The sequence below is a fragment of the Typopeltis vanoorti genome, chromosome 14, assembly GCF_054136105.1.
Source record: "Typopeltis vanoorti isolate ZY-2024b chromosome 14, IOZ_Tvanoo_1.0, whole genome shotgun sequence".
Taxonomy (NCBI): domain Eukaryota; kingdom Metazoa; phylum Arthropoda; class Arachnida; order Uropygi; family Thelyphonidae; genus Typopeltis; species Typopeltis vanoorti.
In genome coordinates, this window is record NC_143562.1 from 69,056,487 (window position 1) to 69,128,575 (window position 72,089).

The window sequence follows — 72,089 nt, forward strand, 5'->3', positions numbered from 1 at the left end:
CATTCATTTCCATGACACGAAGAACATTTATCAAGTTATTTAAGTATAAAGAGCTAATAAGCTTCATTTCGGCAATGAAAACAATACTTAAATTAAGGGGATATTAAATCCCACATAGTTTTAAAACCGAATAAGAAACTCAAAGATTGGAATCAGAGAATTTCTTGCCGAATATAGTAAACTATAAAGTATCGGCGCCACTAGCGTTAGCCAATGCAAGTGATCCTAGTACGTAGTATAATACCGGGCAACTCACTGATGAAGCCTCAAAAAAGGCTGAAACCGGTCTGGGTAGTGACCTCCCTCCATAATGTAATAACAGCATACATTTCCTAGGAAATGTGTTTTTACATTATGGAAAATACCTAAGAATAGCGATCTGAACTTCCCCCACCTTTGCAACGAGTTGCCCGGTATTGTACTACGTACTAGGATCACTTGCATTGGCTAACGCTAGTGTCGCCGATACTTTATAGTTTACTATATTCGGCAAGAAATTCTCTGTTTCCAATCTTTGAGTTTCTTATTCGGTTTTAAAACTATGTGGGATTTAATATCCCCTTAATTTAAATAATTTATCAAGTGTTTCGGTAAAGGTGAGTTATCCGGTTTCATACGAAGGTGGAGGTATTTCTTCGGGAAACTCTTTTTTAGAAAGATGTTATAGGGAAATTTTTTAAAAATGTATAGATCATTGATTCGATTGGAAAATCCTCTCAAGCATAGTTTCAACCACTCAATGAATATATCACTTAAACTGCACAGAACCGAGGTGATGAAAAAATGACATTATATTTCAAACGTAGGTGACAAAAAAAAACGTTTCTTCAAGCCGTCATGCTCGGTGCCAACACTCAATTCTACTATTATCTCCTTTTGTTGCTTTCTTTTGTTTCTGTTTCTAATTGACCTAAGAAAAGCGTTTTGAATATACTTGCATTTGTCATTATAATTCGCTGTCGGATCATTTTTCTTGAGATATTTCCTCCTTCCCTGTATTCTGTCTCATTAACAATGTAATACGTGTCAATATATATATATATATATATATATATATAATATTCGGTAGACGTACACAGTGGAACATGGGAATTCGATTTAACGAAAAAAAAGTACCAAATGTCGCCAACAGGGGACATTTTGGCGCTACCAAATTAATTTTAGTAGGTGTGACTAATGAATGACTAAATGGCAAATGATAGACCAACATCAATTTCATGACGTTTATTGTTAATTACAAATGAGGTTCAATATGACCACCATGCTGATGTTCCAGGAACTGCATACGGTGCACGATATTTTCCACAGTGGCTTGCAACATATCGAAATTGATTTGTCTCACGTGTAACGTTATTCTATCTTTCAAAGTTGGAATATCGGGTACATGCCCTTGATGCACAATACTTTTAAGAAATCTCCACAGCCAAAAGTCACAAGGATTGAGATCAGTCGATCTCGGTGGCCATGGCATAGGAAATGCACGACTAATGATTCTTCTGTCAGAGAAATGTTGTCGCAAAACATGCTGTATCTGAAATCCAATGTGGGACGGTGCACCATCCTGTATGAAGATGGTCGAATCGAGACATCCTCTTTGCAGCAGTTGTGGAACCACAAAGTTTTGTAGCATATTGGCATACCTGTTAGCATTGACGGAACAGGTCACTGGTCAATTTTGGCGATTTTTCCTCGTATAAAAGTATTGACCGACGATAAAAGATGCTGTAAATCCGCACCACACTGGGACTTTGGGCCAGTGGATAGGCATCTGCAAACACACGTGCGGATTAGTTGCAGCCCAAATGCGACAGTTGCGTGTGTTAATATCGCCGTTCAAATAAAAGTGCGCTTCGTCACTCTATAAAATCTGCCACGGCCATGCATCATCCACTCCCATGCGCGCTAAGAATATCAAAGATAAGTCGATTCGTGTGGTCGCATCACCAGAGCGTAATTCTTGAATATGACTGATTTTATAGGGATAAAACTTCAACATCTGATGTAGGATTTTCCTCACCGTTGTGTATACGATATCCGTTTGCCGGGATATTGTTGCAACTTGTTCAACCTGTTGGTGATTGATTGATTGGTTTGCGTCCCCTGCCTAACTGTAATGCTAGAGTTCCAGTAGTTTCAAATTGCCGAATAAGTTTTCGTAAGTTTGTTACGCTAATCGGTCCTTTTCGTAAAATTTTCATACCCCGAAAACCACGAAGACAAGCACTGGCATTATTGTTCCGCTGATAATTGAGTTTGACTAACAAAGCACGCTCACGTAAGGTAAGAGGCATCGAAAAGCAGTTCGTCTACGAATGATAAGAAATCTCACAGGCTTTCCTTTTATTGCATGATCACTCACAAGAAACGCGATAATGCAATTTAATGCATTTTACTCGGTAAACAGCGCCAAAATTTCCCCTATTGGCGACTTGTGATGCTTTTGTTTTTCGTTAAATCGAATCCCCATGTTTCACTGTGTACGTCTACCGAATATTGATGTTTCGTCCAATACATTACTCGCTAGAGGGCGTTGAACACTTGACGTTATTTTATAATCACCCGGTATATATAATTTAATGACTACAACTAAGGTTTAAATAAAAGAAAAAAAAACTTTAATTACACTACTAGTTTCGTCTAAACTTAGACTTCATTAGGTGTGAGATAAACGTTAAATACCAGTAACTAATCTGAAGGAATTGTTTTTTTTTAAACACAGACTAAAGTATTTAACACTGAAAAGAATAAAGGCTAGAGTTTAAATAGAACAATGAACACATGGGTGAATATAAGGTCTCGAGAGCTCCAATACTGATATTTAATAAGGAATATTTTTCAGCGAACTCAAACTCAAATGATGAAGATTTTCCAGATCAGATACTCTTGAATGAAATTCTCAACGTACACCGATGTCATGACGATTTAGAGAGAAGAAGTTTAGAGTCTAAGGAGATAGTTATCAATTCCATCCATATTAATAACAACCTAAGCTACAGACTGCCAGCCTTTCGCAGCTTTACCATTCAATATTGGCGCTCTCGAGACCTTATACGCACGTATCTGCATAATGATATAGTCAGAGTTCATTGTACTATTTAAACTATGGTCTTTATTCTTTTCAATGTTAGATACATTACTCTGTTTTTAGGAAATCAATTCCTTTAGATCGGTTACTGGCATTTATATGTTTATTTATATATACATACTTATTTATCGTATGGCTTGTACACATAGTTAAAAGACAATATGATATAATACACATGAGTATAGATAAGATACACATATATGATTAAAAAAAAAGTCTACATTCAGGCAAAAACAAATATGAAATTTGAAATTTATTACAAGCATCACACAGAAGATTAGTCATCTTTTAACATTTAGGTTTTTGATCCATTTGATCGCCTATGGGGATAGGTCAAAGATGTCCTTAAAGTCACCTGGATATGCCGTCTGGATATATATATATATATATATATATATATATATATATATATATATATATATATATATATATATATATATATATATATATATATGATATATATATATGTGTGTGTGTGTGTGTGTGTGTGTGTGTGTGTGTGTGTGTCGAGTAGTTTTTACTCGGTTGTTATACATTTCAAAAAATAGATTTAATGACTCCAAGACCGAGATAACATATAAAGATTTTAATGATAAATACTACTAGTTTCGGCATATAGCAGCCTTCGTCAGGTATTTATAAAGGAAAGGAATACTAATAAACATTGAAATATTTAAACAAACTGCAAATTACAGGTACAAATTGCCTCACATAATCGATACATAAAAACGTTGTATTTTTCAAGTTGTTCCAACTGGCGTGCCATTGTTTGTTGCAATTATGCGTGCAAGTTCACGTGAACGCCAATATTGAATAACTGCAGCATGGCTATCTGGGATGTTATAACTTAAATTATTATTTAAGTGGACCGGGTTCAGTAGGATTTCCCTTGATTGTACGATTTTTCTTTCAAACTCATCTTCACAGCGAAAAATATTTTCTGATCTATTCCAGCATACAGAGTGGCTTTGTTGGTCATCATTAGGATTATTTGAAAAAAGAACATGACTGGATAACGCAGTTGCATGAGATCTTTTGTATGAGATGTCTCTCTTATGCTCTTCTATGCGTTGTTCAATAGATTTGTTAGTTTGACCAAAGTATGGGATATTGCAATCACACCACAATTTATATACACCTGGATATTTTAGGTTGTGATGGGTAGGTTTTGGATGGCTGATTAGAGAGCGGATTTTTGGAAGTGTGGTGAAGAAGGTCCTGATATTATATTTTTTAAGGACTTTAGCTATTTTCTTAGAGACTGTGCTAATGTATGGAATAGAGATGCTACCTTTAAAATTAATAGTCTCTGTTGTGCACTGCTTAGGAGGGTTCAGAAGAAGTTTCTTAATTGTTTTTTCAGAGTATCCATTTTGTTTAAAAATAAGAGTGAGGTGATTCATTTCTTTTTGTAGTTCATCTTGTTCATTTAAGAGAGAACGTGCTCTGTGTCCTAAGGTAGATATATCTATCTATCTATCTATCTCTCTCTCTCTCTCTCTCTATATATATATATATATATATATGTTTAATTCAGTGGAAAAACTTTCTAATCCTTTTAAGTTATGCAGTTTAAAATTAAACAGCTACTCAATAATAATAATAATAATAATAATAATAATAATAATAATAATAATAATAATAATAATAATAATAATAATTTTACGTATGTACAGTTAAAACGTTATTATTATATTTACTGTTCAAAAAATATTGAGATTGCATTTTTTATAAATATCCATAATTGTGTTCGACACATCTTTACTGAATGTGTTTTTTTAATTTTTTATCCTGTTGTTCTGGTGGGGTTTCTGTTGTCCTCCTCGAAGCTTGCACTGAGTTTATTTGAGAAAGATATTACATGCCAGTGGTTTTGTTTCAATAGTCACAAGCCAGGTATTTAATTAACTGTTTATATATTTATGTGTACACATACACATAATATAGCGATATACATAAATGTATTTTCCTTGGTGTCATGTAGAAGCGAGTATATGCAACCCCAGATAATCACTGAATGTGCACGCTTTAACGTTCTTCGATGGGGGGGGGGACAGGATGTGCTTTTGTCCTGTGTTGGTGTTTGAGAAAATTTCACTATTTTAATTTCATTTCCTTCATTATTCTTTTTAGTTATTTCCCTCTAATTTTCCATCTCCTTATACCGCCTGTGTCAGCTCTCTCTCTCTCTCTCTGTCCCCCTACTTAGGGCAGACTTGTTGTATTTCGTTTTCAATACACAGAAAATAAATAATGACTGTTATTCTGAAAGGTTAAACATTTGTGCGAATTTAGAGGAACTTGGAAAAAATCTGAATTTCATTCATTAAATATTAGGTTGCGGAAAACACCAAGACATGCTGTTAATTCTAAACAGAAATCATCTTCCTACCAAGCGATATGTAAAACATCTGAGACAGAATGAATCTCCACTTAGAATCTCTTTTTTAGAATGCAAAAAAGAGTTGGAAAGGATGCAAAGTACAGAAAGTGAAGTAGAGGAAGAAAATACATGAGAAATAACAAAAAGATAAATACCACCTTATGTCTTTATAAATAATAATTTACATTTGTCAACCTAAAAAGGAAAAATTAAACTAAAGGAAAACAAAACAAATCTTAGCTTTCTTTCTTTCTTTCTTTTCTTTTTTGCATGGTTTAATTTTTATTTCTTAATTTAAATGTCCATGATTTAATTTCTAATTTAGATTAAATTTCATCATCATCCTCAAATTCCTGATTGGTACACTCAGCGGTATAGAGGATAATTATAAAAATACTACATTAAAAAATTATATCATTACTAAATTCTGATCAACAATGTAACTTCAAATTAATATGTTTTCTCTCAAGATTCCAATATTATTAGATCTTATATTACTGTCTTTTAGGACGCTTTTTACTACATCAATCCATCTACATCTTGGTCTTCCCCTGGGTCTTTTCCCTGCCATCCTGTCAAAGAACACTTGATTTGCTAATCTTTCTTCTCTCATTCTGTTTATGTGACCATACCACCTGAGATTAGCTCTATTAACATATCCCTGAACGCTAGCAATAGTACATTTTTCCCAGAATATCCTCATCTTTAATGTGATAGTGCCATTGATGGCATCTGTTCGCCCCACTTATAGTTCTCAGAACTTTCATATCAGTGGTCTCCAGTCTCTGATCAACTCTTTTCTTTCTAACCCAACTCTCAGATCCATAAGTTAAAATTTGTTTGAACGGTCTGGTATGCAGCTAATTTAGTGTTTTGACCAATTTCTTTCTTATTCCATATAAGTTTATTCAGCTGACTTCCTACCATATCACCTTTATTAATTCTGTTGTCTATTTCCATATTTAATTTGTAATATTCAATAAAGGTTGCTCCTAAATAGATAAAATGTTTTACTTGTTGTATAGGTTCACCATTTAGGATACAGTTGATGATTTCAATCGTTTTGTCTATTTTCATTGTCTTTGTATTTTATTGCTGATTTTCATACCTAATTTATTACAACCATTATTCAGTTTAATCAGGGAATCTTGCAGATTTGTTCTAGATTTATTTAAGTGCATAATGTAACCTGTATAAAGTAAAGACCCATGTCGCACAGCTGAGTTAACATCAACCCATCCTTCTATATCGCCTTCAATTTTAACTGCTGACTTATAACTTAAACAGAGACTGTGTATTTCTTGATATAATGTCTCATTTACACCAGATAATTGTAGCTTATTGAATAGCTTTCGTCTTGGCACACCTTGTGATGATATGCCTTTACCAGATCAACAAAAGTTAAATACAAATCGTTGTTATATTCCCAAGATTCCTCAACAGTTTTTCTTCAACCAAAAATCTGATCCTATTAACCTCTATTAGGCCTGAATCTACTTTTTCTTCATCAAGCTTCAATTCCATATTTTTTCTCAGCCGTTTCTTTGCTAATTACAGAGGAATTTGCCCGTATAATTCTTTTCAATAGTCTCCAGAATATTTTACCACATTACTGATATTCAGTTTTCATATCTTACTAAAGTCTTACTGTGACACTTGTTTACCTAGTTTTACACAGTGCTTCACTTTCTTATATTTTTCTCTGTTTTCTCTAAGCTGACGTACTTGCTAGGAATTTAGATATGCTTTCTTCTTTTTCTTCATTGCTTCTTTAACTTTGAATCCACCATGGAGTTTCGATTTTATTATCCTTACAGACCGCGTTTTCACATGTCTCTCTGGCTGAAACGATCAATGTTTTCTTCAGGATTTGTCATTGAATCTTCAAGGATTGGTTCTTGTTTTCAAACTTTTTCATTTTTTCTTCAATGATGTTTATGTATTTCGGTCTGCAGTTCCCCTCTGAAAGATGCTCAAACTTGATTCGTTTTAAATTTTCTTCATACTCTTCTCTTCAATATGAAATTCAGTTTTTATCTTCCTCAAAAGTAAATAGTGATCTCTTCCTATCCCAAAATCTCTGCATACTCTATTGTCCTGAACTAGTGGGAAAACATCGCTATCAATTATAAAATACTCATCGAGACTTTTATTATTTCTTGCCGTTTCTCTCCATGTGAATTTGTGCACATTTTTATGTTAGAAAATCGTGTTAGTTATAACTACTCAATATTCTAAACAGAAATCCAGACGGAATTTACCATTATTATTAGCTTTGCGCTTTTCTCCAAATTTTCCCAAAATATTTCTGTACTTCTGGTAATCATTTCCTACTTGCTATTTAGATCCCAACAAGGACCAGCTTTACCTTTTTGATTGTGTCAGTTGCTTTCTCTAAAGCCTAAAACATTTCTCCACTTCTACCTTAGTAGAACCTTCTAAGGGACCATAGGCAGGGCCGGTTTTATCATTAGGCGAACTTAGGCAATCGCCTAGGAGCGCTGACTTCGTGGTGCCATATTTTGCTACATAGTTCGGGGAAAAATTACGGCCTTCGAAAAAATTAGTAAAACTTTGATTAATAATAAAAAGCTATAATAAATCAAGCCATCCTGGTGATGATCCTACATTATTTTAGCCTTTCTCTATTTCTTCCACTCCCCTTCTCCTTGTATACTTAACCCCATTTTTACTTAACCAGAGATTTTTCCTCCTTCTGCAATCTGTTCCAAGATGAGTGGGGAAGTTCCAGGGTATCCCTCAAACTAACAATCAGTGGTCGCGATTAACCAACCGTTCTCACTTCTTATCTCAAATTCCGTGTACTTAGTTCTGTTGATTTTTAGATTAAGCTATGTTTTTGCAAGCTCTCTGAGATTTGAGACGTTGGCGATTACGTCATTCATTTTCTCACAGAATCGTCTTGTTAATTCAGTTCAGTTTATTCTAAATCAGTATAAAGAATGCCGTGGGAATTTTCATAGAATTGCAGTGGCAGGGATTCTGATTGGTAGTATTGGTGAAATAAGACTCCTGATTGGTCTTTCTCTTCGCTCCCTTTACTTGTCATCATCCCCACTCCTACATTGTTCAGCTGATTTCAGATTAGTTCGGTCAAGCTTTTTCGTAGGTGACACTTGAGTCCGATGGCTAATAGTTTTGGTACTTGTGTATCTAACATTCTTATAGCGGCTGAAGAACATTTGTGGTCAAAATTGTCAGTGTTATCAATAGAGCAGTATTCCTGTAATACCTGTGTAGATGTACGTCTGCTTGTGTGATTATGTCAAATTATATAAAGAGAGACAATGTATAGGGGCGCCTAAATTTTCTTTGCCTAGGGGCATCATATACTCTGGGATCGGCCCTGACCATAAGCACAAATAAGTCTCATTGTCCAGTTCCCATTCTGATATTTGCCTACATCACTCTTCTTGATATTATCTACCATTCAAGAAGTTTATGATCATATTTCGTGTTGAATAATATGGTTACTCCCTGTTTTCCATGATTGTTATTGCCAGAATATAATATTTTCTAGTTTTCCCTTAAAAAGATTTTACTTGTGTTTGCCTTCTTTCTTTCCGTGACGCTTATTATATCGATCTGGTCCTTATCCAATTCTTCTGCTAGTTCTATTTATTTCCTATGGATGCGTCTTACATTGATAGTACCAATGTTGAACCCTGTTGAACTCTGTTGGGACATTTACCCCAAACACAAAAATGTACAAAACTAACAAACCTTAATAGCAGACACGGTAAGAGCTAGCCAAAGAACGAACTATGGAAACCAAAAATAAAACCCTTTCAGCCTGCTTCAAGAGAGAAATAAATAGAATGCAAGTCTCACGCTAGACGAGGAAATCGTATTTACAAACAATCTTACTATAGTTGGATAAAAATCCGCAGGGTATTGGCTGGAAAGTGGAGACGCTCTCCATTCTGCCAACCAGTCTTGGACAGTCCAAGTTAGCTGGATGAATCTGAACGCAAAACAGGAAGCCTTCTGAACGAAAATATTTGAAAATATCTTCACATATTTTATTTGAAAAGATTTGAAAATATGCAAGCATCTCGCTCACATATTTTTAAAATTCCGAAAGTGTAGTAATTTGAAACAAAAAATTACCTATTCACCAAAATGATCTGCATACCGCACAAAACTTTATCTGTAGGAGTAAAATGCATCTATTAATCTCCAGATTAGCAATATCAGCAAATCTAAAGTTTTACTTTCACACGATATTAATATGAAATAAGATTCCAGCATTTTGTGGGTAGAATTGCTTATCATAAAAACAACTGCACCAAAATCTGGGTACGGACTACTTGCAATTATTGTTAAAACAAATATAACTATAGTAGTTAAATCTGAGCTTCCGTAGCTCAGTCGGTATAGACGAAGCCCTTCGGTCACAAAGAACTGGCTTTAATTCCCGTTCATTACGGGAGGAACCTTTACTGGTCCCTTTCAACTAAAGGGACTTTCAACTAATTTGGAAATATAAGTTAAAAGAAAGGTAATATAAAAAGAATACATTTTGACGTATGATGAACGACATCAGATATATTGATAAAAATTATATATAACTGAAATGGAACTGAAAATGAACTATGAATACCGAACTATAAACGATTTAGGAAATTTAGTTCGAATGTATTTGAATAAATGCACTTGCTGTGTTTTCTTTATATATATATATATATATATAGTTTGTTTTATACAGCTTATATTAAGTCTTTGTAAAAGAAGTTTCACGCCAAACGAAATTCATAAAAGTTTATGGGCACTCTTCGACTTGGTTAACGACAATTAAGAAATGGGCTGCCGAGTTTAAACGTGGCCATATCAGCCTTGAAGATAACCCACGTGACAGACATCCAAAAAGCGTGACAACACCAGAAATCATTGATCAAGTGCACTATATGATATTGAATGACCGGTGAGTCAAAGTGAATGAAATTGCCGAGACTATAGGCATTTCGAAAGAACGTGTAGGATATATTTTGCATGCTGCATTGCGTATGAAAAAGCTTTGCGCAAGATGGGTGCCGCGCTTTCTTATAGCAGATCAAAAACGTACTCCCACGAAAATCTCTGAACAGTTACTGTGGATGACACATGGATTCTCCATTACACAATCAAAACAGCAGTCAAAACAGTGGAGATAAGCCTGTTGTTCAATGCCAAAGAAGACAAAGTCGATTCCATCAGTAGGAAAGAACATGACATCGGCGTTTTGGGATGCTAAAGGCATATTGTTTATTAATTATCTTGAAAAGGATAAAATAATAACCGGGGAATATTATTCCGATCTTTTAACCAGACTAGACGAAAACATTCGTGAGAAAAGATCTGGTTTGCAGAAGAAAAAAATCATCTTTCATCAGGAGACAATGCACCTGCCCACAAAGGTGTTTTAGCTATGGGATAATTAAGGAATCTGCACTATGAATTGTTGGAACATCCACCCTATTCCCCTGATTTGGCTCCTTCTGACTTCTGTCACTTCCCCAAAACTAAAACTCCTCCTCGCTGGTCAGCGTTTTTCTTCAAATCAAAAGGTGATTGCAGCTGTAGAGAGGTATTTTGCATATCTTACTGAGAACCACTACAGGGAATGGGATAAGGGCGCTGGAGCATCGCTAGAATAAATGTGGTAGTCTTAAGGGAGATTATGTTAAAAAAAAAAAAGAACTTTGAAATTATAAATTCGTGTTTTCATTGTTAGGCCGAGAACATTTCAGACCACCCTCATATATAGTTTCGTTGCGAGGAAAATACCTGTTCCAATACGTATGGTTATTGTCCTTTCATAAAAGAAATGCTTCATATTTTTAAACTCTATCCTAATCTCTTCTTGAACGTATTATAGGAGTGTATATGTCTCATATTCTAAATTACATTGGGACATGAATTTTGAGAGCGAGGGTGCGATTCTCTTCATAACTAGGGATTGTCCATATGAAGTTTTTCTAATGAAAATAATTTAATCTCATGCGGAGGTGCCATTTTATTCCACCATGAAAATAGGGATTTTATTCTTCATTGCAGATAAATTGCAGAAAACACATGCCGAAAGACGGTATACTGCGAAGTATAGAACAGACTCTCGCTAGGAATACTCGATCTGATCTCACAGCTAGTGAGACCAGACCTAGGACACACTTTGAGTAACTTTATTCAACAGACCACATACGCTTATAAATTAGATGTACTAAACACTATTGGATTATAAGCCCTTAAAACAGTTTATTTTTCCTTTATTTGCCTTCTTTCAAAGTGCATTCGGAGTGGAAAGACTGTTCGTAGTACGACTTCTGGTACCAAAGGAATCTTGTCTCGTTGGTCGAGAGAATGCATTCTAAACTGCCGAATTATGCTTACGATCAAAGTTTTCATTGTCATCATAGCGAATTTCTGGCCTAAAAGAATAAAGCTCATAAAACAAATGGTACTGCATCATGGAACTGCAAAGCATTATGGAAAATATATGAAAACATTAAATTTAGCCTTATTGGTAAGCAAAATGGTATTAATAAAATATATTTAAAATGTATAAAAATTAATTCTTAGTTGTTCATGAAATATAATCCATGCATTTGTTTTTAGTCAGGATTGATACATTCCTACAGAGTATTATGACAAGTTGTTTCACTAAATATTTTCGAAAATTCTCCATAAGATGAAATTTTGTTTTAGATTTGAGATGTTTTCTTCTTCTTTTGCTATTTCTCCAATATTATATATCATCGTAATTCACAGATCATCTTCCAGATTCTTCTTCTTGACAATATCTCATCCGTGTCACTCGATGACCTGGATATTTAATGCTTGCCCGCTCTTTACAGAAGCGAGATTTCCACGCTATATAATGTGGAACGATCCACAGTGCCATCTGCATAAACATTACTTAAAACATTGTGGGTTGAGGTAATTGTGAATCTCGGTTGATGAATTTTAGACTACAGCAAGCAATGATTAGTTTATAATGGAAGAAGTCAGTTCTTGATTAGATATTCACCAAGAGTGGTCTAAATGTACGTAAAAACTGTTCATTGATCGTGAACAGTGCCACACCAAGCCGAGCTGATTATCTGTTTATACTCTCTATAAACAAACAGACTGAGACTTTGAATCCCGCACTAACAATGTATATTTGTGATTGTCTATACATCGAAGCGGAAATCTGACCCGGAGTAAGACCATAGTTACACTTTTTGAATGACCACAGTTGCTTCTAACGTTTCCATGAGTAATCTAGAGGAGAGTTTCCGGACTGTGTAAAAGTTAAACAAAAATAGCAAAAATATATTTTACAAAACTGATATAAAATATTAATAGAAAACTTACCTTATCCCATCCATGATACTAATGTCCTAGAGGACTACAACCTTTGAGAGGTGGCAGTCACATAAAAGAGAACATCGCTGATGATAAGTACAGTGATATTTAGTTATTTAAAAATTACCAACTGGGGAGTCAGCAATGCATACATTGCTGACTGCCCCGTGTGATGAGAGGATTTATTTTGTGACAGGTTACATAAAAGTGTTTTTATAGCATGTTGCATTATTCAGCATATCCGGGACATCTCAGGCTCCATGAGTTGTGTGCTTCTTGTTCCACTTAAAGGATGACAAAAAATAGTAACTCTTCTGACCTCTTTCATCCATTTTCAACATCATGAAGTAAAGGGACATGAAACTGTATCCATAAATTTTTATTCCAAATGCCTGAAACCATCAAACTCTTTCACCGACTTGGAAGGACACGTCATCACTTTCAAGCATTCATTTTTAAATAATGCATTCTTTTTCGAGGCTACTTATTTGAAGAAAGAAAATGATGAAGAATATGATATGATTTTTATCAATATCGTTGATAATAGAGGTGAAAGATCGATTTCAATTAGAGATTAAGAAAATTCAACCATGTTTTTGTTTGAGCTCGTTCATTTTCTAAATATTGCAACTTTCAAATGCAAAGGAATTTGTAACGAAGCCTTTGTTTGAAATATATACGAATTTTGCAACGCATTTGTTTGAAATATATAATATATACGACTCACTTACCGATGCAATTTCTGGGGCCAGCAGAGAAAGGAATATACGAATAAGGATGGCGACCAACGCAGTTTTCTGGAAGGAAGCGATTTGGGTCGAACACTTCAGGATTAGGAAATACATCCTTATCTCGATGAACAGCATATATATCTATAACACATTCAACTCCACTGGGAATAATGTATCCATCTAGAAGAATGTTGTGTGAAATATTAAAACGCATTACATTCAAAGGGAAAAAAATTCAGTAATGAATTACTAGTGGTCAATATGTATGTGTATGATGCCTGAGAATATTATGCAATGTGTATCTTTTGTTTTAAACACTATGAAGATATAAGATACACATATTGATCACTAAATTAGAAATCTTTATTTAATACCATGTTGATATAACGGCGTTCACGAGACAGTCCTTTAACTGGTACAGAATTTGTTGGAAGATGACTTTACTCCATGATTTTTTCTTTCTAACATATTCTTAATGGGATTCAGAACTGGACTTTTCTGTTGCCAGAGAATTTGGCGGAAATAGCTGTCATGCTCGCTGACCCACTACTGAATATTTCTTGAGCGATGAACAGTAGCACTGCCTTCCATGAAACAACTGTCACCCGCTGGATTAAAATAAATATTGCAGGATAGATGTGATCTACAATAACATTATGATATTCTTGGAGAACACCCAATCTTTAGGCAATATCAGGAAACCCGTTTCGTACCAATAGAACATGCCTCACACCATGACACCACTTCCAGATCTTTGAATTAAGTTCATTGCTTCCCACCAAACTCTCTGCCTACCATTCATAGAGAACAGGGTGTTCCGTGGGACATCCATTGTCCAGTCCCGGTGGTGTCTGATACCACTGCAGACGAATTTTCTGGTTCTTCGTAGAAATCAGTGGTTTCCGTATAGGCATGCAACTGACAATATCGAACCTCTTCAATTCCCTGCGCACAGCTCGGTTAAGTATGGGTCCGGCACAGCCTTCGTTATATGCTTCCGTCAATTGTTGCGCACAAGAAGTTCTGTTTGTCCGTACAAGCCTTCTCAGACGACGATATCTCCTTCCTGACAGACTATTTTAGGACATCAGTTACGCCTCTTAGACAATCCATCGGGTTATTTTTCCACTGATTAAACACCCAGAATATCTCATCTTTAAAGAAACCAGTCAGCTCCGCTGTTTTAAAAATCGTGGGTCCAGCCAGACGGGTTCACACAATAAGTCCTTTCTGGAACTGCGAAAGATCCTTTATTTTTCCCATTGTGAGCAACTCTACTGACGATTACTGTCCAGCAGTTGTTTAAATAGTTGTCTATAACACGTGATGATGCAAGAGGGCAAGTATTTTGCATATATGCTGTGCAAATGACATTTATGTATATTTTCGTAAAGATTTCTGCGCGATTATGAAATTCGTTTGAGAATAATTGTACCCCTGTGTTCGCCATATGGATCAAAATAATAAATAAATCTTCTAATGCTATTCATTTCCCAAAGAAAGTTTGCGAATTCCTTTAGCCTTAAGTAATAGTTAAAGACTAGTGGGGGAGCCGAACTCTACAAAGCAAGCATGCACTCATAGCATTATAAATGCTTTCACTGTTGATAAACTATCAATTGATCAAATCTTTTCAGGAGAGAGAGAGAGAGAGAGAGAGAGAGAGAGAGAGAGAGAGAGAGAGAGAGAGAGAGAGAGAGAGTGTAGGGCAGGAAGTCAAGTGCTGCCATCTCGTGGCCCTGACTGCAAACATATTAGCATTATTATCTGTAATAAGAATAAAATACAGGAAAGGAAAAATCATGCAGAAAATCCAGATATTTATTTGAAAAATTTTCGGAAATGTTCACGGGCATGTTTAGTATAAAACTGTCCATCGATTAAACAATAAGAGAAAATTCTAAACCACATCACTTTAATAGCTAATTTAAGATAACAAAACAATGAATATTTTCCTAACTAAAAAAGTAATTCTATATAAATAATTGTTAGGAACGTTTAGCAAATTAATAACGCATAAATCTCCCATAAAGGACATAAACTTAGACCACCCGATCTGTTTAAGTTAGGATTTAAATATGTAGCAACGTTTTCAGAAATTTCTTTATAGAGTCTTTCTATAAAAAATCAGCTTTTAATAAGGAGCTTTGTGTTATTCCAGTCAATGAATAAAAGCAAACCTTTCAGTTTGTAGAAAACAAGGTAACCCACAATAAAAAGGAATCGTAACCATTCGGTAAACCCAGAAGAGAAAACTTGTCCTTGGAGATGCGAGAAAAAGTGAAGATTTTTCTGACAGGATGACAGGAAACAAAATGTTCAGAGATTTTGAAATTTTTTCTAAGTACAGGTATTCCTTGTACATAAGGGAAAAGAACACAAGTTGATTTGTTTTTGAGCAGAGTAAACAGGGATTCTATAAGTGCTGCAATTTTTTTTTTTCATGAATACTTCACAAAAACTAGTTGATAGTAAATGGAATTAATAAGCTTTAATTCTTTCTGTAGACTCTCACCTGAAGAACACATTTCCTAACCTGTAACATAATATAGCAACTTGAAATATATATCACCACTTGCTGATTTATATTGCAAGGATATATTAAGGAAAACTTATGATAACAGACATTAAAAAGGAAATAGAACTGTATGGCTGTGTAACCAAGAGTTGTATCCATACTGTTACAACAAAAGTAAATTTAGGCGACACAATCACTACAAAATCAAATGACGATATCTATGAGGACTCAAGTAACATGATATATACTTTGTCATAATCTATTGGAATGATTATTACACATAATATATGTTACATTGATCTCTTATAATACAAGTAGTATATTATAAGAAATTATTGAAATAGTCCGTTAGTATTTTTCTGAAAGCATATTCTGAGGTTATTGACTTTACTTAATTTGGCAGTTTATTGCAACTGCTTGTTATAAAGTGTTCAAAGGATTTATAAAAATGTTCCTTATTTGTCTTGGAAAATAAGTTCCGGCCAAAGTGTCAACCATAATTTACGTTATATAAATGAAACGAAATTACGAAGTTATTTCATACATATAATATACAACAATAAAAGTAGAGTTTTTGTAATGGCAGAATATTAATAATGACAAACAAACATATCATTATTGAATATGCGAAGAAATCGGTAATGACTATAGCTCTGGTTATTATATTTTCTAATGAAGGAAGGAAGCAGATTATTCTAATAATCTCCACCCCAACCAGTACCACAATCTTGGGGTTAAGAATTTACTAAAAATTAGTATAATAAGCTTAAAAATTCTGCATTTACAATTTTTTAACGGGGTGGTGAAGCGCAATACGTAGCCTCTCGCACTCAAATGTCAACCTCACCTTCCCGTGGTCCATCCTGTTCTAAAAGTACAAACGAGGCACTGGCGACCGAGTATGGGCGGTATAACCTTAACACCCTAACAGAGTAGATGCTGTTAGATCTGCCTGTCCACAGGCGTTAGGTAGCAGCCCTACCACTGGACTCACCCAGCGACAGGTTAGTAACCTGCCCTGGGGAAATTCAAAATACTTTCAAGTTTCATGCAAAGAAAAGCCGGACGGACTGTCAGGGAAAAGACCACAACCCAGGAAACGGTAAACGAAATTGGAAAAAGGAACAAATAATGAAGATTGCAACATGGAATGTGAGAAGCATTGCACACAAAGAAGAAGAACTTGATAAACAACTAAATCAAGCTAACATAAACATATGTATAGTAACAGAAACAAAGAAAAAACAAAAAAGTACAAAAGAAACAAACAACTATATACAAATCTACAGTGGGGTAAAAAAAGAAGAAAGAGCAAAAGCAGGTATCATAATTATGGTACATAAATCCCTAAAGAACAATATTGTATATTACAACTATTTGAATGAAAGACTAATAGAAATTAGACTCAAGACATTAAGAGGCCACATAACAATAATTGGTGCATATGCACCAGAAGAGGGATAAGAAGAAGCCAGTAATATATTTTATAAAGAATTACAGAATGCCATAGATAAAACAAACAAAACTGACTATTTACTGCTAGCAGGAGATTTAAATGCCAGAATAGGAGACAAAAAATACAAAACAAACATAGGTAAATTTGGCGAAGATATATGTAAATAAATTGGTCGCAGATTGCGCGATTTTGTCGTTTATAATAATATGAGAATAATGAATTCAATGTTTAAACACAAGAAAATACATAAATATACTTGGTCAGTCAGAGGATACAAATCAGTAATCGACTACATTATCACAAATTTTAAATTAGCAGAGTTAATTTTAGACGTAAGAGCATATCGAGGCTTTGAATTAAACTCTGATCATTATATGGTATCAGCAATTCGTTTTAAACCAAAGTGGCTAAAAACACATAGAATTGAAAATTCTTTATAGCCAAACTACAAAATTTCTTCATTACAGGATCCTCAGGTTAGACTACAATATCAAAAATGCACAAACTTAAAAACAGAAACCACACATGAATCAAGTGACAGAGAAGATGAATGGGATAATTTGAAACAAATTCTCACAAAAGAAGCAAGAGAAACCTTAGGAATAAAGCACAAATGGATTAGAAAAAGAGGACTACGAGACTGGAACAAAGAAATAGAAAATATAATAAAAACCAAAAAGGACAGTTACCAGAAATGGCTAAATTCCAAAACAATAGAAGCAGAAATAGAGTATAAAAGAAATAGTGCAATTGCAAAAGGAGAAGTAAGGAAAAAACATAGAGAAAGATGGAACAATTTCGTAACAGAACTAGAAAAGGATTTATTTAAACCACAACCCAAAACCTCTAAAGTAATAAAATACATGAATAAAGAAATAAAAGAAAATATAAAAATATAAACAATAGATTTAGAAAAATGGGTGACTTATTTCCAAAATCTCTGGACAGATGAGAACAATGAATTAAAATTTTATAAGACAAAGAATGACCTAATAGAAAATATCACAATATTAGCACTGAAAAATATAATAAAGAAGATGAAAAATAGGAAAACGCCAGGAGAAGATAATATAAATATAGAACTATACAAAAATGCAAGTGAAAAATTTAATGAAAGATTTATGAAATTTTTTAATATGGTTTGTGATGTCCGGAAAAACCCCTAACTCTTGCAAAAAAGCACTGGTTATACCAATCTATTAAAAAAGGAAATAAAGACAATTGCAATAATTATAGGGGAATTAGCTTGCTGAATACAGGTTATAAAATATATGCAGAATATTAAAAGAGAAACTAAGCAGCATTGTAGAAAACAAATTACTAGAAGAACAAAATGGTTTCCGAAAAGGCCGATCCTGAATAGATCCAATTTTTACTTTAAAATTATTAATAGAAGAGAGAAGAGAATTTCAAAAAGAAACACCCGTGGCCTTTATTGATTATGAAAAAGCCTTTGACAAAATTAGTAGTTTAAATCGGTTAATATTTTAAACAAAAATTGTTTAAAATATTAACCGATTTAAACATACCAAACCAACTTTTACAATCTATTCAAGAAATATATACAGGAAATAAAATAGCAGTTAAATTAGAACACATCTCAGAATGGAAAGATATATCAAGAGGAATAGGACAAGGATGTACCCTCTCACCTCTGCTTTTCAATATATATATAACTGAAATATTAACAATCTGGAAACAGCATAACCCATTTGGTATACAAATGACCCCGCAAATGAATATAGATACACTACTATTTGCAGATGATCAAATAGTATTAGCTACATCAGAAGATGACTTTCAAAGATCATTAAAATCATTAAATGATATCTCAAAGCAATATAATAGGACAATATCCAAAGAAAAAACAAAAATAATGGCATTCAAAGGAGAAAACCCAATAAGAAGTAAAATAGTGATAGATAATAAAATACTAGAACAAGTAAACACTTTCAAGATACTTGGGATGTGATCTATCATACGAAGAAGAAAAAGACATAGACACTAAAATATCAAACTTTGTCAAAGTAAATGGCATAATAATTAATATATTTAAGCCATCCCTGGTACAAAAACACACTAGAATCAGACTATATAATGTCTTGTCAAAACCGACTCTACTATACGGAAGCGAAACATGGATCATGAAAAGGAAAGATGAAAAACGAATTCAAACAGCAGAAATGAAGTTCCTTAGAAAAACAGCTGGATATACCAAGTGGGACCACAAAACAAATGAAGAAATCTTACAATCCCTGAAAATAAAACCAATTAATTACTACCCAAGACAGTATAAACAAAAATGGCTAGAATATTTAACTGGAATGGACAACAGCAGAGTATACCGAAAATATTATACAGATACAAAATAAGTGGAAAAATAAGAATCGGATGACCAAGAAAGAGATGGAATGAGACCGGAACAGGCCACTTGGCTTAAATTCCATGTTAGGAAGAAGAAGAGAAGAACAATTTTTTAACATAATATATTCTATCATTTACGAACCTTCACTGGTCTGTTAAAAATGAGATAAGGGAATTCCATTTCTGTGTGCCATAGATATGGAGGCCCGAATACAGGGTGATCTAAATTAGAGTATCCCTGTTTGAAACCAGGTGGAGCATCATTCAGTGATCCGCATGTCGAAACACTTTGTGCGTCATGCCAAAGCGAAATCTGAGAAAAAATGGTTCCGAAATTTACAATCAGGTGATAATGCAAACACTAAATGCATGAAATTTGCATATTATGCAACTCGCAGGTGCAAAAAAAGCTTAAAAAGATGGAGACATGGGGTTTTTCCCTTCATTTAGGTTGTTAATACTATCCACAGTGATGGTACTAACCTTGTCCCAACGTGCCTCGCTCGTGAAGATGTACTACCTAAAGAACTGCAATCTTGTTGCTGTACTTCGCGAATTTCGTCGCTGGAACAAATGTCGACGAGCACCTATCTACATTTACACTGCGACGAAATATTACTCGTTTTGAAGAAACGCGATTCGTTTTAATTTAGACCTGGCAGAGGGCGCAGACCAATGAGTTCACCACAAGTAAATGAAGTTGATTCTGCCGTTGTGGAGTAGGTCATAAATAACAGCGTTGGTTTCTGCAGTGCACGTGCTTTATCAAGACACATGGATGTGGCTGGAAAATTCTATGGAAGATTCTGATTTTGCCCATTCAAGATAACCTTGACACAGGAGTTGCGCCTGGATGATTTTGTGGGTAGATGAGGCTCACTTTCACCTGAACATAGGTGTGAATACCAGCAACCGCCAGGTGTGAGCTACGCAAAACTCCCATGCAATCCAATAATTTCCTTTGCGTTCACCCAAAGTTATAGTCTGGTGCGGGTTTACAACTTCGTTTCTCGTTGGACCATTCTTCTTCTTTGAGGACATTCGCCAGTCGTGTCCCGACTTGCTCAGTTGTTACCGAGAGGCATCGCTCTATGATAAACAATTCTGGTGTACCATAGCAACAGCAGCGCCTGAGCACGGATTCAGTCATTTTTCATAAAGGATCCCCCCCCCCCCCCCGCCCAACACACATCGGCCGATCCGTACAGGAGGTTCTTCGAGAGTATTTCACGAAAACCAGAGTGATTAGCCGTGCGTGTCCGACTGCAGGGTTGGCTCGTTCATCTGATCAGACCCCCAGTGACTTCTGGCTGTGAGGATTTTTCAAATACAAGGTTTTTCGGAATCATCCTGATAACTTGCCAACGTTGAAAGACAGCATGATGCAACATCACTCCCGGCCAACTGCGTTCTGTCATTGAACACACTGTGCAAAGGATGCAGTTTGTGGCATACCGGGAAGGGCAGTACATTGAATAGCAGAGCCCGTGAATGCATGTGTTATTTATACTTATGACGCTTTTCTCCTTACACACAGGGTCCATCATACAGCGTCTCTAGTGGTGAATTTTCGAACTACTTTTTTTTCACAGATATCGCTTCTGCATGACGCACAATGTATCTATCCCTGCAAAGGTTCTCAGCATTTCGGTCACTACGTGGCGCTCCACGACCTTAAACAGGGATACTTTAATCCTGATTACCTTGTACTTGATATTTTTATTTTCTAACCTACAGTTACAGTCTTCGATATCACTACTATATTTCTTTTTCATGCCAGTTTACAGTTATATCGTGATCGAGCTTATCTGTTAACTTAGTTAACCACAGAAGAGAGAGAGAGAGAGAGAGAGAGAGAGAGAGAGAGAGAGAGAGAGAGAGAGAGAGGTCGCTGGCAGATTTGCCAAGAAGAGCCAGTTAATGTTGAAGGGAAAAAAAGAATAAGGCGATGTACGAATTCTTCACCAACACGTGAAAATCACGTGCTTTACACATTTTCCAACTGTTGTACAAGCAAAAAATAGTTACTACTTTAAAAACTAGAATTTTCATAAATGAAAAAAGCTAAATTTCCGCCGTATAATAATAAACACTCATCCCACGCATTCATTATCCTATTATGAATTAGCCTTCTGCCTTGACGAGAAGTGTCGAGGGGTCTTTCATCTGTGGTCGCACAGTATATATATTTACTTTTATCTGTTTTAAAGCCATTATTTCTAACCACCTATTCAGTTTTAATATATAATCCTTGATCCGATTTTTTAGACAAGAGTCGCTTTAGTGTATATTAATGTCGTATCATCAGTGATGGATATATTTGGCCACAAAAATGTGCATTCACACAGACCTTTAAGATATATTAGAAATAGTATTTTATTATTTTTGTTGTGATATTGGAGGCGCCATATCTGGTATATTGTTTTCTCTTATTCATATAGGATTGAACCACTCAATAATGACTCCTCTAATGTCGTATCTAGAAATTATTTACGACTTTAACAATAGCTAGGTTACCCTGAGGCCGCACATAAAGCGCTCTTGATTTGTTGAGAAAACCTTTGTTCCTTTGGTTTCCAGGGATTCTACAATGTTTGCAGGGATTCTACAAATACTCAATGAAGCAGAATTTTTTTTTGTCGTTGTTTTTATGACTGAGAATAAGGCATCCAGTTTCTAATTTAACTGTTCTCTCGTGTTATTAAATTCAATTATTTCAGAAATACTTACTGATATTTATATTTTCAGACAGTTGGCGAAAAATTATTGGTCCACCAGGATATAATCTCATGGATTCCTGACAAGAGAAAAAATTATTGTTTTACTTATTCAAAAATCAAGAGTTATGTAATGTTGTTCTTTCACTTTATTCACCTCCAAATAGTTGCAAATATACAAGGAGTAAAAGATTTAAATATTTAAAATAATAATTAAAATGCACCTTAAATATTCTACATAAACAACAGTAAATGGTCATTATTTAATATACTAAAGAATAAAAGGTAGCTTAAAGAACTGTACTGCGTGAGGCCCTATTTGTATGTGCATGACACGACCTAATAAAATCAGCACACGTGGTGTTCTCACAAAATATATATATATTCATGTGCATTGGTTAGTGTCCGTTTTGCTAGTTGGAAAATTATGATATCATCTCTTCTCCTCTCTCTCTCTCTCTCTCTCTCTCTCTCTCTCCCTCTCCCTCCCTCGCGCGCTCGCTCTCTGGGCGTTAAAGAAAGCAGCATTGGCAACTCAGTAAAATTTGCCAAATAGTCAAGTTTGCTTAATTCCTCAATTAATTCTCCAAACCGGTATACTCTTTTCTTGGGAACTTTTCGCGCTATAATTCATTCAGAAATAATTAACTTAATCTTACAGGCTGATGGACACTGCCGTATGGATAATGATCTAAACATGTAAGAGTATCCCCCCAATATGCACAGCTGAATGGTGAGAGGTTTCCATAAATCTTTCGGAATGATTCTATTGGATTTTTTATTAAATTTCAGAAAAATGTAGTAATCCTAATGTCTACCCTCAAATTAGCTCTGTTGAAAGAATTTACAATGTGAATTATGTTTCTTTTCGCCAGATGGCATATCTGGAGTGAAATGCCGATTTAGTTTTTTACATATTTTGGAAATTTTAAGATAGGTTAGATAAAATCATATTTGAATTTTTTATGGAAAAGTTTCCATCAAACAGAATTACATAATTAATGATAAAATTTTATTTCTCGATTTCTTTCAAACATTTTGAATGCTACTCACCTAGAAAAAGTCAAATATTACCTTTAGCACGCAGTCCAAATACGTCAACTTTCTGAAATCGCCTTCAGTAATTTTTCTCTGTAAGTCATCCCCAAATATGCTGTACACTTCTTCTTCCAGTTTGTCTTGTATATGAGGATACAGTCCTATGCAGTAAAGGCACCAACTAATTGTTGATCCTGTAGTGGCTTGACCCTATATATATATATATATACAGGGTGTTCGGGATAAATTTGACAGTTTCGTAAGGAAAAAGAAAATCTTCTTTGTATCTATTAAATTTAATGAATTGACAAAAAACATTACAGGCAGAGTTAATTACAATACTATCAACAAGATTTACTCAAAATAACCACCATTAGCATCGATCACAGCTTCAATTCTGCTTCGGAACCTCGAACAAGATGATGCTACAGTCTCCCTGGGAAGGGCCGCAAAAACTGTTTTAATTTTATCCATTAACTGGGCTTTTGTATTACTGGAAGTGCGATTGGTGTCTTTTTCAACTGCGCCCCATACAAAATAATCCATGGGGTTAAGGTCTGGGGAGTTTGGAGGCCAAACATTTGGACTGGTGAAGTCGTAGAAATTTTCAGACAACCATTTTTGACTTTTCCCAGAGGTGTGGCAAGGGGCCGAATCCTGCTGCCATACATACGGCCTACCATTGGCTACCCTTGTTATCCAGGGCTTGACTACAGTTAGCAACTCCACGAACAAAGCCCGAATTCCAATGCCAGGGTTCTTCAACACCTGTTCCTGCAGATTTGCGAGGAATTCTGCTGTACGAACGCAATCAGATCGTCTGCTAGAGATCTTTCTTCTTGCTACATCCTCGTAGTCACCATTGCAAGTCTCTAGTTCATGCCTGATTGTTTTTACTGTATTCAGGGAGCATTGGGCAGCAGTCGTAATATCCTTATTTTGATGGCGGGCACGAATCATCATGATACAAGTTATTCTCTTCCATGATTCAGGTGGGTTCCAGCTATCCATCCTTTCTGACATCTTGTATATGAATGAAGAAGGGTCCAAACTTTTAAATGAAGAGAAGTGTGTGTTAATACATGTAACTTACGGAAAAATATAATTAATTATAAATATGTCAAATTTATCCCGAACACCCTGTATATATATATATATATATATAAACAAGGCATATTTCAGATATGAAATAATTAAAAATAATAATAAACGAGGTAAACAATAACTTTTAGTCGACAATATCACAATATAGCAAAACGAATCCTTTTTTTTTTTTTAGAATCAAGCTAATGCGCCAATTTCTCGTAGCGGCCTCTAGTGACAAATTAAGAACAGTGCGCTAATCATTAAAAATTGATAAGGATTTAACGCCAATCATAGAACAATGGATAATGATCTTTTAAATATAAGTACAATACACGCCATTTGAGAATATATAATTTGTAACAGAAGCGGATACATACAAAATATGCGAAAAGCATATTTGTCAATGATATATTGACATAATTATGGTTTGTCCCTTCAAAAATCAGAAACCAGAGACCATTGTAATCAAATACTGGTTTCAGGAGATGCCAATATTTCATTACATTAGCCGTTGTTTACATAAATTATTAATTAATGTAATTAGTGAGTCATTGATTGTAAGCGTTATAAATGGTGGAGTCAAATAATGAATCATGAAAAAGTTATTTAACAATCCATTCCAAAATGAATTCTAAGAAAGGAAAAGTGCTAAATAAACAAACAAAACGGGGAAAAATGTTTATTTTGAGTTGAAAATCTGTCACAATAATGGATATCTATAAGTCTTATTCATATATAAAATGTCGTCAACTTGTTAAAGACCTAAACTGAGACATTAAGGAAGTATTCGTGGCGTGTAATTAGATCAATTCAAAGATGATGTCAGAGATTTCATTATAAAATTTAGTAAGCAGCATAATGTGAAAATGGCTGACTAGGATGTGACCAAAGAGTTCTCTAAGACATTAGAACTCACACAGAAAGCTTCTAATAAATGCAACTGGAAACTTTAAAATTTAGAAAGGTTTGGGATTCCTCTAGAAGGAAGAATCTTTAACCGCGCTTTTCTTGCTAGAAGAAAATAAGCAATTTATTTACAATCATAACAATGCACGTAGGATGAACCACCCTGTTGTAAACAGTATTAGGCTTATAAACAGCAAGCTACCTACTTGGCCTTCATCACAGGCCACTAGGCCTAACATATAAACATGTAAACCATAATTATGTCAATAGCTTACCATAGTGGAATTCTAAAGACCGAGAAAAGTACGTCGACGCATTCAACAACTCGAATCATTCAGTTATCAATTACTTTCGTTACTGCATGTAATGGAACCAGCAATAATCTGTGCAGACCCAGAATGTAAGCTGATATACCACTGTACAACTGGGGTTTTGTTATTACCGCAGGAATGCAACTGAGTATGCGAAACCCATATTATATGCAATTGCAATAAACTGCCATAACAATAGAATTAATGGTCTTAATGAGATTCAGGTATTCAATTACTTACCGCAGCCATGAAAGTGTGGACCTCTTCATAGACATCTGTCAAAGTCAAGGATCTGTCTTTAAGATGTAGATCGAGCAAATGATCCAGAAAGGCTGGTTTCCTGTTTCTTGATATATTCGCGTCGTCATCATCTTCACCATCATCCAAAAATACTTTCGAGTTGTTGTACTCCATTCTTTTCAAATGCTGCTCTTTCTTTTCCTTGACAATCTACAAAAACATGTTTTCGACAGAACTAGCATTCCAAGCATCAATTATTAAAAATAAATTAAGAAAAAAACTTCTGTGTTCTACATATATCAAAATACTTCTCAGAGTCTTTTTGTAGATACAGATGATTTAGAAATTTAAGCATTATTATATTCTTTTAGTCTATTCATCTCTTCCGAACAGAATAAATTATGACCATTAGTCACTGGATTGGTAACCTACAGTGGCTTGCGTGTGCATGCATGATGGGTGTGTGCAGTTTGGGTAATAATGACCTTAAATTTGAGAATTTCTCACAAGTAAATTTCGGTAAATAACGTTACCTGCCTTACAAAGTGACGCACGTTTCGAAGGTGTTTGAAGTATTGCCTTCCTTTCGATGTCAGGATATAGATCCATTTATTCCATAACCATGGGCGAATGGCTCTGTACATTGCATCGTCAGATAACCTATGAAGGAATAATTCTATTTTTATACTTCTGGTAATTCTATCAGATGATGAAGAAAAGCTTATAGGAAATAAACGATATTTAAAAAAAAAAAGTATCAGCCGTGTTTACGAAACAACTCACAAATAAAATGATGATATTTAGTTTATCTTACAAACAAATATCATGTGATTTATGTTATAAACAACCGTTAAAATAAATATTTCAGTTATTAGCTTTCTTATAGCTTTATTATTTATTCTTACCCTTCAATTCCAACAATATATGGAGATGTAGAATCCGTCTGTGCACCAATATGAACTCCCATAGCCGACTCTAAAATAGAACAACAACAAAAAAAACGCTGATAATAATTCGTAAGAAATAACGATGGTGATCAGGCATCAGTAATTATGTTAAAATAATATTAATATACAGGTTTGTTATATAGCTATCGAAACCCGATTTGCAGAGTGTTTCAAATTAATGCAACCTTATTCAGAGCAATCTGTTAAGATCATCAGTAGACGAAATACCCTTAGCACTAACGGGTACCCAAATCAGATGATGGGGAAGAGATTTTGACAATAAAAATTTGTTAAAAAATACCGATAGGGGAAATATGGTACTGTGAGTTGAGGAAATTTACATTAATATGAACTGGATGGTAAGTGAATACAACAGTATTGTTGCAAGATGGAGCACTTCCCGAGATAAGACGTGGTCAACATTTCAACAGACGACACTGTAATTACTTCCTCATTTTCTATGAAAAGGCCACTGCTTTCACCAGACCTTAACACCTGAAAGCTTTGGCTTTGAGATTACCTCCAAATCATGGTGTATCGGGTTAAAGTTCTTCCCCTGGCAGATTCGAAAGATAAAATCGCAGATCACGTGTAAACCAATGTGATATGTGTTTTGCATCATATTGGTTTATGAAATTAGAGAAATAAACATAATCGAATAACTTTGTGTATCATTCACTCTGAATCACTTAACAATCACATACGATCCGGTACACATTAATGTAATATTCTCCTTCTTACAGCGCCATATTTCATTATGAATAAGTTTTGAATATGTTTTTATTTGTTAAAATCTCTTCTCCATGATCTGATTAAAATCTCCACCAAGCCAGAGAGTATTTCGTCTACTTATTCTCTCTACAGATTGTTTTCAATACGGATACTTTAATTTGAAACATCCGTATAAAAGAAACCAGAGGGAAAAAAAGAAGTGAAATGGCAGTGTTTTCAATAATCCTTTGAAACGTATTTTTCTTATTTGCTTTAACAACTAATACCAGCTGATAACCAATTAGTTTTAACTGCTCTTAAGAATGTCGCTGAAAATTCTGCACCACAGGAAAGTGTCTAAAGTTCAAGTTCAAGTTGTTACTGCTGAGCAGAACGTATGTTCCAGTGAGTAAAAAGGGTGCTGAAGTGATGATGACAATAATTTATCCGAGGATAATATGTCATTGGAAATATCTGGTTTAAAAGAAATTATTAGAAAATCAATCGACCAGATAATTAGAAAAAAAAGTAGAAAAAAAGTTGAACGAAAGTGAGACAGGTTAAGAAAAATGTTCGAAACAAAAAGAGGCAGGAAAGCACTGAATTTAATCATAATATCAACAAGGTAAGCCAGTTAAAATCTGAATAAAAAGAGGCGATATGGTATGGTGATTCAATCATAAAATTTGCGCTTGCCAAGAGTGTCACCACTTCTAGTGGTGACACTCTTGGCAATTTAAGTAGCGACAAATATAATGTGAGAGAATATATGAAAGGTCTATTAGAAGAAGCCAGAAAGAAATGTAAGAGAATAAAAATTGTAGGATTACTATCCAGATATGCGAATACTGAGTTAAGAAGGAGGGCGATGATAGCAAATGATTTTAAGCTTCGTAGAGGAAATGAATGCGAGCTTTTAGATGTGTGGGGTGTGTTTGATGGCAGAAAAAAACTTGTATAAATTTCTGTCATGTAAAAACTGGCATAAAGAAATAGGTAGAAAAACAATCTATGCTCTGTAAGGAGCAGCATGTGTTCACTAAAGGAAGGTCATGTTTTAGCAATGTTACATTGTAACAATGTAATTCTTACAATGTTTTTCATTCATAACGTTAATGAATTTTCCATATTTCCATGTTTTTTCTTTAGGTCAAAGAATTTTTCTACTGATCTCTAGTAATCCGAGCAGTGGTTTCGCACACTGTTTCTTTAAAAACATTTACATTCATCCCTTTCCAAACTCTGATTGAAACCGAGAGACAAATAGCGTAGCCTGCTCCCTCTACAACCTGTTGGTTGTAGAGCGGCATATTATCCTTCTGCCATACTGGCGCCAATTTAAATTCTTATATTTTATATAATTTAGAAATTTTAAAAAATTTTAATTTTAAAATGTTCAAATTTTTAAAATTTAAAAAATTTTAAATTTTAGAAATAATAATTTCTAAAATTTTATATAATTCGTATAAAAAATTAAAAACAAACAGTAGAAGAACTTCTCTAAGAAGAGAGAGAGAGAGAGAGAGAGAGAGAGAGAGAGAGAAAGAAAAGAGCGAATTTTAGTGAGATCGTAATAACTACACCTGAATTTTTGTCAACTGAAAGATCGAAATTATTAAATCGATATCACAACAAGAGTTCATATCGATATTAATATGTTCTAAAATGCCTATTACATCAAAAATATCTCTTTTAATCATTACTGAATTATAATTTCATTATGCAGATATTCATGCACATACCGCAGAATATATCAAGGGTGCATAATCCAATCTTCTCGAAGATATCTACCCATGGAAGAGATGATCCATCCTCTAATTTCTTTACTAAAACTCTTGAATTCGCATTCATAATCGGCAAGAAGTCTTTCAAAATATGAAAATGAAACGTTGGGGTGAGCATTTTTCGTCTTGTTTTCCACTTGCTTCCTTTACTGAAAGGTAAAGAGAAATTAGTATTATTTAAAGCAAAAATTATATCATTGAGCAGAATGAAGAATTGTACATATACGTGGTCTTTTGATATGAAATTAAATATGAAATTTCTCAAATTATCTTTTATTTTTATTTCAATCTCAACGACAGAAGGGTCTGAAGGTTTACAGAATGTGGAAATCCAGCTCTGAAACCTCATATAGAATTTTATTAATCCATTTCAAGCAGTTAATTAGTAGGATAATGAATATCCCGTACATGACGTACACAGACGGACTGAGTACTTCATGAACTACCTAGAAACTTTCAAAAACCTCCATTACTACTAAGGGTTTCGGCAATGTCAGTTGCAAACAAGTATTAATAATAGTATCAACACCTGTGATTCAAACTGGTGAACTTTCATCCATATACACTGCTTGGAAAGAAGTCAAGGGACACTCCATTGGCAAAGTACAGCGTGTCATTTAACAAGCCATGATTTTGTAGCCGCTGGAGGAATATGATGCTCCCAAGTCAGTGCAACTGTCTTCGGGTTAAATGGCTGCCAGAAGTGAAGTGAGAGAGTTTGAAAGAAGTTGTGATAGGATGCCATTCTTTGTATATCAACATCATCACAATATCACATTCCCTCAATTTTCTGCAAGCCAGAATGTTATGTATTCCAGAGTTAAATATTTTATCGCTAAAGCAGGGTTTCCAGATTATGTAATGTAGAGTCCTGTTTAAACACACGTTCCTGTCACTATGTCACTATTTGAACCCTAAAAAAAAGCAAGAAGATATCTTTTTTTTTGCATCCATCTTCATCGCAACGAATTTCAGTATTGCAAATAACCTTCCTATATAAATATCCTGACATGATATTACAAGGAAGTGATTTGCAGAAAAATCTTAAAAATCAGCGTATGACGTGCTTGAATGCCTGCCAAATTTTATCATAAAAAATAAAACTCGGCATTATGTTTGTAAAGTTAGTTCATTACTGTGATAACAATCTAAGAAAAGAAAGACAATGAACACTCTAACAGTGTTTATTTTTGCTGCTTTATAATTTTTCCTACCATGTAGCACTGCGAAGCAAACAGGATTATCAACATCATACTTAATATTTTAAACTAATTTGAATTATATAACATTAGGATGGTTAATATGATTTTCTTCGCATGATAACTCATTTTCAATGTCTTCAATTAACATTCAGTATGCACATCGATAAAATAATACTTGGCAAGCATCACTTGAAAAGCAGGTAATGTTTGTAATCTGCATAATATTAGGAGTGGATAATTCTGAGAATGTACACGTCTACAGTCGTTTTAACCCTAGGGTAGATTTCAGTTTCAGAATTTTTTTTTTATTTTTAGGATAACAATATCCATCTGGGATTTCTGTCACCTTGTTAGTTAAAAACTTGATTTAGAATGCCGTCGATCACATTTGTTTTTCAAGTTAATCAGTTCATTATTTTTCAGAGACTTAATTGCATAGTTTCCTACGGTGATTAAAATGATCAGCACTACCTAGTCACTAACTAATTTCATTTTTAATAATGAGCATTTTCCCCTACAACTTAAAAATTACATGTTGGCGTTTGCGACCTCCAATTCAACTGGAAAATTTTTGTAATACGCAGTTTCTAAGTAGTTTCGCATAATTTGTCCTAGCACGAAACCACCACCCTAATCACAGAAAGCCTGAATTGACTTACAAATACAACTGTTTAATAACAAATTCATGAAAAAAGTAAAGACAAAGAACATACCTTGTAAGCAATCCTTCGGCAAGCCAGGCATCAACAATTTTGGTAATGCTGCCTTTTCCTATAATTTTATTTTGATTTAGAAGTTTCTGCAATCAAATAAGATAGGGTATTAAACCGCAATTTCAATTAATGCTGCACAAGTGCAATTGTTATTATTTATTTATTTATTTATTTATTTAGTAAATATATACGAGAACTTGCTACTAATACTAATGTTCACAAAAACATACAAGAAAGCAACAAAGCATAGATAAACGAGGCGACACACAGACAATAATCCATAAATAAATGGCGACATTCTAAATAGTATTACTGTAAAAGAAAATCTATGGAAAAAAACTAAAAAAAGGCACCCAGGAACACACATTTACAAACATTATGCTAAAACAGAAGAAATTAACTAACAGCAAACAATTCGTAGGGAAAAAGACACTACTACTTCCAAAATTTCATGGAATATAACCACAAATGAAGCAAACATGGGCTACACTTAACGAACTAGTAACTCGAAAAAAGAAAACTTAAGAACAAGATTTTATTGCAAAAATTTCAATCAGGATATAAAACAAGAGGAACTAGCAGACTCATTCAGCCATACTTTCACAAACAATGTCATATAACTCAAGAAAGACAATCCACCAACGATCAACAAAAAATTACCAACAGAAAGTCCACAGAAAACTATGTATTTTCCACCTGTAAAAAACAGGAACTGAAGGAGCAGCCTTACAATTACAACCAAATACCGCTCCAGGAATAGACAAAATAAGACTAATAGAATTTTTAACACACTTTTAACAAATATATCGGATGCTTTTGATTATTCGAACAACAAAAACAAAAACAAAAAAAACTGCAATAATTACGCTAGTTTACAAATATTGTAAAATAAGGGATATACAGAACAACAGACCATTCAGAACATACAGAATATACAGAACAATAGCTAACATACCAGTCATCTCAAATATTCTTGAAAAAATAACATACACCAGACTAAACAGCTATTTACAAAAGACAACATTTGAGAAGTACAACATACTAACCCTTGCTTCGAAGTATTTGGGATTAGCTTGCCTCATTCAATTAATTCAATTCAATGAATAGATTTAGTCGGGCTTTCTTCTACCAAGAGGAGAGGCTCTGGAACTGTCGACCTGGATGAGGGGTGGAAGCTCTACTACTCTGGTGTGAGCCCGACAATGTCTGCTCAGGCGGGTGTGGGAATACTCACAAGCTCCCAGCTGTCAGACTGTGTTGCTGAGTGGATCCCATTGGGGGACGGGTATGTGAGTTAAGGCTCCAGATGAAAAACCCCGACTTGGTTGTGGTGCAAGCCTATGCACCTAATCTGGAGTCAGAATACTCTGCCTTCCTATAGGAAGTGGATGCTACTTTTGAGAGGTTTTGCAGACATGGAATCAGTCCTGCTAATGGGAGACTTCAATGCACATGTTGGAACAGATGACCAGACGTGGAGAGGGGGGAGGAAAGGAGACCCTGACCTTAACGTGAATGGGTTGAAATTATTGGACTTCTGCTGTACTAATAGCTTGTCCATAATGAATACCTTCTTCCAGCACCGAGAATTCCATAAGTATACCTGGTACAGGGATAAAAGGTCTTTGATTGTCTTCTTTATAGACTCAGTAGACCCATTTTGCTCAGTGATGGACGTTCGTGTGAAGAGAGGGTAGAACTCTCAACTGACCACCACCACCTTGTTGTCTGCACTCTACAGTTTCAGAAACCAGATGCTACCATCAGCACTGGTAAGTCTATGGCTATACCTCATAAAATGGGAGGCATTGGAAAAAGAGGCTGTGAGGAAGAATTTTACAGATGACATTTCCTCCAGGTTCAGTGAGATTCCCAAACAAACTGCAGATATTGAGCTGTTCAGAACTGCTGTCACTGCCTCTGCACTCTCATGCTGTTGCAGAAAGCAGCTGGGTATGGCGACGGGCAGTGAGAAAAGGACACCTTGGTGGAACCAAGAGGTTCAAAAAGCTTTCCGTGCAAAAAAGGAGGCCTACGTAACATGGCTTAGGGTCAGGTCAACTTAGGTGTTTCCGGTACACTGAGTCACGAAAAGCTGCTGCTGAGGGAGTAAAGACAGCAAAGCAGAAAGCTTGGGAATCCTTTGGAGAAAGATTAGACTCATCCTATGGAAATGCAAACAAAGTATTCTGGCAGACCATCCGCCGCCTTCCAAGGAGGACATCGTGCACAGCAAGGGTAGTTAAGGCATCTGATGGTGCACTTTTAACAACCGAGAAGGATTTTCTCCACAGCTGGAGGGAATACTTTGAGAGCCTTCTTAACCCAGGTGGCCAGCAGTAGTTGACATCCAAGAGGTACAGATCGGGAAATGACTAGTCTCTCAGCAGAAGAGGTTCATTTAGCAATAAAATCGCTAAAATCGGGCAAGGCTGCTGGTGATGATGAAATTCGGGCCGAAATGCTAAAAGCCTTAAATCGAGACGGTGTTCTTTGGATGACTCGAATTTGTCAGGCTGCTTGGATATCTGGCGAGCACCAAAGTAATGCCAGACAGACATAATAATACCAGTCTTCAAGAAAGGATAACAGAGATATTGCAGCAACTATCGTGGCATCTCTCTACTCAGCCTGCCTGGGAAAGTATATGCTAGGTGCTTGGAAAGAAAGTGCAGGAGCATGGTTGAGTCAAAGTTACAGGAAGAAGAATGTGGCTTTCGTCCTGGTAGAAGCATAACTGACTAAATCTTCACTTTAAGTCAAGTCTTTGAGAAATCTTGGGAACATGCCAAGAATGTCTACACATGTTTTGTGGACTTGAAGAAGGCATATGACCGGGTTCCTCGTGATAAGCTTTGACAAGTAATACAGGAGTATGGAGTGGATGGTTAACTATTAGCTGCTATCAAGTCCCTGTATGAATGTCAGGACTTTTGTGTCAGGGTAAACAGCACAAAATCTGAACCTTTCACAGTGTCTGTTGGCCTCCGCCAAGAGTGTGTTCTATTACCTAGTTTTGCTTAGCTCTTCCACAGATAACCTCCAACGGACCCTGGATAGGTTTGCAGCTATTTTTGGAGAAGTTGGAATGAAGATCAATGTGGCCAAAACTGAAACATTTGTGGTCTTAAGACAACCAACCCAGTGCACTCTACATGTGAGTAGAGTCCCCACTGAGATAGGTGGAGAAGTTTAAATACCTTGGGTGCATATTCACGAGCGATGGAAAGTGGGACGAAGAGCTAGATACGATTGGCTCAGCAAGCTCAATATTGGCTGTTCGGTAGTATTGAAGCGGGAGTTAAGCCAGAAGGCAAAGCTGGCTGTCTTCAATACAGTCTATGTCCCTATCCACACCTATGGTCATAAGAGTTGGGTAATGACTGAAAGAATGCGGACACGAATCCAAGCGGCTGAAATGAGGTTCCATCGAGGGGTTGCGGAGCTGACAAGAATCAACAGACTCAGAAGCTCTTCAATTCGGGAAACCTTCAATACTCAACCGTTGCTTCTCCGTGTTGAGAGATCACAGTTACGTTGGTAAGGGCAACTGGTCAGAATACCACAAGAAAGGCTCCCCCAGCAGGCCCTCTTTGCCGAACCAGAGGGTGGGAGGCCACATGGAAGGCCAAGGACTCGCTGGATACATTATATCCAAAATCTTCGGTGGACACTTTTGGGAGTCCCATCAGAACACCTGAGGATCGTGACCATTCGAAGTTGCTCTTGCAGCTGCTGCCCCGACAACTCAATTAGGAAAGATGAGCCTTGAAGATGTATGTATATGTCAATACAATGTATACTAATGAATGATGATACTGGTAGTAAAAAAAAGTATGTATATTTATATTCAAAGGAAAATATTAAAAAGAAATAAGGTATTCTAATTCTGTATATATATATAGAATTCAGTATAGAAGTTACTGAGTATATATATATATATATATATATAATAAAAATGTTCAAACATATAAAAATAATTAAAACCAACTAAAAGAATTGTAGTTAAAATTATTGTATTATTTTACCTCAACAGTGACGGCTTTACAGCATATCACCACCGGTTGCCATCCAATACGTATTTTGAAAATGCCTTCATTTTGGAATAGAAAATTTAATCCTTCCAAGTACTGAAATAAATCTATAATGGTTCATTTATTGTATTGGTAATTGTAAATGCAAAATAAATAAAATACAGGTAGTTCCCTCCTTTACGAATTAATTGGTTCCTGGTAATCGTTCGTAAAGCCGGAGTTTATTTGCCTTAGAAATAATGCTATATATATTTTTTTTTTTGGGGGGGGGGTTTATATATATATATATATAAAATAGAAAATGAATATTAAATTAAATGAAAAGACTTTACTTCCCAAAGATTTGCATATTTAAAAATAACATAAGAAAAATTTTAAATTAAAAACGATTCATTGAAAAAAAAAATTAACTCATTTTTATATCATCGGATGCATCGGTGCATCTTTTTTTTTTTTTTTTTTTACTTTCCCTTCTTTTCGTTTAAAAGAGCTCGATAGCAAGCAGAAGCGTCATTCGTTTCGGGGGAAAATTTACTAAATCGTTCAAAGTCTGAATCTTGTGATTCAAAGACTGCTTGATCTTTTTCGAGAAGTTTAAATGCTTCTCTAGGCCTTTTAAAGTGAAACACAGAGTTCAAGCTTCATATTCGTTATCTTCGATGCCCTTTTGACACCGAACTTAGAATCGTTTTCTTCTTCGTTTCTTTCTTGTTCCTCTAATTCAAGGAAATCATTGGGTGATTAACTAATATGTTAATAATATGTTTAGTATCGACGATATGTAAGTACAACACCTAAGTGGTATGAATCTATCCATTGGTTTACTGTAAACTTAATAGCCTGGCTTCAGAGCACATTTTAGCTTACTATGGTCCGGCTTTCAGCTTAGATTTATTTATTTTACGTACGAAAAATCATGATGTAAGTATGGCAGGACGTAAACGGCACTGAGAAAGACAAGACCATATCTAGGTGGAATGATGCATTTAACAGCGCTTTATTACATCCTTAGAAGGATGTAATAACAAGATTAGCCTATGCTCGAGACTTTACAACTAAGGTGATTGATTTGAAAGAAAATTATTAATGAGAAGATAGAAATAATATAAACCTAATTATGTAATACTGTCATCGTACCGCTACACTCTTTATAGCTATAAGAAACTGTTAATGACAATATTATAATATATATTCCAATCTCCTGGCCAAACTTTGAAGTCCAATTCATTTAGTGTTTGTTTTTTTAAGCATTGTAAATTCATGGAGATAAACAAGCTCTTTCAGAGCAATCTTTTAGAAATATACATGTCGGCCAGGGTAGGATTTGAACACAGTTTGCTGTTTTGAGTGTAGGCGTGCTATAAACTGGGTCAGTCAGACTGGTTTAGGATCCTTTGAGTACATGCAGCGCAGCAAGCATGTTTGATAGTGATTGAGCACTCGATTTTTTGAATATCTTACTACGTAATTTAGAGAAATAGTTCTTTATTGTTGTTGTTATTTTCGTCCGTAAGTCGAAGGACACGATTAAAATTTAAAAATAACCACGGATAGCTCTCTTTTGTGGCATCTTTAGTCTACTGAATAATGTTAATACCACAACCCGTTAGCATGATAGTAGTTTACTGTCACAGATGAATAAAATTAAAGTAAAGGCAATTTATTTATCAATTTTATTTAGTTTGGTTAGAATTATGTCTAAAGCAAATGAACTCCTGAGTCCTTATATATAAGGAAAACTCAATGATTTAAAATCATTATGGTTATCTTCAATTATTTTGATATTTTAGTAGCTAATAGTATACAGATAAATAATTGAATAATATTTAACAGAAACTGTTTCGTTAGACATGATTATGGAAAATGCTAAAATGCTCTGTCGGCGGTGTGGTAGACTAAATAAATAAAATAAGTGTACACATTTCTTTTAAATGCACATAATTATAACATTTCTGGTTTTATAGATAAAAAGCGTAGCATTCAAATTTCCTATATTTTTGATTAAAAGTAAATCTATAGAGGCATAAATATTATAAGCTTAAGTACAAAATGTACTTACATACGTTGGGTGGAAAGGTTTGCTTTGAAAAATGGATTGAGAGCATCGTGCTTAGATTTCCCATTATAACACCACCACCAGAACCAGGAATTTTTGATATCATTTTTAGCCATCGATGAAACTGCATGCATCTCGTCAATAGCCAAGTTACTAGATAGATCACTGCTGCCAGGAGAAAAACATCAATCCAGCTGAACTGTTTATGTGCATCTTTCCCAAGAAAATATCCTACTGGCGATGTTACGTCCATTGTCCAAGTGGTATCTCATTACAAATGTCATGGCAAGGCGGCTTGAGTAGAGAACGACTTTGGGGTTTGTTTACAACCTTGAGAGCTTGTATAACGTTGATTGGATAAAATGATTGCGTTAAGATTTATTGCACACTAAAATGAAATCGTGACATTTAAAGAGCAATATATGCAAAAGCATTATACTAGAATAAGTGAAAATTACACAATACAAGATTTTTTGTTGTTCAGCAAGATAAAATCTATTAATTAAAACAGACAGGCAGTTACATGACTTATGACATTCGTGAGATTGATAAATGTGAGGTATAGGTATAAAGATTTTCAATTCAAGGTCGTTATGTGAAGGTAAAGGCAGTTTTCGAAGAAAAAAACTGGTAACCTTCAGGGACAATTTACTCCTTGAGAACGGACATGAACCTCACGTGGAAAAGAAGTATTTCTTATTTATTACACGTGCTGTTCAAAAACTAGTCCATGATTTCCTCTAAAAATTACTAAAATACTTTTGTGATGTGCAACGGCTCAGGATAAATTCTACTTCACTTTATACTTCTTTATACTTACGAAACAAATACAAAGTTCAGCATACACAATTCTTGTCAGTTGCCAAATCACCTAGCATTTTTCATCGGTATGTAAAGATTGATTTATTATATATTAGTACTGTTTTTAATTTTCTTTTCCAATATTCATTCATGCGAATTCTGACCAAACTTCAGTTCTTTCAACATACTCGATCGCACGTGTTCAGAATCTTTTGTAAGCGGTGGGCTTTTACCGGGAAAATCAGGTTGTTTGGGTAACTTAAGCATCATTAAAAATGTTGTCATAGGTGGAAGGCAACCTTGAGTTTGTACTTTAGTAGATGCAATTTAAATGCATCTACTGAATGTGCCCTCTCTTTCCACTACTTGGCATGCTTGCAAAATATTTAATGACTTTTATAGAGTTAACATTATATGACACTTTTATGTGATTCTCTCAAATCCAAAGCTGATAAATTCAATTTCTATATATTTCTCAATTTTAGTGCCAGATCACATGATTAGTGTTTTTCAGAAACGAAACGAATGAAATTAAAAAAAATCTATTTATCAGCATGAGATCACCGAACTACAGATGAATTAGAAAGAACAACAGTCAATATACACTGCATGGAAAGAAGTCAACGGGCACCATAATATGAGGAACAAACATACATGGCGCCCACCTCCTTTCGTTGGGATGATTTCATCAATCCAAAGGAGCATACTTTCTGCGATAGTGCTCAATGGAATATTTGGACCATTCTTCCTGAACCATGAAGTCCTAGACGGTAGTGGGGCTGACGTCTCTTAATCTCACCCAACGCAAGTTGATCCCACAGATGTTCAATAGGATGGAGATTAGGGCTCTGTAGAAGGCCAGTAAAGTGTGTGGAAGTCCATGTTCACATACCACACAATTATAGAAGTGCAATTATAGAACGCTCCAATGTCGTACTAAAAGAGACAATGGTCAGTTCGTAGAAACGCCACAAAGTAGGAAACATTCCATTGTGCAAAATTTTCAGATATTTCTCAGAATTCAATGTTCGTGGCACCACAAACACAGGTACTAAGTCAATATAGGAAATTCAGTACCATACCATGACGTCATCACCTCTGAATTTCATAATTAGGGTTATGCACTCTGGTAAGAGAACGTTTATTGGGCATCCACCACACTCAGACGTTCACATCTGTTCAGTAGAGAGTGTTGTGTAATTCGTCACTCCATAGCATATCATCCAAGCTTTCACGTCATGCTGGGCATGCTCTTTCCATCACTGCATATGTCGCTGCATATTAGTTTGAGTAACGTGGGGCTTGCGTACCATGAAAACAAATGTTGTGAGCCTCGGTATTGAATGTTTTTCTTGTAGATTCGAGATTCGGTCGATTCGCAGAACTCCGCATTCAACGTGTCGGCCGATAAATGGCGATTTTACATATTAATATTCGTAGCAGCATGCGGTCACGTCTTGCACCGACTTGGGAGCGACATATTCCTTCAATTTTTACCGGCTAGAGACATCTCACTCGTTACATTATGCGATGCTCATTGCCCATGGGGTGAGTCTCCGTTTGACTTCTTTCAAACCAGTGTATTTATGAAGTTTTTTCGATTAACGTAAGTTTCCTGTCAATAATTGCTCACAATTGAGGTCTCTTGTGAAATTCTTTGCAGTATTTGGAATTTGCTTTTAAACATTTTTTCCGCTGTAGTATGAAAGTATGTATGAAATCATCCAGAGGCGTACAATTTAAACAATAATGAAAATATGTTGTTGAGATGACTCGTAAGGACGCATTACAAAAAAAACTATCAGAATAATTCATCACTAACACAAAGAACACAACTAAAATATAATCATTCAACTGGTTCATTATGCGATGGGTTAAATTAGAGACGTCGAAACCACAAATGATACAATTTGAATATATTTTTTTCGAAGATATCCCAATTCCGCAATGTATCGTCTGCTATCTAAGAGGTTGATTACGATTATGTGACTCATAGTTGCCTACGGCCGTAACGACGCCGTAGGCAACTAGACTACGTTTGACGAGAACCCTATCACTTCCACATATTGTGTTAAGTATTCATGGCTGTAAATCAGTGGGTGTTCAGGGGTCCATTTTGCCTTTTCCGTGGGACGAAAAACGCAAGTTTCCGGGTAAAAAATCCCTCTACCTCCCTATGATACCAACTAATTCAACTTTAGGTCGAAGAGACCAAATAAAGATTACTCATGTTATGGACGGGAATCTCACCCAGGTTTTTCTGAACTTAGGACTTCGTCTAAACCGTACGGAGGCTTTAGCGAAGATATAGAATCATCGATTAAATAAACATTAAAATTTCCAATCAGTTGAAATAGATTCCTCCTATTAAACGTGATTATTATAAAAATTAAAAAAAAAATCGATGCGACGATTTGGTATATTATTCAGGACACTGAATTATTTATAATAATGATAATAATAATAATCTTTCTTACTTTCCTAAATATATATATATATATATATATATATATATATATATATATATATATATATATTATATATATTTATATATATATATTTATATATATATATATATATATATATATATATATATATATATATATATATAAATAGTTTGGTATCTTTAACAGTTATTATACCCAAGGTAAAATACTTTCTATGTATATATATATATATATATATAATAAATTTTTTAACTTGGGGATATTGTATATTAGGATAACCAAGTTATTTTATAAACTTGCTTATTTTAACTCCTAATCCCAAGTATGCAAACAATTAAGTTTGCACCTGAAACAAAGTTGTCTAAAGATGGTACAACAGCAGGGCAACTCATTGTAAAGGTGAGTAAAGCTCTGATCACTATTCTTAGTATTTTCCCATAATGTAAAGCGCCATATCACTAGAAGTTGTATACAGCAATGCATTATGGATAGGTTCACTACCCATATGTAGTGACCTCTATATCTCCTCCAGAGATTTTTATTAAAAATAAAAACACCTTGTTGCATCTTCTATAGGTAAAGTTGATAAGGCTCCGTATTACTATAACCTTGGTATTTAACACATCTCACTAAAAGATGTATACTGCAAAACATTATGGGTGGAGTCACTAACCAGACCCGGTTTCAACCTTTTTTCAGGTCTCCTCAGTGAGTAGCTAGAACGTAAATGGCAAGGTTTTAGTAATACAGAGCCTTATCAACTTTACCTATAGAAGTTGCTGCAAGGTGATTTTATTTTTAATAAGAATCTCTGGAGGAGATATAGATGTAAATAAATTTTTAACTTGGGAATAATGTATATTTATATATACATTATTCCCAAGTATATATATATATACGGTGTGTGTGTGTGTGTGTGTGTGTGTGTGTGTGTGTGTGTGTGTGTGTGTGTGTGTGTGTGTGTGTGTGTGTGTGTGTGTGTGTGTGTGTGTGTGTGTGTGTGTGTGTGTGTGTGTGTGTGTGTGTATACAGGGTGGCCATAAAACAACTTTCCCTCTTTGGAGGCATCCGTAACTAAAAGCAATAAACGGAATGAGACCGAATTTTATATTGAGACTTTTGAAGACATGGGAAGATGATTTTCGCGAAAAAAAGATTTAGTATACCAAAAGTCGCCAAAAGGGGAATTTTGGCGCTGACGGAGCCGAAAACAACCGGATAATTACACTCAAGTCAGATAAAAGGAATAATAACATTTCGACGGTGTAAGCGACTGCCACTTCACTCATTGCAGCTGCATATGTGGCGCGTTACAATGATAATAATAATAATAATAATTAAACTAAAACAACTTCCGAGAGACAGAAATTAATGTAGTCATTGAGCTCACGGGAAATAATGTTTTATTCATCAGAATGATGGTCCCCTGGACCACATACACGATTTTCAATGTGCTGAACCTTTCTTGTGTACAACAAATTGCATCATGTGTGCGAGATGCTCTACAGCTGAGCATAAGTTATCGGATTGGATGTTCATAACAGCCCGTATTATAGATTCTCTTTCTAGACATGCAAAATGTCTTAACAAGTAAAGAGGCAAGGTAGGACGCAAATTGTGCGCAATTCTTCAGTCATTCGAATAACTGCCTGAACGTTCCCAATCCCTTTTTAAGTGGAATTGGTGGTGCTGCTCTCACATACACACAGTAAAATTTGCATAATCCTTTTTACCTGCGTTTACTGCAAATATTTGACCGCTTTCGTCTTCGCCAGCGCCAAATTTCCCCTATTGGCGACTTTTGGTAATAAATCTTTTTTTCAAGGAATTCATCTCCCCTTTCCTTCAAAAGTCTCAATATAAAATTTGGTCTCATTCCGTTTATTGGTTTTAGTTATAGATGCTTCTAAGGAGGGAAAGTTATTTTATGGCCACCCTGTATATATATATAGTCAATAAAAACAACTGGTGAACGCGCCCACGGACTCTCACTGCTCGAGCAAAGTTAAACATTTTAGCAAGGGGGTTGGATTTTTATGTGGCATGGTTGTATCCTTGTAACAGTGTTTGAGAGGGGTATATTATAGGTGCGTGCGTGCGTGCGTGTGTGTGTGTGTGTGTGTGTGTGTGTGTGTGTGTGTGTGTGTGTGTGTGTGTGTGTGTGTGTGTGTGTGTGTGTGTGTGTGTGTGTGTGTGTGTGTGTGTGTGTGTGTGTGTGTGTGTGTGTGTGTGTGTGTGTGTGTGTGTGTAAGAGAGAGAGAGAGAGAGAGAGAGAAATTTCCCTCTAATTTTCCGGCTATAATATTTATATAGAGCTTGGTTCCGCTCTGTGTACGCTCCTAGGTTTCTTTCGTCGAAAGGCAGTTTGTTTTTCATGTCAGATATTGTATATAGAAGCTTCGGGTGGCTTTTCAGCAGTGATTATTATACTTATATGTTATGTAGTTTCTTGACTGTGGTCTTGTTATTTGATATGTTTTTCTGGTTACTCAGTAAGTTGGACTGAAGTAGTGTACTGGCATACGTGTTTTAGCTTAAATATTTTGTGTTCTATCCTTCCTGCCCGTATAAGTGTGTGCTGTTCTCTTTGTTCCCAGAATATCAGTTTTACTATTTATTTTGCAACGATTGTAATCTGTTAAGTCTGTAGTCTGCGCAGAATTCGTATGATGTAATTGCGTATCTTACAATGTTTGCGCACAATGCTTTATAGATTAGTACTTATATGTGTGTCAGAGCAACGTCTTTTAATCGATATAGTTTGCTTGCTTTTATTCTGAGTTTTTTGTATAGTTAGTTTGTATGGCTCTTCCACCTTTGATCAGCATCTAAGTGAAGTCCAAGATAACGTGTAGTTTTCACCTGTGTGATGGTTGTGGGTTAAGGATCAGCGTTTTGTATATAAGACGCTGGATCGCGGATAGTGAGATATTTAATTTCTATGGGAAGAGCTAGGGGTTTTCTAATATCATTCGCTGTGTGTTTTCAGGGATTATATATACGCCGTATTTTTCAGTTAGCCAGTTAGTGATTTGACTGATGTCGTGTTGCATATTTCTGGAAGCGATATTCGAGTTGTTGTGAATGGATACTATAGTCGTGTGGTATGCGTTTTGGAATATTTTTGCATTTTAGGGGATGATGACTAATATCGTGAGTGTACATGTTGAAGTGAATGGAAGATAGAACCTCTCCTTGTGGTTCTCTAGAGATTACCGGTTCCTCTTTGCTGTGCACCGATCCTATACGCGTGATGTGCGTTCTGTTTTTAATGTATGCTTTGAACCACTGGAGAAGACGACCTGCGATTCAGATAACAGTTAGTTTGTTCAACAAAGGTTTGTATGTTAGTGTGTCAAAGCTTTTGTTGGGTTAATAAAAACGACTAATACTAGTATTTTATTATATAATGCAGCGTTCATTAGGTCTGTAAAATCTTCTAGGAATGTTACTGTTCCTTTATTTTTTTGTAAGCCATATTGCGTTTTTGGGATGATTCGAAATTTTTCAATTTATGTGGGGTGTTTTCAATACACAATGCACTTCGTGAGTTGATTACCGACACGATAACGATGCATCTGTAGTTACTTGTAATGTTTATTTTCCCATGTTTATAAATGAGAGTGGTTAATGCAGTCTTTAATGTTTCAGATATGTGCACCGTTTCGAAGATTTTATTTATCAGTTTTTAGTATAACTGGTCGTAAGTTACTTGTGTTTTTTTGAGGGCTTTTCTTCTGATTCTCTCTATTGCTGGTCCTTTGTTACTTAATTTGTTGAATTGCATTGCAAGTGACAGTTCTTCTTTTGTTACTGTGGGGAACCACACTGACTGGGTTGTGGTAGTCTTAGTGGAGAATATTTCTTTGTGTGAGGAGAGAATGTTTCTTGCGGGTTTGGACAGAGTTCGCGAAGTGCTGATTAAAGTTGTTTGCCAACTGTTTGAGGGATTAGTGCTCAAAAGGAAAGTTGTGTTTTATTGTTTCTGAGGCAGTGGTTTTGTGTGTATTGTCTAGCATTTCACTGATTCCTTTATGTCGTTTTGAGATATTGTTAATTTGTTTCTTTATTAGCTTTTTGCAGTTCTAATCTGTGTTTTAAGAGATTCCTTTTTGTTTTGTACTGAGTATGTAAAACGGTATTGTTAAGTGATTTCTTAAGTTGTTTACATAGTGTATGTTTTGTTTGTATGTCTATTAATATGTCTATTATACAAGAATTCCGTATGGTGATGGATGGAGCGTATATTTATTTTTTAATGCTTTGTTATATATTTTATTAAATGTAAATTTAAGATTAGTTTATACAGCATCAGCATAGTCGAAAGATTCTATCTACATCCAGTCTGTTTTTCTGATTTTGTCTTTTACTAGAGTTTCGTTTACGATTCTATTATACTGTTTTGTAGTCACAGTGAGTTTTAAGGGTTCTGGTTTAGTATTTATCTCTAACGCAGTCACATAATGGTCTTCCATTTTATATGTTATGACGGTTGCTGTTTGGAGGGGCACGTATATTTGTGTGGTCAATACAGGACGAGGTGATTGTATTTTAGACTATCACTTCTTGTGTATACGACTGTATGGATGGGGTTATATTATATGCTGATAAGACGTTTAGATATTATGAAAATGGAAAGCGGATCGTGACGAGTGGAAGTGCCCACGTTGTAGAGAAAACAAAGGAATGTCGCCTTGAACGGCAGGCGAGAAACTGCCAATGCAGTAATCAACATCAGAGGAAATGAAAAACAAGGAGTACAATAACAGAAACTCAGGTGAGCTCACTTTGAATGTATTACTATAAACATATCGCACAAATTATTAAAAATTCAACCAAACCAATATGAGGAGTTTATTAAATTTAATAACACTTCGGTAGAAGACGTATTGCAGACCATTAGAGAAACTAAAAACAGCGTTAAAGACATAACGGAAAGACAACATAACTTATTTAAAGATACAATGGAACTACGCAAGAACTAAATTCTTTAAAACAACATTACGAACTCATAAATCAACAGCAGTGTGAAAATGATCTCCTCATAGATAGTCTCCCAGACATTGCTACTGACCATTTAAAAGACACAGTGATCCAACTAATCCAGAAAATTGGCGCTCCTATCAAAAGATATCCAGTAGCTACATCGATTACCTCAAAAAAGGAAATGAGAAGATTTTCCCCGACATACCCCCCCACCCCGTTAGTGAATCTCGCTGTGGCGAGATTAGCTAATAGCCCAACAAAAGCTAACCTCATAAAAGCTAACAGAATTAAAAAAAAACAGTAGTCAAGGATCTGAATGGAACTCACGAAAATACCCCAATATACTTGTCGGAATGCTTAACGTCATATTATCAGAAACTATTCTACCATACAAAGAAAGAAAAAAAAAAAAGAAAAAATTACCAGTCTATAAGAGACAGCAAAATATTCTTTAAAAAGACACAAGACGCAAAGCCTCTCCAGATAAAATCCGTAGACAACCTCAACAGACTGTCACATTAAACGGAACACTGACAAGTCGTAAAGAAGGGAACATCATACCAAGCTACACGAATGCAGACCACCAAGCAGATGTAATCAGCCCAGAACATGACGATTCTAACCACATTATAAACTCGATAACAGCATGGAAAAACGTGACTACCCCTCCCCTCAAAAAAATGATAATCAGTTCTCCATATCAACATCAGGAGCATTCAAAAATACTGACTGAACCTATAAGCTTATCTGAAAGAAGATACAGACAAAACAGATATTTTAATACTAACAGGAGTATCCACAACAAAGGAAGAGGCAACCATATAAATATAATAAATGCCAAACTTTCTACAAAAATACATTGCAGACAAACGAAACGAGGAGGTGGCATAACATTATTTAGAAAAAGTAAAATAGAAATAAAATATATATTAGAATTTGCAGAAAATATATGCATCGTAGTTAAATATTCCAAGCAAGAGCGCAATGTACAGAACACCCAATTTAAGCACGACAAAATTTGTAGACGAATTAAACAGACGGATTTCTTCCACGGAAGAAGGTTCTTCAGAATACCTGATAATAATAGGTGACATGAATATAAACATTAGGAACATAAATAACAATCCCACATTAAGTCTTCCTGGCATATGTGGCACTTCAAACTTCTGGTTTTGGCGATCCTAGTGTGACTGCTAAAATGGCGACTTCCTTTATTCTCCTGTCGTTTAGTTGATCACCGTATGCTTCAAGCTTTGAAAATGTATAACTTACTTATTACTGAACAGATATTTACAGTCTTTACACCAATATGTTCGACTTGAGGAACGGAATTCATTGATACACTTTAATAATAATAATAATAATAATAATAATAATAATAATAATAATAGATCCTATATCGATTTTCTGTTGAAAGTTCCATACTAAATAATATTTAATAATAATAATATATATATATATGTTTGTTTTATTTTTTTTTCATTTTTTATTATTATTATTATTATTTATTATTATTTTTTTTTGTATTTATTCTTTCTGAATTTTCAATATTTTCAGTTGCCAAACCAATTACATTCATAAATTTGTAAAATAAATAAATATAAAAGCAAAAACTTACGCACAATTTTGATGTAAGTATTTTATGTATTTTATATCTTGTAATATAAAACCTGTAATATAATATAAATATTAATGCATAATATTTGTTTTATTTTCGTATATTTCAGGCTAAATTGTAAAACGCAATATTTAAAATTCTTCTTTCATAGAGTTGCTCGGTTTGGCTCTTGAGAGGCACATGTTCTAGTCATTCTTTACAATCACTTCTCAGACATAATATGTGCCACATATTCCGTCTTTAAGGGCTTTGGTGGTGTTTGGCTTGTGGGTGATTCAATGGTATTTGATTTTGATTTCATTAGGAGATTTGTAAAGGCTCGTGACAAACAGGTGTATATTTTGTGTTTCCTATAAAAATCCTCTTTGGAGTCGAGCCATTGCCACAAACTGAGATGCAGGGCTTGCAATGTCGTACCATGCTTACCACCAAAGTAATTCAGGAGTTCTTGAGGCAAACCTGGCCACTCCACCTTCAGAGCAAAGATAAGGCCTTGATGTTTTGTTCAAGGGAATTTCGAGAAGCAATGTATCTCGCCTTTGTGTCCCAAAGATGTTCTCTTGGGTTGAGATCTGGGGAGTATGCTGACCACTCGATTCGATTAATATCGTGAACTCCAGAAGTATCTTCTCTGCTCGTGTACAATGTGGTGTAGAATTGTCATCCATATAAAGAACTCCTTCGTATAGAGCACCATGGCATAATCGAACAGTACTTTGAAGAACGTCGTTACAATTTCGTCCACCAGTCATAGTTATTTTTTTCAGCACTTGTAACTGGGTGTGGCCATTCAGCATAATGCCTCCCCACACCATAACCCAGCACCGCCATATCTATACCTTTTATGAACATTCATACGATGGTAATCAGTACCACTTTCATGCAAGATCAAGTGTCTTCTAGAATCTAAGGAAAGACTAAAACGAATCTCATCTTTAAAAAGTACATTAGCCCATTAGTATCTTATCTTGTCCAATTTTTATGACGGCTTGAAAACATGCTCTACGATGAGCTGTGGATAAAGGGACGCAGACTACAGGTCTCCCTACCTATAGGACTACTTTTCGATGAAGCCATGCCACAGTTTGTTGAGATATCCTTACCTGTTGTGGAATGGAGCCGCCTGGCACGCTGACCTGACGTGGTGTGTCGAATACGTTTTGTTGTTGTAATTAAATCTTCCTGCTCTCTGGTATAGCGAGGGCGATCTCTTAGCAAACGTCTGGAATACATTGGTTTGAAACGCTGTCCAGAGCCTGGATATAACACTATTTGAAATTCCATATTCCCTGGGGTTATTATTAATTTTGCGGCCTTACTGGAGCTTTTCAATAATTCTTCCCCGCGTGGAAACGTCCAGATGATGTTTTTGAGATATTACAAGACATCCAAGTTTACAACTTTATTCCTTCACGAAGAGTGCTTCATGCTTCCACGTGATCCCCTTAGTAGATTAACTGAACTGAGTAGATTAATTTTTGATTATATAATCAAAAATTAATCTACTCAGTAACTTGTATGTTGAATATTTGCTATAATAAAAATGTAATAATATCAATACCAACGTTATTGTGATTATTATTATTATTACACAAACCTCAATAGCGTCTTGAAACTCATCTCGGAAGGTTCGAACTAACCTTTGTAACACGTGATATATTTCTCATTAAACTCATTCACTCGCTGGCTATCATTCCATAACCGCGCCTACAAATATGAGCACTGGCCTTCACATCTTTCTTAATCTGCACCCCCACTTACTTTACTTCCAGGAATAATAGCTTGTGCTCTCTCTTGTAAAGAATAAAAAAATGTGCAGCTGGTAAACCTTTCCTCGCAAAGAGCAGAAACTGCACAAATCTTTTTCTATAACCCAGATGGACATGTTTGATAAAATGTATCAACTATGAATATGCTGTGTATTCATATTATACGTTATTTAATTGTATCTCAACAGCATCTCACATCTTCCAGCCTATATCTTCATAGATGATGCCCATAATAATAATTAATATTCAGGACTTATTTAGATACTTTTCTGGTGTATGCCATGTATTTTGCTCTGATGGCTTCTGTCTTACATCATGCAGCTCAAATTCAGTGCCTTCCATATCGTATCCTTTTCTGCTAACCTTCTTTCCTTGTAAGATGCCGTTCTGCTGTTGTTTATTACGCCTCCTCTCGTCCTATTCTGTCTGTATTTCCGATACTGCATAGAATCCGATACCCCGCACATTCTCCCCCTACAACTATATAATTCTCTTTTAAGTAAGTCTCAGTAACTAGTAAGTGTTGGCTAAAGTGAAATAACCAACGTCAAAGTTCCTCACCTTATTCGTGTTGCATCTAGCATTGAATATATGAATTACACTTGTGTTTGTCCCATTTAAATTCGAGATCTGAGAAATTATATTTAAGGAGAAGAATGATTAACGCGTGATCATTAATTTCCAATTGAAATTACATTTACAATCCCTATCTATTTAATTCATATAAGGGACCAAACTCAAATAATAAAGGCTCACGTCGGGACGATTTCGACCACCTAGCGTCAATTAGATAATCCATGAAATTCTATTATTTGACACAACCACCATTAACTATTTCTTCGTTCACTATTTTAAATTATAAAGAAAGCAATCTATTTCTATCTCTTAATGCTTGAACACTCATTTCGATAAAATCAGCTAGTACAAACGCAAATTCTACAGTCGATCACAGTAAAATGATATTCTCTAATCCACAGGTTCTTAAACTTTTTCCTTTGAACTCTATTGTCAGTTTCTGAGCAGATTTAAATAAAATCAGAAATAGAAATAATAGAAATATGAAGATATCCATCGCAAAATGCACAAAATAATTTCAATAGTTCTATAATAAACATTTACTCATTTATCACTGTAATATAATATCATATAATATATTATATATTGTAATATTTGAAATATCATATAATATGATGTAAGTCATATATCGTAAATCATATAATAATATAATTTAACTGAAATTACTTTTTTATCACTGTAAGCTGTGAGCGCAAAAAATTTTTTTCAAGACTCTATGAAGAATTTTCGACACACAGTTTAAAAAACGATTTTTGTCGAGAATTCTCGAAGACATTGTTTCACTCAGTAACTCTATCTAAAATCATATTAATCTAAAAACAATTCATTTATCTTATGGTGAAATATCCTTCGGTGAAATACTATTATCAACAAGAAAAGCTGTGATAATGTTATGCAAAGTACGTTCGTTTAAACACTAAATATCTCAGTGGTATCTACACGGCACTTTCGTAATATTAAATATTAAATGTATAATTAGAGAAAATTCTAAAGTAATGCTGTTAATATTCACGCTATAAGCTTCCATGAGTTCAGTCGCTAAATTATTATTATTAGTGTAATAAATAAAACAGTTCAATCAACATAGTGATCGTTTTTATTGTTACGTAATTATTACAGCAGGTATTTCATTCCACGACAAATAAAAAAAGCTTGCTAATGAATCAGAGTTCTTTATTAAAAATCAGAAAACAATGAAAAAATTTATTATTTTTTTATTTGACAACGTACGTCTATGAGGCATTACTTTTTATGTTTTTATATGAAATTTGTTTTGGAGTGCAAAACATATGTAAATAAGACATATGTAAATTTAACGCGTTTTAAAGTAATGAACTTAACGTTTCGCTATACTTCCAGAAGAATGTTTCATAGTATTTTAGTTTTAAGTTTTCTCCAAAATTCAGGAAAGTAAAAACCACAGCGGAGTTTACTGACTGATGTCGTATCTGTATATGTCATTATAAGTCCTCTTCTGGCCGTCATCATTAATATTTCTTATGGAGGTTTTGGTGCAATACATACAAATGTGAGGACGATATCAAAAGTTGTGTGGCTTTTGGATTTAAGTAATATGAGATTGGATTATCTCAATCTTGATTGAGATAATCCGATCTGCATCATTGCACATGGGATCTTTGTGTTTGATTAAACAAATATTTAGGCTGTTTTTACTTTGCAAATTAACTCCAAAATTATTTATTAGAAACTACGCATTAGCTACAATCTCAGATTGTCAAGCCAAAAAACATCGAATTACTCACTAGAATCAAGAAAATAAAGCTTTTCGGTGTAAACGGTTGGGGAGATAACTTTCCGCTTTTCCGCCATAATTGCTCTCTTTTAAATCCATCTCTGGAATAGTGTTTTTCAAAATCTTTAGTGGTAAAGGATTTTCAAATACTACCATGGATCATTTGCACTTACAGTTAAACTCTCAGGAAACGTGGAAAAAAGTTCGATGTTTAGTTTTAGAATACAATGGAAATGACATTGAGAAAGTGCATTGTCCTTCACTGGGATAGTTGCAAAACCTATAACATATCAGCATCCAGTGTGTGAAAATCAGGGATAGAAGAAAGGGGGATTCTATTGGCATTTTAATCTGAAAGATGGTCTATTTCGTAAAGGAGACTGCTGCAAAGAACAGAGGTACACGGAATAAAAGAGATGGCAGAGAAGGTGGTTCGGCAAGTTTTGAGTTTGATTGTATAAAGTCTAAAACGTTTGTTCAATCTGTTGGCAGATTCAAAGGAGATTGTCAGATATTCTGGTAGGGAAACAGACAATCCGTTTAGGTCGATTTGCTTTATAATGGCAAACACCGAAGCATCTCTAGTTGCTTGATCGGTGAAATTGAAGAAAATAATCCAATTGAATTGATGTGTTGGTTTGTAGTAGCAGCTCTTGCTATTATACTTTTGGAGAAATAATAGAGGCCGATTTAGCAGAACGCTTTCCTTGACAGTATCTGAAGAACAGACATAAAGCAAAAGGTGAATGTCTATAAGACTGTATTGCCCTCTTCTGGAGAGCAACAAGCAATCGCAGAGGGCATTTCAATGCGAAATCCTAAATATGTGGGCAATGTTCAATGGTTGTGGTGATTTGAATAGTGTTAACAACTTCAAAAGTGACAAGTAGTGTTTTGAGCGGAAATGTGCACCGAGTTTTGGGCAGCGGGGGAAGCAGTGTCTGAGATGTGTTTTTGCCACGAAAGGTTGGATATGTAGGTCACTCCACTAAGGACAATCTAATCGTGCTTGGATACCTTTGGTATTATTGAAAATTAGGAGAAGCCACGCAAAATCTTTCTTAAGAGAGATCAGATGGGACTCAGTTTTACTGGCAGTGAAATCTATAAGATCCTTGCTCCCTAATAAAATGTAGCTAGGGGTTCAATATTCAGGAGTTTATTCATGGTGGATCTTGGGGTTGTAAAAATTGGATAATTTTGTTAAATGAAAAGAGGACTTGAGTGCAATGTCATGCGCAGGCTACATGGATAGGGTTTGAATTCTGTGAGACTAGGTCATTTATATCAGGTAGGAAGAGAATGGGTAAAATTACAGTACCCTAGGTTACTCTGCATTGGTGTAGAAATCTGGTGAGAGGAAACCATACACCACTGGTAGTTAGCGTCCAAAGAGAACGCTAACAATACAGTTGCAGATGAAGGAAGACAGACCATATTATGACAGTTTGGTAAGCAGGCCACTGTGCCCAACGCAATCAAATGCTTTTGAAATAGCGAGAAGGATCACGTGACTTTCTCTGAATTTTTCCACTTCTTGAGTCCAGAGAAATATGGTGAAATCTAAAAGATCAGCTGAGGATCTAAATGACAGAATCCATACTGATGATTCACAGGTGAATTTCAGCTGTGCAGAAACTGGCTGTTGATGACGTATTCCATAGTCAGAAATGCCTGGATGTGATCTCGCTGTTTTCTGTACTGCTGATGCCAGTTATAAAGCCTAGATTGAAGACGAGATACCGGATAGATGTTAATTCCGGGAAGAAGGTTTTACCCACACTAGTTAAGATACCATAAGAACCGAATGTCCTCTGTTCTTCAGGTTACTAGTTATTATTTTGATTTATTTCTGTCAAATATGGGTGAAATAGAGTGATCAGTTCGTAGTACAATGTAGAAGGGAGGACTTTGATTTGGTCATAAATGCAGGAATTGGAAGGGAAGAGTAAAGCCAGTAAATCAGCCTTGTTCTTGAATGACGTTGCTATGTTGCCACTTGGATATGAGAGTGGTGAAATGTGGATGGGCAAACGTTATCCCCAGTTGCTTTACAAAATACCAAAAAGATTGACTGCCATCTGGCCAGAACGGGATTTTCATCATTTGATAATTGTTTTTTTTTTTTTGCTTTTTTGCAAAGCATGTCATGCTGCTTTCTTGTACGATTTTTGTTGTTTATATTATAAAGATGTTTGTATTATTATTTTTAGAGAATTTTGATGACTCTGATTAAACTTGTGTTTCGTTGAATTGTCAGCCATTATATGTTGGGAGTATCTCTAACTCTGCAATGACTAATCACCGACAGTTAAACCTACCGCCAGACAGAAGGAACTCAGTCTTCTTTCCACGTGTGTCCTCTAAAGTTCTTCTTGTGTACTATCTAGTGGTTAACCCGCAGAACCATTTTGCTGCTGTGCCGTCGATTGGAAGAGGGTGTAGAACCCACACAATGTAATTAATATGTCCTTTAGGATATCATTCACATGGGATATTAGAGAAGAAGACCGAAGGAAACGATATACTTTGCTCTGAGAACCAAACATGGTTGCAAGTCACTTCATACCTCCGGTAAGCAAGATGATGGTGTTTCATCCGGGGGATGAAAAACATCTGCCACCATAGGTCTAGTTGGTATTTCTTCCGACTATACCAAGGAAGGCAGGATACCTTGAGTGCAATAGGCTGTATATTCATCGTTAACAATCTTTAGTAGCCTATATCTTGGTAATAGTTTGAGGTGGATCGAGTCATTATCTTACCGTCTTTTTGTTTTGCCTATAGTGTAGTGTACAATGTAAAAAATTAAAATATTTTAAATAAATAGATAAATAACACGAAAAACGTCTTCACTCATTTCAAGTATCTCCTACCTACAATCGTTATGTAACTCATAGGTAGCAGCTTAGAAAAATGGAAAAGCCACATATTTTGGCAAATTATTTTTCACCTGAAGTGAACTTATTTTGCCTTTATTCATTCTTTAGGAAAAATTGGCATGTAGTTCATTCAAATAAAATAACAAATATTTTTACTTTTCGACTGCTTTTTTATCGATATCAACTGCTGTTTGGAAGTATGGCAGACTGCAGAGCTCCACGATACCTTAAACACATGATGAAATGTGTCCCTATTTGATCGCATTCTCCTTGCGTCACTCAGTAATCTACATTTACCCTGACTGGTTTCATCTTTAAGAAAAGCCTTACTTCTTCTTATGATCAAAGCTGCATATTTCTTAATATCCTGTTTTGATATCCTTATAACGTGAAATTTTTTTTGTAATAATTATTGTTAGTTTCATTTCGATACTTTCATACGCAATTTTACTTTCTGACGAGGAAAACGTGAACGCTAAATTTAAGGCCATAGTTAATAACTGTTTTGGTGAGTTCGTGTGATTGAAAACTAAATACCAAAAGTGGTGTTGCCAGTTTGAATGTTTCATGTGAGGTGATATATCATGTACGACTACGAACGGTTTGAATGAAGACATTAGCCAGGTGGGATGGAAATAAAAATTGAAATTTTTTTTAAACAATAATATTTTTTAAAAAGTAAAATATTTCATAATATTATTAAAATATTAATACTTTAAAAATATATTAATATTTTTATTTTATATCTTACAATTAACTGAATTTTTGAAATTAAGGTTTTTTTTCTGCCTCGGAATATGATATCTTCGATACTTATATAAATGAATACGATAACTGACGTCTGTTTATTACTAATTTAGATTTGATTATAGTTAAAAGTTCCATGAAATAAGGACAAAAGAAACATCTAGTAATACTGCTTATATATTAGAACAAGAAATGTAGGTTGCCAATAATTTTCTACATCCTACTACTTCCAAACCAGGAAGAAGAGAGCGAATTATACTTCTCCAAACTGGTTCTTGCTATCTCTACTTCTCATCTTCATAAACAACTTCAAATCAGAATGTAGAATTACAAGTTGAATTATATACGTAGACGACTGGCAATGGGCATATTTTTTCTCTACATCATCAATTACTGGTGATATCATTACATATTAATAAAATAGTATTAATTATCGATTACTATGTGGTTTAGAGATTATCTTGATGATATAATAATTATGGTATTATATATAAGCGTTTCAAACAGCTATCATGGCAGAAAAAAGGCACATTTTTTCCTTTAACTTTCAGATATTCTTGACTATGCTGTACTGAATCTATATGAAAGCTTGTAATCTAAACTAGTTCAAGGTTTTAATATTGTGAAAGAATTACTTTGCACATTTTTTTTTTTTTTTTTGTAATAAGAATAATACATCTTAAATTCTGACATACTTGCTTTGTTTTGTTTCATAGGGATGTTATGGTACGGTACAACAAACCGGATCAATTGGAAACTTTCAACTTTAAGGTAGTTATGCCGACCATTTTTCCTAGATCATACGAGGGTAGTCTGAAAAGGTCTCGGCGTCGACCAGAGATGACAACACTGTCGCTACGATTTTTTTTCTAAGTTGATACATCTGTATAAGTATCGACGTGAAATTGTAAGTCATTCTATCAATGACTTATCGTGCGGTTATAAAATTCTTTGTAAAATAAGGTTCAACGCCAAAAGAAATTCATTCGAAGTTCATAAAAGTTTATGGGCACTCTTTTCCTTCGTTTACGACAATTAAGAAATGGGTTGCTGAGTTTAAATATGACCATGCCAGCCTTGAAGATGATCCAAGTGAAGGACGTCCAAAAAGGTGTAGCAAGACTCAGAAATCATTGATCAAGTGCACGATATGGTACTGGATGACCGGCCAGTCAAAGTGCATGAAATTGCTGAGACTATAGGCATTTCAAAAGAACGTGTTGGATATATTTTGCATGAAAAATTGTAAATGAAAAAGCTTTGCACAAGATTGGTGCCGCTCATGCTCACAGCAGATCAAAAACGCAAGTGCATGAGAATTTTGAACAGTGCTTGGAGCGTTTTAACAAGAATAAAACTGAAACTGATTTTGTGCGTCGATTGATTACTATGGATGAGAATTGGATTCACCCTTACACACCAGAATCCAAACAGCAGTCAAAACAGTGTTCAGCGCCAAAGAAGACACAGTCGTTTCCATCAGCTTGAAAGGCGTCGGTGTTTTGGGATGCTAAAGGCATTTTGTTTATCAATTATTTTGAATAGGGTAAAACAATAACCGGGGAATACTATTCCGATCTTTTAACCAGACTCGACGAAAAAAATCGTAAGAAAAGACCCAATTTGCAGAAGAAAAAAAAATGATCTTTCATCAGGACAATGGACCTGTTCACAAAGAGTTTTGGCAATGGGAAATTTAAGGGATCTGCACTATGAATTGTTGGAACATCCACCCTATTCCCCAGATTTGGCTTCCTCTGACTTCTATCTCTTCCCAAAATTAAAACTCTTCCTAGCTGATCAGCGTTTTTCTTCGAATCAAGAGGTGATTACCGTTGTAGATGGGTATTTTGCAGATCTTATTTTGCGAACCACTACAGGGAAGATAATGACGCTGGAGTATCGCTGGAATAAATGTATTAGTCTTAAGGAGGGAGATTATGTTGAAAAATAAAAATAATTTTGAAATTATAAATTCGTTTTTTCATTGTGAGACCGAGAATATTTCAGACCACCGTCGAATGTGGTCATTTTGTTGATGTCGAATTCTTGTAAATAGTTGGATAGTGTCTTTGATATTGCACCAAATACATTGATAACAGTTTGAATCATTTCATATTGTTTAACCCACAGCCGGCCAAATTCGATTGCCTGATCTCGATATTTAGTGATTCTTTTTTCAATTGTTTGTTGTTGTTGATGTTGATATTGGTGGGTACTGCGATGTCAATAATCCAAACTTACGATCTCCAGTAATTCTTATGTGACATCTATTGTGTACAAAATGCCGATCAGTTTATATTCTGAAGTCCCAAAAAATTTTTCACTTTCGTTTTCCAATTGTGTCTCTATTTTATGCTGCCACCAGTTATCAGAAGTAGAAAAATCATATTTTTTTCCATACATGGCAATGAATTATTTTGGCCACTTGATCATATCGGAATTTATAATTAGTTTGGGCTATCTTGCTGCAAGCACTGATTAGATGTTCTATAGTCTCATCTTTCTGATCGCGTTATTTGCATTTATCTGTTATGCCAGCTGTGTTATTATTGTTGTTCAGAATTTTTGCTTTGATTGCATTCGTTTGTAATTCCTTTTCTTCAGCAGCTAGAATAAATCCTTCTGTTTCTTTTTTTAATATATCCATATTGTTGCCATTGCCACGTTATGGCTGGTCTTGTCAATGTTTCTATTAGTATCTGAAAGAAACTGGCCATTCAAAGGTTGATTTTTCCATCGCACATGTTGATTATTTTTAATTCATTTTTTAAATCGGATTTGTCTCCACTTGCTTCCTTGCTTCAAGTCGTTTCAAATAACTTTGAAACGACTTGAAGCATTTTCTCAGTGCTGTTGTCAGTTTAAAAGCAAAAATTCTTCTTCTGGCATGCATAGTCATTAATATTAGAGAATTAGTCCAATTTATTTAGTACTTCTTTTGTCCAATCTGTTATGCCAGCTGTGTATCGGATCTGTGGTATAAGCCAAGAGTTCATTGACCGAATTGTATTCAATCAATTCAGTTTTTGTTCTCAGAATTCCTGAGTCTTTGGTGTTTTCTGCTGCCGACTGTTGTTTTATTTTCGAGTGGAGAATATCACTGGCTTCTAACATTCATATGTATTTACTGTTCGTTAGTTTAAATCGCTTTTATATATTTCTCATGATCAAAATTAATATTTGTAGCGTCATTAATTTTTCTTCGTTTAATAGATAAAATTGCACATTTATTAATGTTGAATTTTATGTCTTAAAGATAAAATTTCACATTTTATCTTTAATAAAAAATAGATAATAAAAAGATGAATAACTTGAGAAATCCTTGACAAACATTTTAAGGGTCTAACCAGTTCGGATAAACATTCCTTTAGCTCACGTGCTGATATCTTATCTGTTCCAATTGCTCAAATGTTATCTATTTTATACAACAGATCTTGAACTTGCTTCTACTGAACTTCTATTTATGCACAGAATGCACAGGACTGGTAGGCTGGTTCTCCTTGAATTCTGATAACTCGAATTTTGAAGACTCAACACTCAGGGCAGCCCCTGAGTTTCAAAAATTTTCAAATAACTTGACAAAAAACGTGACACAAAAACGTTACAAAAAAGGCTTATCATTTTATATTATACAGTAGATATACAGTATATTTACTTTTGTCGTATTTAACTAGTTTTATATTCAGCGTTTGTAAAATTTTTTCATATATTTTATCGTTCCACCTGATATATCCTGCTGTTTTTCTGAGAAATATTATTTCTGCTATTTTTTGATATCTATCTATCTATCTATCTATCTATCTATATATCTATCTATCTATCTATCTATCTATCTATCTAGCACAAACCCTCATGCACATCCTCCGTCGGAAACTAAAAAGCAGGCTTCTATTGGAACTTGAGCACTTCAAAGAAACAAGAACTGTCGCGAAATTCCTAGAGGAGTGGAATCCAACTGGTACCCTCTTCTGGATTGACGACGACAATGTGCTCCATCTGAATGATAACTCAGAATGAAACTGAACTGTTAATTTTGAATATTCATTTATATCTCTATTGTACACCCGAAAGGAAAATGTTTTTTTCTTTCTCTGTAAATATATACTTATAATATGTAAATAGCCATTGTTGCCTATCGTGTAATGTTTATTTTAACAAGTTAAAAAAAAAAAAAAAAAAAATATCTATCTATCTATCTATCTATATATATATATATATATTTTTTTTTTAAGTTTTTTATTTAACTTGTTAAAATAAACATTACACGATAGGCAACAATGACTATTTACATATTATAAGTATATATTTACAGAGAAAGAAAAAAACATTTTCCTTTCGGGTGTACAATAGAGATATAAATGAATATTCAAAATTAACAGTTCAGTTTCATTCTGAGTTATCATTCAGATGGAGCACATTGTCGTCGTCAATCCAGAAGAGGGTACCAGTTGGATTCCACTCCTCTAGGAATTTCGCGACAGTTCTTGTTTCTTTGAAGTGCTCAAGTTCCAATAGAAGCCTGCTTTTTAGTTTCCGACGGAGGATGTGCATGAGGGTTTGTGCAGCTTCAGTGATCGATGGGTGCTGGTTACTTCTTGTCTGTTTTAGGTAAAAGCTGTAGATGACGGCCTTAGCGCAGATGAAGATGAAATTGCATGTTCTGTGTCTGTTTTCTTCTGTGTGGACTAAATTCCAGTAGTCTTCTTGGCTGTGTGTGTAGTTACAGGTGCTAGAGGCGGTATTCAGGGCATAGGCGATTATCACTTTGTTTGCAGGGCAGGTCAGATATGTGTGTTCCAGGGTGCCTGAAACGTCACAGAATGGACACAGATCCGTTTCTCTTAGCTTAAATTTGTAGAGCTTTGAAGGAGTTGGTAAGATGTTATGCCATAATCTCCACTGTATTTCGGAATCTGGTTTGGCACATTTTGATTTATATGGCAGATCCCACTGAAAACTGTGTGGTATATGCAGCCTTGTAGATGAGAGTGTTAAGGCTGAATATAAGAATGGTGAGGATGGGGACACTGACATGAGGAAGTGGTATATTTTCTTGTAGTTGGAGGGATGAATTGGAAGTGAGGCTTCAGATTGTACAAGATGAAATATTGGCCCCGAGCAGTTTCTAGAAGGAATAGATAGATAGATAGATAGATAGACGTTTTTATGGTATATCTCACAATTCTAATGATTTTATTTATAGAATAATTTCTAAAGATAGACTTATATTTATCATATTGGTTATTCCAGTCAAGGTTACGAATCAAAGGCTGATAATTTTTTATCCATATATTATCAGCACCTGTTCAGATACATCCAGGAATCACTTTAATTCATTGACAATAAAATTGCATGCAGTTGTAAGTCAAAAGCATTTACTTCGTAAGTCAACATTTACTATAGATGTTTACTATAGTTAATATATACTTCTTCTTCTACAGCTTCTCCCACTTAAGTGGGGTTACTGTTTGTTATGAGTCTCCTCCACACCTTCCTGTCTTGGCTGTCACCACATCCAAGTTCTTCATCTTCAAGTCCTCTTCTACCAGTTCCCTCCATCTCTTCTTTGGCCGCCCACGCTTCCGCCTTCCTTGCATATCCATCTGCATAGCCCTTCTTCCCACATATTCGTCCTCCCTCCTCATCACATGACCAAACCATCTCATCTTTGCCTCCTGTATTTTCGCTCCTAAGTTCGTCACTTTCACTGTTCCCCTGACATAGTCATTTCTCAGACGATCCTTTCTGGTCACACCGCACATCCACCTAAGCATTCTCATCTCTGTTACTTCCATCCTGCTGATGTTATTTTTCCTCAGGGCCACAGTTTCTATAGCATATGTCATAGCTGGCCTCACTACTGTCCTATAAATTTTGCCTTTCAGATTGATTGGCACCCTCTTATCGCATAACACTCCAGCCATCTCCCTCCAGTTCCTCCAACCCGCTTGTATCCTGCATCCCACTTCCTTCTCAGCTCCTCCATCTTCTTCCACTGTTGAACCTAAGTATCTAAAGTCTCTCACCTTCCTGATGACATTTCCTTCCAGCTCCACATCTGCCTCCTGGCCACGGCCCACTGCGCAACACATATACTCTGTCTTACACATATATTCTGTCTGCTCAGTCTCATACCTCTCTCTTCCAGTACTTTTCTCCATCTTTCCAGTTTAGTTTCCGCTTCTTCTCTTGAATCTACACACAGCAAGATGTCATCTGCATAAAACATTGTCCAAGGTGCATCTTCTCTCACTTCCTCTGTTACCACCTCCATCACAATATTAAACAGAAACGGACTTAATGCTGACCCTTGATGCAAACCAACTGTTACTTGAAAACTTTCTGTCTGTCCCAAACAGGTCCGAACACATGTCTTCACATTTCTGTACATTTCCCGCACCAACCTGACATATTTCTCCGGCACCTTCTTCTCCCTCAGACACCTCCAGACTTCTTGCCTTGGCACTCTATCGTATGCTTTCTCCAGATCGATAAATACCAGATGTAGCTCCCTTTGTTTCTCTCGATATTTTTCCATCATCTGTCGTAACCCAAATATAGCATCTGTTGTTGATCTACCAGGCATGAAGCCAAATTGTTCCTTTGCAATCTCCACCTCCTCCCTCAATCTACCATCAAGAACCCTTTCTAGGATCTTCATTGTGTGGGACATCAACTTTATTCCTCTGTAATTTTTACAGTCTTGTGCATCTCCTTTACCTTTGTAGATGGGAACAAGAGTACTCTCCCGCCATTCCTCGGGTATATTTTCCTGTTGGCAAACTTTCATGAACAGGTCCGACAGCAGGTCAATTCCCTCTTCCCCCAGTGCCTTCCATGCCTCCACTGGAATTCTGTCGGGACCCACCGCTTTTCCATTCCTCATCCTCTTCATGGCCTCCGTCACTTCCATTCTACTGATGTTCTGCACCATCCGCTCAGAAGGCTGCCCATCTCCTCTGTGAGTCCTTGCATTTTCCTCATTCAGAAGTCCCTCAAAGTATATTTTCCATCTGTTTCTTATGTCCACATCCCTCCATAATACTCTTCCTTCAGCATCTTTGATCTGCTTCACATGTAAGATTTCCTTAGCTGCTTTATTTCTACATTTCGCTAGTTGGTAAATTTTTCTCTGTCCTTCCTTTGTTTCTAATTAATCATACAGATCTTGATATGCCATGGCCTTCGCTTGTGCCACAACTCTCTTGGCTTCTTGCTTTCTCTCTTTGTACACCTCTCTGTCCTCTTCCACTCTTGACTCATCCCACTTCTGCTTTGCCTTCCTCTTAGCTGTCACTGCCACTTGTACATCATTATTCCACCACCAACCCTCCTTCTGCTCTCTAATCTTTCCAGATGTCTCACCAAGCACCTCGATTGCACAGCTCAGGATTACTTTTGAATTATGTTTCCACCAATCTTGTACACTTTCCAGTCCATCCGAAATCCTCTCTAACACTCTCTCCCTAAAACGATTCCTCACACTCTCTTCTTTTAAGCGAAACCACTTAATTGTCTTCATCCCATGGCAACCAGAAGTTCTTATCTTCGATCTTATTTTAAAGTCTGCGCACAGCAGTCGGTGTTGTTGTGCTACTTGATCTGTTGGAATTACTTTACAATTTGTCACAACCTTAAGATGTTTTCTTCTAGTCAAAATGTAGTCAATTTGTGAGCTGTTGTTACCACTTCTAAATGTTATCGAATGTTTTTCGCTCTTGAAGAAAAACGAGTTCACAATTGCGATCAAACGCTACTGCAAAGTCCAATACCCTCTCTCCTTCCTGGTTCATCACTCCCACTCCGTGGCTACCATGCACCCTTTCACGGTCTCTATTCTGTCTTCCTATGTGCCCGTTCAAGTTTCCCTCGACAATCACCATCTCATTTTCTTCCAATTCCCTCATTTCTTCATCTAACACGTTCCAGAACTCATCTTTTTCCTCTGCTGTACAACCAACGTGCGGGGCATATACACATAATACGACCTATCTATAGTTAATATTTACTATAGACATGAAAACTTGCATCTCTCACTTTTTCTCTTGCTCGCTCGCTCTTTTCATTTTTATGGTTTTGCGCTTTATCTTTACGGAAAAATTTATGTTAAACTGCATGACAGGAGTGAGGTAAGAGTTCCATACCTTGATATTTCATGAACTATAATTATATATCAGATGTTACTACAATAATTCAGAATTTTTCCTGTTCTTCAGAGTTGTACTTACGCTGTAGCTATGAAGACATCCTAATACGATAAATACATATAACGCACACCTACAGATCACATCTACCTAGCAGCTTTCTGCTTGTCAAGCTTTTTGATTTAAATTTCAGTAAGACAATCCATCAAAGTGCTATGCCTATTTCAGACTCTGGTGTATGACAGCAATTTCTGCATTCACTTACCTTATTTGAAGGTCCATTATCGTTTATTTATACTATTGCCATAATACGCAGACCTACGTATTAATGCCTCTGTTTATTTTCCTTGATATTACACGATCTCTCTAAAAATAACTTAACTGTCCTTGACATAGCTATTAAAGTCTCACTAGGAACCAAAGCCATAAATAATAACTTTCTTTTTCATGAAATAATGTAGAAGGCATAACGACAATATACTATGACAGTGGTGTTCAACCTTTTTTACTACGCGAGCTACTTTTCTATAAAAAATTATTCGGCGATCTACGCTCTTATATAGATCACGTGCCCCCAACCTGATATCTGATTACGCACAAATAAACAACTAAAAATAAACAACTAAAAAAATACACAACTAAAAACCTTACTTGCCAAAATCCGCTTTTTCAAATATTACCGACATAAAAAATCAATTAAGAAACCAAATTACAAATGATTATTTGGATGACTGTCTGCGATTGGCCACTTCTTCATATCAACTTGACTATGAAAATATTGCGAGGTCCAAACAATGCAAAATTTATTTATAACTTTTAATTATTTTAATACAACAAAAAATATAATATATATTGGAATAAAATATTTATTTCTCTATTTTGGAAAACCAAAGTTAGAAAAAACAACAGATTGTTTTTGTTGTTTTTTGTTGGAAATGCTGGTTGATTTAAAAAAAAGTTAATGTGAAATTTGGCATTGTTTGGACCTCGCAATATTTTCATAGTCAAGTTGATATGAAGAAGTGGCCAATCGCAGACAGTCATCCAAATAATCATTTGTAATTTAGTTTCTTAATTGATTTTTTATGACGGTCATATTTGAAAAAGCGGATTTTGGCAAGTATGTCGATCCGAAACACGACAGAATTTTTCGCGCAATATCAGTTAATATCAGTGCATACTTCCAAATGACTTCATTGTTTATTGATTTTAAATGTAAACTATTCTGAATGTTTATTATCTCAAGTTCTACTTCAGCTTGGTTTATATCAAACAGCCCACTAATTTTATTTGAAATTTCTGTGATGTTCAAGTTTTCTTGAAATGGATTATTGATAAAAGATACAATCATTTCAGTTTTATTAAAATCTTTAAATCTTGAATTTATTTCTTCCTCAACTAATTATATTTCACGAATAAATTCTTTTAAATCATAGCGAAGTATTTCTTGATTTTGTGCAAAAAAATGTTAATAAACATGGGAGATGTTTAAATTCGCGGAGATTTATATTTTTCTTTAATAAAAATAAGTATTGTTTGAAAGTTTTAATTGAACTTAAAATGTCAATTAAATGTTTATCTCTGCCTTGTAACTCTAAATTTAAATTGCTTAATTTCGTACAGAAATCTACTAAAAATGATAAGTGTAACAACCATCTTTTATCACTCAATTGTGGATAAATATCTCCTTTTTCATCAAGAAAAGTTTTATATCTTAAATTAATACAAGAAATATTTCTAAAAATTGACTTCAGCTGAGCCAGCGAACATTATAGTAGAGCAGAAGTTCCCAATGATCATCTGCCTGTAATTTAAATAACCGCCGTTACAGGGCTTTTCCCTCGAAGAGAATTTACAATTTTAAATATAATATCCAAAACATCTTTTGTGTTTAGTCTTTTACTACAGTACTTGTTGGTGAATAATACAGTGATGCGTTAAAAAAATCTGGATATTTGTCATCGTTTTTACATAATGAAATGAAGCTTGATTTATTACCTATCATTGTAGCAGCACCATCAGTAGTAATAGACACAAGTTTTAAAAGCGGGTTTGTGTTGTTTCACAAATTCATCAAATTCCAAAAAATGTCTTCTCCCCTAGTCCTTCCCAATAATGGTATAATTTTTAAAGTTCTTCTTTACTTGAATAATCTTGAAATACCATGCGGATAAATACCATTAACTGAGCAATATCAGTGAAGTCGTTTGATTCATCAAATTGTAATGAAAACGCAACACACTGGTGAATGTCTGACATTAACCTGGCCTGGAAACTTTTCTCTGGCGATTGGAACTCTTCCTTTCTGCAATTTGAAACCTTGTCTGAGACCTAGAAGTAGTCTCTCTCTAGCGACGTCTCGAACCTAGAAGCTCTTTTCTGGAAGCAGGAAACTCCTCTATCAAGCAACGTAGATCCGGGCAGTCTCTCTGACGGCGACTCTGGACCTGGAGGCCTCCTCTCTGACAGCAATTGTGGAACTGGGACCCCTCTGCTTGCTTTAGTCCCTTTTTATTAAGCCTCCTCTGAGACCTCGCATGAAGTTTGGCAACCCCCAAAGATCGGTACGAGTCTTTCATCTTAAGTTTCAAGTTTGGCACCCCTTTTATTCTGCTCTGCTTTCTTTTGATTGGAAGTTGCCGGCCATCGGAAAGTTGTTTGAACTCTTTCTGACTGACTTCTGAGATGTTTACACTTAGAGCATGCAAGCCTTTCTCATACATACAAGTTTCAATAACAATCTTTCTAATGCCGCCATGTACAGCTTCGGAGACAAAAACATTGCCTTTGTTTTGAACACTCTAACATATTCTTTTTAAAGCAGTATATGCAGTTAGCTTCAAAAGAGTTATTTACAAAAACATCTAATACAAACTATACCGAGACAAACAAAGTTTATTTTTTTACAACATTTACATGGGGCTCAAAATAACTAAAAAATCGATGTAATGTGCTTTGGAATATTTATTATTTAAGCTACAATCGAGTTTTTACACTTTGCTTATAATCGTATTCACTCGGCTCGCTGTTTGACGTCCACTCATCCAAATTAATTCATTTACACGGCTTATAAGAAAATTACTGATTTGACAATTTTAACGAAAAATAAAGAAACAATAGCAATACACTTAAAGCGAATTAAAAATAATAAAAATAATGATAAATAAAATATTATGTTTTCAGTTTTAATTAAATTTGTAAGTAAGGAGGAATACACAAGAGATCGACCAAAAATCGCTTCGCGATCGACGGGTTGAACACCCCTGTACTATGATATAGTAATCAAATGTCATTTGATTAGTAATTCTCGAATTTGATTTCTATTGCATAGTTTGAATAGCTGATGTTCAGTATATACTTGAGAAAAGATTGCGTTGCTAACAGAAAATCATATTACGTTCCATTAGGGATTAATTTCATAAAATTTATATGAGAATTTTATAGAGTACATAGAAGAATAACTAATCCTAACTATTCACAGCATTGTAGTGAATGTGCGATTAGTTTGGAAATTAAACGAAACAAGTAATGGATTGAAAGTATGATTCTGCCTCATATGTTTACTGTTTTTCAAGTACTGATGGCTGTAGGGACTTTTTAAACAAAATCATCAGTGAATTACCACTAGTGTCGATAGCTGAAAGACTGATATTTCTTAAAAGAATTAAAAAGAATTACAGTATCTTGGTTACGGTGGTTTTAGTTATTATGATCAAAGTATAAGTGCAAAACTTGTATCTTGCCATAAGGCAAATAAGAGAAACTTCATTTTAGAGATGATTAAAAATTCCAAGTTTAACTCCAAAGGAATTGACTTAACTTATATAATTGAGATTACAGGAATTGAGGTTATAGGAATTTAGAATCTTAGCTGATATAATCTTGATTATGTGAACTGCGATATAATCTCACATCTGCAAGTGGTTAAGTGATTAGATATGACTTACAATTAAGAGGCACTAAATATTATTTGAAGTTTGAATAAGATCCACTACTAACATTCTCATAATACTCTCTCTCTCTCTCTCTCTCATTTACCCCTTGATGAATATCATTCTAAAGGTTTATTTTCACAAAAAATATCTAATTTTCTTAGGATATCATTATCTACAAACACATTTTCGAGTAGCTGCACTTATATTACACAAACACAAATATATTTAGCCATTTGCTGGTTTTAACTGAGTAGAGTGTCAACATACAGAATGGAGTGTCTGCAAGGATGTCATCGTGATGTCATACGGAGAACCCAATACGATGCTCTCCCGATTCAGTTTCATTTACATTTGTTCATTTAGGTTTTTAAAGACTTTTTTTTGATACCACCATTTTGTTGAAGAGAGTCGCCAGACAGCATACTCTAGGTAATATCAGTTTAAATAGTATCGAGTAATAAGTGGTCAACTGAATGGCTAACCAAATAAATAAATAAACAACAACATAGGAAAGCAGTAAAATAATTAGAAATACCCGAAAGTTAAGAAGAAAGCAGCCACGAAGTCTGTCAGTGATCAGTTAAAAAATGATAGCGCAAAATACATAATTTATTTTCACTATTTAACTTGAATAAATAATAAATAAGCCGAGGAAGCGCGTAAGTAAGACCACTTCTAAACAATTTTTGAAGGTGGAAAGTAGCCTTGTCGTCCATAAAACAACCGTCACCTGCTGGGGGGGGGGGGGATGATATTGCAAAATGAACTTGATTAGCATCAATGATCAGGTATTCCTTGGGGGACACTTGACCTTCCAGAAGGATCAGGGAACCCGTTTCCTAACAACAAAACATGTTCTATACCCCAAAACCTTGAATTATGTTCAAAAGTCATGCTGGAGTAATTGTTTCATTGCTTCAAGCAAATGCTCTGCCGACCTTCGGTACAGAACATGGTGTACCTTGACTCGCCGGAACACAGGACATATTTTCAGTTTTCCAATGTCCGGTCAGGATTTTACCGGCACCACTCTAGGTGAACTTTTCTGTTCTTTGCATAAATCAGTAGTTTGCATGTAGACATGCAAACTATTGATTTATACAAAAATTCAATTCCTTGGGCATAGTTCTGTGAGATGTGGGTCGGGAACAGCCTTCATTAAACGCTTAGTTTAACTGCTGCACACAGGAAGTTCTGTTTGTCCGTACAAGCCTTTTGAGAGGAAGGCGATCTCCTTCCTCACTGTTTTAGGACCACAGTTACGCCTCTTGGACAAGCAATGTAGGTCATTTTTCCACTGGTTAAACGCTTGTTAGAATTATATTACATGAAACCTTTTTTTTTTTTTTTGAGTTGTGAATAACAGCATTTAACAATAGAACAAAAAAAAATAATCAAGTTTTGCATTATTTGTTATGTTTTTACCTACAAAAGCGTGGATCTTTGTACTGAATAGTTGTGCCATCTATTGTAGAGTAGATGAACTACATAAGTTAGAACACGATTTTTTTTTCCTCGCAATTATGACGGAACCGGTTTACCTAAGTGTAGGCAAATATGAACAACATTTACTTGACAGCCTTTGAGCAACCAAAACGTGTGCTTTATAGCTTTTTTTCATATGTATAAACCCCCTTGTAAATCGGATATTAAGAAGTATTCATGTAAATTTTAATTACCCTGCACGGCGTAATTAAGTTCTGACTTATTTGTCCTTAAATTCTCAGTATTTACAAACGGTATAGTTTCAAAATAACGATCGCTCGAGATATTATCCTATCCTCGTTTCAATTCTAATCACGCGTTTCTTTCTTAAGTTTCTGCCTAAGAGATAATGGATCCAAAAAAAAAAAAAAAAAAAATTCAACTTGGTATTGCAAATTATACTTTAAAGTAAAATAGGTTAAACATTCATTAAATTATAACTGAGATAGAAAATCAGGCTTTACTTTTTTGAGAAGGAAAATAATATGTGGAAATAACAGTTCTTTATGTCGTCGTCAAACGCTATCAGTGTTTTCATTATTATTATTATTATTATTTATATAATGTTTAAAAAAATCTGAATCATCAAAAGATAAAATCCAACTAAAATTCAGGGGTGAGTGCTATTCCTATGCCTTTATTAAATTAACGGACTTCCACTCCTAAGATTGGTTCCTAGTCATCCCTCTGATTGATTTTAAGACCCACGTGATGAGGAGGGAACGATGTGAGAAACGAAACTTTAAAAAAATCGCCAATTCTTTTTGTTTTCTAGATTTCCATATATAATAGCTTCATGTATTAATTCCTTTCCATTTCTTTGGAGTATTTTCGGAATTAGGACTTTAAGCAATTTAATGCAACCATCTTGCAATTCGGCTGCTGCCCTAAGTGCGAGTATTTTATGCAGTATATATTTACAAATTTGTAAGAAACAAAAACCCGAGTAAAGAGGACAAAATAATCCTCTCCACGTTAGTGTGAGAGTGGCTAATTCGCTTTGATAAGCCTTAATAAAGGGTCTTCGCATTATAGAAGGGATACGCAAACTTTCCAGGCAAAGGGATTTCGTTGAAACCAACTAAGATACTTAGGCTCCACAATTAATTAATTATAATTAATTATAAATATCAAAATTCCATTAATTGTGATTATTAAAACTTCTTGCTTCATGCATACCAATCTGTGTGAGTGTCGTTTATTCACAGAATTTCCTGATTAAAAAAAAAAATAAAAATAATCTGTTGATGTCTGCAGTATGTGAGTGAGCAATTATGTACCCAGCTTTTTATCGTGCTTTTCTCCCAGGTTTGGCAGTCGCTTGCCATTATTTCAATTTCTTGGCTGCTGCTATTTATTTAAAAACTGGTTCCTTTTTTTTTTTCATGTAGATGATATTCTGACAGAAAGAACTTGCATAAGTGTATTTTGCTGCTATTTTTTTAACTGTCTTTTTCTTTTCCTCGAGTAAAGTTCATCACAATCCATGAACTCTGTTCAATCCACTGAGTGTTCTTCTAAGTCAAGGACCTTCTCCGTTTCTATCTTTTTTATTCAGTTTTTCTCCTTTTTACAATTTTCTCCATTAACCGCGTCGAATTGTTTCATATTTATTTTTTTTTCTTTTCTTCAATGATCGCGACTGAATGCTTGTTGACTTAACACTTTTTTTAGATTTCGGTTTCCTCGTCACTAACCACACCCACTTTTTAACCACTGTCTTCTGTTTCCGTCTGTTTTCTACCTGTCAGTTGCTGCACTGATTTTATTGTTGTTAGATTTAGTTGCCGATAATACCCATACAGCTGACGAGGAAATTGTCAGTGCATATTCATAACTTCTGGCATGGTTTAAGACATTGGATTCAGATAGTGGGATCTTTACGCATTCAGACATTAATTTTTTGAGCAGTGGATGCCTCTTTGTAGTCATATGCACCTTACGGCAGGTGTGAGTCTACACTCCATGACAATTTAACATAACTCAAATTATGGAAATATTAGCAAAAATTGGCACGTGCATCTTCATATTCACAATGAGTATTATTATTATTATTATTAAGAGAGACCTCCATGAAGTCAGAGACTCATCGAGGGAGGCCTACACACACCAGCTATCATACTTATTCTTGAATTCATTCACATTGCTTGCACTCACAACATCTAATGGCAATCAATTCAAACTACGCACCACCCTCTGAGAGAAAAATCTAGCCCCTCACACCCTTCTTAGCAGCCTTCATTCTCAGCTTCCAAGGATGCCCTCTTGTCCTTTCCCCCACCATCCATAAATTGAAAAATTCCATCAATTGAAATCCTGTATGACCCTTTCAATGTTCGTCAGTTTCAATCATATCTCCTGTTTGCTAGTGTCTGCAGTCTACAAATTCTCAATCTATCTTTATAATCAGTATTCCCATCCTCTCCCGTAGTCCTTAATGGACCGTTGGGTTACTCATGGCTGAGTCATGAATGTCTCCTGGGCGGTGAATTAAGACAGTGGCTCCCATCTCCTCTTCTGTCTTCGTCTATATGTCCTATGGCTGTATCCTGTATGTTTGTTCACGGGTCCGGTTTGCGGGATGAAAAACCTCAGGATAAACTGGGTAAAAAACCCTGCTGTCCACGCCCAAGACCGGCTAACTTAGCTATGGCTGAGGAAGATGCTTCTTCACCTTACGTCTCCGACGGGAATCGAACCTAGGACATTCCTTCCCGAGGCATATGGTTGCGAAGCGCAAAGCCACTAACGGCGCGGATGCAAAATTAGTATTGATAAAAAAAAAATTAAACATGTAGAAAGCAGATATTCTTAATATAAAATTCGAATATAGGATTCGAACTAGACTTGGATTTACAACTGAATAGGTAACCAATAAATGCGTATGTTTTAGAAGTGCGATTATATATATTATACATAATGCAAATATTTATTGTAAAAATAAAGGAGTATAATTACTTCCTTTATCATAACCATACCATTTTAATACTGATAATCAAGTTTTTCCACAGCAGATATTGAATAAATTGTTTCAATAAATCGGTTACAAAAATTCAATAGCATTTTTCTTCTATGACATCTAATGCTCGTTTACACATAAATTTGGATTTTCGTGAAATAGTTAATTTTTGTCTCTTTATGACACTCTGACTGAAAATATTAGCTTCAAGAATGTAAACATTTAAGAATGTAAAAGTATCATGTGTTCCGGTAATACGGATTCATATGAATACCGATAAGGGAAGTTTACCTGTTAACAAAGTAACTTGTACTTTGTTAACAGGTATGTAAAAACGTGTAAATATTTGGCCCAG

At 35.1% G+C, this 72,089-nt stretch overlaps 1 protein-coding gene across 2 annotated transcripts; it reads right to left on the bottom strand.

The window, feature by feature from the left end:
• Nucleotides 1-11,671: 11,671 nt before the first annotated feature.
• On the bottom strand, nucleotides 11,672-37,828 carry LOC150099577 (cytochrome P450 4c3-like). Of its 2 annotated transcripts, none has more exons than XM_090404026.1 (11): nucleotides 37,633-37,828; nucleotides 35,568-35,680; nucleotides 31,540-31,625; nucleotides 29,583-29,773; nucleotides 27,088-27,157; nucleotides 26,737-26,842; nucleotides 26,183-26,392; nucleotides 23,676-23,849; nucleotides 22,615-22,681; nucleotides 13,547-13,726; nucleotides 11,672-11,896 (listed from the first exon to the last, which is right to left on the bottom strand). In XM_090404026.1, the coding sequence occupies exons 1-11, from the start codon at nucleotides 37,757-37,759 to the stop codon at nucleotides 11,724-11,726; spliced, it is 1,497 nt and encodes a 498-aa protein (XP_090260152.1). In that variant the 5' UTR covers nucleotides 37,760-37,828; the 3' UTR covers nucleotides 11,672-11,723. The 2 variants fall into 2 exon arrangements, with proteins under 2 accessions (XP_090260152.1, XP_090260151.1); XM_090404025.1 differs by having other exon boundaries at nucleotides 26,716-26,842.
• Nucleotides 37,829-72,089: the final 34,261 nt, after the last annotated feature.

Coding starts and splice junctions, on each gene's coding strand:
- LOC150099577 (XM_090404025.1), bottom strand. CDS start 37,759: ATGCAGTTTCATCGATGGCTAAAAATGATATCAAAAATTCCTGGTTCT. Junction 35,681..37,632: donor AACCTTTCCACCCAACGTAT/GTAAGTACATTT, acceptor GAACCATTATAG/ATTTATTTCAGTACTTGGAA. Junction 27,158..29,582: donor CACCCTTGATATATTCTGCG/GTATGTGCATGA, acceptor GTTCTATTTTAG/AGTCGGCTATGGGAGTTCAT.